This window comes from Anabrus simplex, chromosome 3, assembly GCF_040414725.1.
Source record: "Anabrus simplex isolate iqAnaSimp1 chromosome 3, ASM4041472v1, whole genome shotgun sequence".
Lineage (NCBI taxonomy): Eukaryota > Metazoa > Arthropoda > Insecta > Orthoptera > Tettigoniidae > Anabrus > Anabrus simplex.
In genome coordinates, this window is record NC_090267.1 from 220,116,764 (window position 1) to 220,188,852 (window position 72,089).

A 72,089-nucleotide genomic window follows, 5' to 3' on the forward strand; every position below is an offset into this window, starting at 1 on the left:
GTCTGAAGACGATATTAAGGGCACACCGCAGTACCACCACATTTGTCACCTTTGTGGACTTCAAGAAGGCGTATGACTGTATCGACAGACAAACTGTTGTGGACATTCTAGGAGAGCTCATTGTGGACAAGAATACCAGATAATTAATCCGCCAGTCTCTCACAGACACAACATCTCAAGTGAAGTTTCTAGGTGAACTATCAGAGCCTTTTGAAGTCATCATGGAATGGGGAAAAGGAATCGAAGGTATAAACATTGGTACTCGGGGACAAAGAATTAACGTGAAGTGCCTAGCTTTCGCTATAAAGTAAAGAAACCAGGTATGTCATAGAGAAGTTACATGAGATAAAGTCCAAGGCACGCCTCCAAATATCGTATGAGAAGACTCATATCATGGCTAATAGACACCAGAATATCTGAAGATCCCCACTACAGACAAATTATGGAATAACCACACAGGTCCCTTCCTTCAAATATCTAGGAGAAATCATTGTACCATCCGGATTGGACAGGATATCTAATTTAGAAAGAGCCACCAAACTCCTGAAAGCATACAGAATAACATGGAACCACTACAATAAAAGAGAGATGTCACGAAAGGCAAAACTTCGGCATTACAAGACTGTTGTTCTTACGGAAGCCTTGTATGCCTCAGAAACAAAATCCCTAGGAGGCCACTCAAAAATTGATGAAACTGAAAAACAAGAACGAAAAATTCTTAGAAAAATATATGGCCCCGTTCATGTAAATGGCATATGGATCAAAAGAAAAACTGTAAATTTGTACAAAGCAATCGACAAGTTCACCGATACCGTACGCAGGAGACGATTGAAATTCCAGGGCCACATCTGTAGAATGGACGACACTAGATATGCAATAAACTGCTTGGTATAATTAAATCAAAGAAGGTCAAAATAAGCTGGTTAGAGGAAATAAAGCGGGACTTAAAAGAAATGAATATCACAGAAGATATCATCAGGGATCGCAAGGCTTTTGGGAATCTGGTTGCAAAGCACACGTTCAAGAAAAAGGCTAAAAGAACCATAGGGAAGCAATTGACGAAACAACGCAAGAAACAGAATAGCGAGTTCATGAAGAGATTTTGGGAGAAGAAGAAAAAAGGAAAACCATAATCAAGCTAACAAGTTACAACGCGCTCTGTAAATGGGCATAACGAATAAATAGTAATAATAATAATAATAATAATAATAATAATAATAATAATAATAATAATAATAATGATTTTGGATGTCACTAAGTAATTTTACGGCTTTTCGGAGGGGCCGACGTGCTGAAATTTTTTCCCACACGAGTCCTTCTAACAAGGGACACCTTTGACCTCGAACGCTCGGAACCGCACGAAACCATGCTTGAATAACAGGCAATCATAAACAAAGCAGTGGTGTGCTTCATTTCCACGCAAAACTCCGCACTTGTCTGATAGCGCCACTAGACGGTGGCATTGTGTAGCTGCACTAACCAGTGCTCCAGTTGCGTGAGTGGTATAGCTGCAGTACGTATTTGTCTCTTGGAGTGTTCACAAGCGAATTACTGTGTAAACTGTGTACAGTGCAGTGATATGAAGAGAATTAATCCTACGCATCTGGTCCAAATATTAGGGAATGACATCGGGGCCGTGGATATGGAGTTCGTGGATATAACATAATAATTCAGAAATATAATGGTGATGATACAGAAATACACGACGTTACGCTGGATAGATATACGGATTTTGGAGGACAGGAGTAACCTGAACCTGAAGGTGGCTCTTCAAGCAGTACACGACATTCATCTTCAGAGCAACAGGAACAGTCAATTCAAAGTGAGTACGAACTCTCTCCACCCAAAAAGACGAAGTTCAGTGTATTAAAAGATATTGATGACAGCATACTAGAGAACATTTATGAGGACTATTACAATCGTGGCTTCACTTCCTATAGCAAACTAATACAGCGCTATAAGTGCATCAACAGTAAATCAAATTGCACATTCATTCTAAATTATGTGTCTAGAAAACGGGAAGCAGGTGCTCGTTTCAAAGGCAACAGACGTTCGCAATTACAAACTATAAACGAGTATGTAATATTGCAATTTGATGGTGCAGGGAGGTATGGATCTACAGTTTACTACTGGCATCTTGATATCTTGATATTGATATCTTGTTACTTTGTTTCTCTCTATTAAAATGTTACTTGAGGTAGAATGTAGCGTATTGCAAGGAAATGACGCACACCACTGTTTTGTTTATGATTGCTTGCTATTCTAAGCATGGTTTCGTGCGGTTACGAGCGTTCGTGGTAAAAGGTGTCCCCTGAAAGTGCCAGTAAATTTACTGACATGGGCTTGACGTATTTGAGCCATCTTCAAATACCACCGGATTGAGACAGAATCGAACTTGCCAAGATGGACTCAGAATGCCAATAATAATAATAATAATAATAATAATAATAATAATAATAATAATAATAATAATAATAATAATAATAATAATAATAATAATATTTCATCTCTGATATTATTATTATTATTATTATTATTATTATTATTATTATTATTTATATACTATTATTAATTATTACTATTATTGTAACATTTATTATTATTGTTCAATTCACTTATACAATGATGATCATTTGTGTAATTGTAGTTGAATGTATGTATGTATGTATATATATATGTGTGTGCGTGTGTAGATTAACACTAAAAAATGTACAGTAAGATTTCTTGTATATCAGATGTGGATGTAGTGTGTGCAATAACTTGTGACATTGTAACATTGCGACATACTGCTGGAGTAACTGCCGAGTCATCGCTCTGTCATCGTGCGTATTTAGCGGTGAGCTCACTTTGTTTGAGAAATCCAGGGTGCCGCAGGCTATTTCACCATTGTATGTAACGTTTGGAGCCAGGTGGGAGTATATCATAGTTATTTCTGGAGATTGCGTAGGTGTGTCAACCAATGGTTATAAACAATAGGACCAGCGTCTTATAGGTTCAGTCAACGAGATGGAGAGGCCTCAGTTGATCATGAGTCATTAGTCAAGTGGATGGTGAACAGTGATGGAGTCAAGTAGAAGGTGAGACCTCAGTCGGTCAGTTCAGTTAGAGGGATAGACTTGCCATGAAGTCTTATAGGACAGACTTACCAAGAAGTTACCTGGATGGAGAAGAAACAGTCACATGGATACTTAGTCGTCAGTGAAACAAGCCAAATTAGGCTTGAAACACCTACAGCAAAACACCAACTCAAAGGAATACGTCGTAATTACACTCAAAGTGTTGAAGGTACAGTCAAGTGAACCAGTGAGGGATAAATTTCATGTATAATTGTTAAATGTCCAGTCAAGAAGAATTCAAATTCATGCCTAGTTTCTCTCAGTTGCAACGCCATAATTTAATATTCTCATCTGTTTTGTTGCAGCAAGACTTACTACTTTTTCTATACAATTTAAAGAATATATTTTATTCTATCAAATTAGAATTTCATAACCTCAAATTTAATGGGGAAACATAACAACAATCTCCCTTTCCCAGAACTTATATGGTATGTTGTCGAAAGTAAGCTTATTAACCCACACCCTTTTAGTATTAAACATTCTCGAAGGATATCTTCCTATAGCAGCTCTTTCAAGTGCCGACGACTCTACCGACACAAAGCAGGCTGATTTTTCTCTTGGATTTGTTTCATTTTGCTAGTTTTACAAGTTGTTTTTACGTCGTACCAACACAGATAGGTCTAATGGCGACGAAGGGATAGGAATGGGCTAGGAATTGGGAGGAAGCAGCCGTGGTCTTAATTAAGCCACAGTCCCAGCATTTGCCTGGTATGAAATTGTGAAACCACGGAAAACCATCTACAGGGCTGCGGCAGTGGGGTTCGAACCCACTATCTCCGGAATATTATGAAGTTTGGAACTTTAATAGTGGAAACTATTTATTATAACAGATACAAAAGAGTTACATGTTAGCAATCTGTACTGTCCTTTAATGTAGTTACCAGCGTTGTGTATAACCCGTTGCAAGCGATGTGGAAGTCGTAGTATACCTTTAGCAGAGCCTGTTCTGTTGATGGTGCGAATGGAGCCTGTCAAATCTCTGCAACGGTTCTGAAGCGAATGCTCACGAATCGTCTGGTTTCGATCACTGTCCAGTAACGCGGCAAGAGCTTCTTCACTCGTAGGACGACCCGCCTGATGAATGTCCACCACAGTTTGCCGACCATTGTTGAAGGCTTTTACTCAACGTGCCACCGTTCTGTAAGGCAATGCAGATTCCCCGCAAGCCTCTTGAAGACCTTGATGACACTGTCGTGCTGCACGACCTCAGGCACATTCAATCTTGATCTGACTCCGTTGTTCCTGTTTGGAAAACATAGTGACAACGTTACGTTGGACCGCTAGCTCACAAGTGACTGTATTTCTCTCGCTTGTGCGCACGCAGGTGATGTGGGAAGGGCGAGTTCATTTGCTCTGAGGTAAGGTAAGTAGGTAACCAGCGTGTGCTATCAGCGACAATAATAGATTCCGTTGCATAGCGTCTCTACAGCAGTGTTGCCACTATTTAAGTTCTAACCCTCGTAGATACTGGCCACACTTAAGTGACTGCAGACATCGAGCTCGTTTCTTTTTGACAGTTGTTTGACGTCGCACTAACACATCGAAAGGGTGGTCTGTGGCTGACGTATTTCAACAACCTCAAATACCCCTGTACTGAGTTGGGTTCGAATCCATTAACATGGGTTCAAAAATCCAGTATTCAATCGTAGAAGCCGCACAGTCTACCCACGTAGAACCGCAAGCTATCTTTTCTCCGATAACAAAGATCTTAATCGACTTGAAATTTGCTAAGTTGAATGAAGGCCACGATTAGAATAACGTAAAATTTTCAAATGTGACAGCATTTATTTCAAGTACTTGCAATGAAAATAGTTTTTCCCAGTGCGATTCTGCACTATTGCGATGGGATGACCCAGTTTTATCTAGACTTCTCCCCAATTCATACGAATTATGTCATTCAGATTTGGCTTGCTCAACTGGTGCACCTTGATTGCTCTGCTTCAATTATGAATCCTAATTAAAATGTCTGAAGCGAGGTAAAGCGTGACATAGGGTCATATTATCTGCAGTCGGCTCCAGGAATACAGGATTATTATCTGTGTTCTCATATCTGATGCGTTGGATCATGTGTTGGACGGTGTGGAATTAGTTTCTTGCCAAAGGGCCTCCAACCATCGATGTTGAAGGAAGTATAGCCAAATATTGTATCAATACAACAGTGATTTTCGGCACTACCAATAAACTAAACATAAAGTGTAGTTCTCAGAACTGATGAAGATCATTGATAGATAATATAACTTACAATTAAAAATACTCCAGGATGAGAATAACCTAGAAGAGGAGGAGATCATGCACAATCACTACGCTATTCTGGACGAGCTAGTTGCTGCTGAAGTACGATTCTCCAATGACCATTGGTTTCGTTTGGTCGTTCATATGCGCTTTTCCAGTTTCGGAAATTTTGAGGAACGAATCTTCTGGAAATTTAGTAATTATTAACAATCATTAAAGTATGAAATGTTTGATAATGATGTTTAAAATATACATCACTGCGCCGGGATTTTCTTCCAATAAGCTACGTACGACCTGTGTGCATTTTTGGACGTTGATGAACTTCTCTACATTGCTGCAGTTTTTGGCAAGCACATAACAAATGTCTTTATGAATATATACCTAATCATCTTCATTTTAAGTTATGTACAGGTCCCTTGATGGTAACCGCTGCAGAAGATACAGTGGGACTGAAACTTTAGCTCCTTCCTGGGTTCCTGTGCCTTCGGTGAAACTCTTTGAAACACCAGACATCACATCAGATCGTCCACAGCACAGGCGCTCCGTGAGAAAGGATTCCAAGTGCATGAAGAAGTCCGTGGCCTCGGAGTAAATGGCAGAACGCGAGGGATAGGGCTGATTGCAATTAAAGGGAATTATATTAGACCCTACAGTAAGATTTGAAACGCGCTCCAACCAACCAGACGAAGTAGATAGAGAAATGAAGTCTATCTACCTGCCTACAGTGCCGTATTATATGAATTAATACGGGTCGGACGAAGTAGAAGTGAGGGTTATCATGATCGGTGGGAAAGGGTCACTTCCTAAGAAGACGATAGAGCTGATGAAGACCTTCAACATCGGTTCCAAGGAGTTCATCGACTGAGGACTAAAAGCGCTCGGGGTTATATTTAGATATTCAAACACCACTTGTATTGGCCTGACTGAGACTTATAATTTACTTTTAATTTTTTAATGAAATGTTTTTATTCTTTGTGATACGCAGTCTCAAATTGGAGGAGGATTTTGAAAATAAGAAAAAATATTACTTTACACACTAATAAAAGGCATGCAATATAAACACCAAATATACAGTTTAAGAACAACTGTTGCTTGTATTTGCTTGTTGATACGTATTATGTTGAATTTGTACGCAGGTCAAACCACAAAACGGAATGTGTTCTTGGGCAAATGTACAAATTCACTTGGAACTTAAGTTTGTTCAAATGCCCATCCTGCGTGGTTCGAAGTTCATAACTCGTAAATCACGGGCCAGTATTTGGTCGTCTTTTTGTCATTTAATTCTTAAAAGGCATCCATTTCTTGATATATGTGGATTATTCGTGAGCATGTCTTGAACTAAAGTGAATCACTGAAATCATTAGTTAACCGAGTCATTCATTACCAAGCAATTGCTGATTAATTTCTTCTTGCTATCCTTTCACATTACCATACATTCCCATTTAATGTTAAGAATTAAAAAAAAATAACTCTGAAATTTTGGATACCAGGAAATTAATGCAATACAGACACTATAAGAAGCATCGTGATAGATAGAGAAAGAGAGAGAAGAAATGTTGAAGAAATGATACTTTGGTCATATAAAATATAATCCTGTGATACATCCAACTGCCAGTTCTTTCTTTAGCTATTTATTTTACTCACAACGACTCAGAAAGTTCTTACGGTGACGACGGGATAAGATAGGGGTAGGACTGGGAAGACAGTGACTGTGGCCTTAATTAAGAAATAGAGTGCAGATAACTCCGAGTTATTTCGGCCAATGAAGAGGAGAATATGCACAAAAAATCTAAAAATACGGAATATTTAATTCATTGAATATTCGTGGAATAACTTGACTTCCTCTGCAAAAATTTTACTTGTGGTCAATAACTCTTCCGCCCATTTTCCTTCCCTTTCGTTGGACCACAGTCAAATTCAAAATTCAAAATCACTTTATTTGCAAATGAGGTGTTTACCTCGGTGTCAAATATCACATAAAAACATAATTAGCAATCACTAAATTGTAAGTTAACAAGAGAAGAAGATATTTTCGTAAAATACAGTGTTATACAATTTACACTAACGTTTTTTTCTATTAAACACACAGCTAATCGTTAATAAATTTATATTACTGTATATTATTTACAAAATTCTACTCATAAGATATTCTGTATTTACAAACATAATCTACTCGTATACAGTATGTGAAATTGCTTCAAATAATACTATACAACTGCTATCAAATTAAAATTGCATTGCATTTTTACTTTTTTATTTTCACACATTTTGGAACCTGACAAGCATAACTACCTGCTGCGTTTTAACCAGAGCCCCTTTTTCCACCGCTTTTCAGAGTTCCTGAAGAGCCTTCACAGCTACCGTAGTGGTCCCAGGTCCCTCGAAGTTCCCACTGTACTTCGCTCCTACAGGCATCCCCTACTTCGGCTGTCCAACCTCCATAGACCAGGGGGATGGAATTTATTTATTCACAAAAATTCTTTATTTACAATAGCCTGCCAGGTCCAATGCCCTCTAACATTTATTTTGGCTGTTGCTGTTTATTCTTTCCTTGAATAGCTGTACAGATTTTGGAAAAGGATCAAACACTACTCCTGGTAAACTGTTCCACTCCTTCACGCCCTTCCAAATGAGTTAAAATTTACCCCAATCGCTTCTGCTAAAATCCCTTCTAAATTTATACTTGTGGTCAGCCTTGCCGATGTAATTATTTTCCAACTGAAGCCTCTCACGGATTCCTCCCCATGTTTCCTCTCTTATATAGGCTCTATATAATCCTATTTCTAGTTTTCTCCCTTCTCTTACTTCAAGTTTCCCACCCAAGTTTCTCTAACGTTTTTGATACACCACTTTTTCTTCTGATATCCCCTGTTACAAATCTTTCTGCTTTCCTCTGCACGCCATCTATTTCTTTTATTAGGTATTCCTGGTTAGGATCCCAAACACTGTGTGCATATTCCAATAATGGACGAACTATACTCAAGTAACTCTTCTCTCTTATTTCTTTGTTGCATCCTTTAAGTAGTCTCATTATGAAATGTAACGATCTGAATGCATTCCCAACAATGTTATCAACATGACCCTTCCAGTGCAAATTACTTTCAAATCTCGCACCTAAGTATCTGCACTTGCCATCTTTTGGGACGATTACCTCATCCGAAGTATACTTAAAATTCAGTTTTAAGTTCCTGTTTGTAAATGTTGTAACAGTTGATTTGCCCCCATTAACCTTCATATAATTCTCTTCAACCCATTGTTGTATACTGTCAAGGTCCCTTTGTAATTCTGCACAATCCTCAATGTTATTTATTTCCCTATAAACAATTATGTCATCTGCATACAATCTTATTTTTGATCTTATATTGTTTCCAAAATCTTTTGCATATATTAAGAAAAATAATGGACTGATTTTACTACCCTGTGCAATTACTTTTCAAACTTTCTCTTCCTGTGATACATGATACTTTGATTTTCTGAACTTACAAATGATCTTATCCAACGTATAACCTTTATGTCCAATACTATTCCCCCCAATTTCTTTAATAATATTCCATGTTCCACTATGTCAATTGCTTTGGAAAGGTCCATGGCTATGCAATCCAACTGGCCTCCTGAAGTCAACTGATCTGATAAGTCCTGCTGAAATCCCACTAGTTGTGCCTCACAAGAAAATTTATTTCTAAATCCATACTGGCTCCTCATGAACCAATTTTTATCTTCACATATTCCTCTGATGTACTTTGCTATTAAACTCTCCAGTATTTTACAAACTACACTGGTCAGGCTGATTGGTCTGTAGTTCTCTGGTTTCCTTTTATCACCCTTTCCTTTATAAATTGGTATTATTTTAGATACCTTCCATTCCATTGGTATTACACTATTATTTATGACATTGTCAAAGATAAAATTTAAATAAGGCACTATGTACCACCCCATTGTCTTTAATAGCCCTCCAGTAATCTGATTACTCCCGGTTGCTTTTCCTTGCTGAAGCAGTTGGATGTCTCTGAAAATATCCTCATTTGTGAATGAGAAGCATCTTGCTTCCTTATGTATCTCTCCCTCTCTATCTTCTGTTTCAGTTTCCAACTCAGGACAATGTTCTACTGAATCTCTGAATTCCTTATTAAATAGATTTGCTTTCACATACCTGTTAAAAAGTGTTCACCCACTTTTCTCATCATTGTGGGAATTTGGATTCCTTTTCGATTTTGATTCCTAATATATGAACACAGATTTTTTCATTTCCCTTTGTGGTCATTACCCTCTTGAAGTAAGCCATTCATAAAATTCTCTTTTGCTTCCGTTTTCACTTCATTAAGTAACCTCATTAACTGTTTTCTAGTTTCTCTACTCTTCCTGTCCTCTTTGATTTTCCTGTTTACTATTCTACACTTTCTTTTTTAATTTTCTTATTTCTTTTGTATAATATAACAGGGTCTGATGTCATTTTACCCTTCTTAACAGGTACAAATCTCTTCTCTCCTTTCCAAATAATTCCTTTAAAGTCTGCCCAAAGTATTTCCACATTACTCCCTTGACTTATCCAACAACTGAATTGTGATTTAAGGTAAGTCCCAAATTCATCAATTTTTAGTTTTTCTGTACAATTTATTGTCAGTCGCAGAAGTGCCTCATCTGATTCTTCACATGTAGGTCTTTTAAAAATTTTACGTTTTGAATGTCCACCACTACCACTGTTCCGCACAATATATTTAAGCTTTTCTTAAAATTGCAGGTGTCTTGGACAGTACTCCTATTCCATAATCCGCCACCAACTTAGCAGTCGTCTTTCCCTTCTCGAATTTTTCTTGTTTGTTTTACAACAATGTATACTTTATTGTTAAAGCAGTACCAAATGTTCATTATTTATGGCAAGACAAAACTGAAGACCATACAGATTGATAAACGATAGGAAGTTTCACAGAGTCGTTAGGCCAGAGATGCTCACGCTAAGCATTTCGTACCGCGGTTGCCCGCACTGTAAGCGGGCGGGCAGGCAGGCGATGAGCGTATTGTATTTGTGGTTAAGTCACAAACTGGCTGTATAAATCAAGCCTGAATATCTTGAAAAGGTCGGTTTTCTTGCGATTATACATGTTTACAAAAAATACTGATCTCCACTCAGCATTTCACTGAGTAGTGGAGGAGAGCTTCGTAATGATAATCGAATGTCACTGTTCCCATCCCTGCAAAGTGTGTTCGCTCTCTCGCTTCACTGTGACGTATGTTTACTAGAAAGCTGCCCGCACCTACGTCACTTCAGCCCGGCCGCACTGGGCTAGCCACAACGGGCGCCCAGCTGAGCACCTCTGCGCTAGGCCGATAACAACTCTATTGTCACCTGACGCGGAAATGATTGCTATTACAGAATCTACATTTCCCTACAATTCAACTTAGAGAAAGCCTAGTTCAACAATAGAATATATGTTCACTGCTGTTTATTTTATTTTTATGTCTTTTTAATATTTTGAATAATAAGTTATTTCAGGATGCACGAATAATCCGCAAAACCACATACCCCACTCACGAATAATCGGGAGTTTTCTGTAAATGTCTGGTGTGAAAATGGTAAACTACAGAAAATCTTCAGGGCTGTCTGCAGTGGGGTTCGAACCTATCATCTCCGGAATTCAAGCTTACGGCTATGTGACCCGAACCACGCAGCCAGCTCAATCTGTCCCAAAACGAGCACGACTGCTATTTTACGTGATACCCAGTAGAGACTGGAGTGTCACATTGTACCCCTTGTGGGTGGAGGCTGTAGAATAACACCCACTGTATCTCCAGCTTGTCGTAAGAAGCGAATAAATCGGCCCAGGGTCTCTTAACTTGGGAGCGTGGGTTAGCGACGACGGGGCTCATAGCTGAGCTACAGCTGAGTCCTGGCATTGCTTTCACTTACTTGTGCCAGCGTCTTCACTTTCATCCATCCTAGCCGACCTCCGTTGGTCAATTCTTGTTCTTATCCAACCCCGACGCCATTATGTTCCGATGGCTAGGAAGTATTTCATTTTCTCGCTTTGTTGCCCTTGGCCGATACCTTTATTTTTCAGTGTCGGGTCCCTTCCAATCTTTCTATCTCATTAGTGTTATATAGCGAATAGTTGCCTAGTGTCACTTTCTCTTAAAAAAATAATCACCACTACCTGTCATAGTGTCAGGGTAATGACTTTGTTTTGGTATCTGGACAGGGTTCGCTGTCCCTCATATCTAACAGCTCTTCAGTGTTCTCACGAGGCTGAATGAACTTTGTTCTATCCCTCAGACCAGGATGTAAGTTATTTCAGGAGCCAAGAAGCGAGTCCATACCTCCACGTCAGGCTGACACGCAATTGCTTTACCGCGAGATAGGATTTTAACAAGAACGTGACAGCGATTATGCACGGGAAGAATCTGCTCTCGAAGGAGGTAAGGAGGGCTAAATAGTTAATACTTTTAGGTTCAGTCATGAAACCTCGTGCGTCTGTTATACCACGGACAGTTAAGTATCGTTCTTTCGCTGAATGGTCGGCGTCGCGACCTTCGGTTCACAGAGTCTCAGACTCGATTTCCAGCCGGGTCGAGGATTTTAGGTGGTTCTGATTATTTCATTTGTCTAGGTACTGAATGTTTGTGTTTGTCACAGTACTCACTTCTTCACTGACACACAACACACCACAATACCAACTATCACAGAAAACAGCCCCCCAAACAGGGTTAAAGTCAGGAAAAGCGTCCGGCCATATAACACGCCTAAGTCCAGATGTGCGGCTTAGTTTGCACCCGGCCGGGCTGAGTGGCTCAGACGGTTGAGGCGCTGGCCTTCTGACCCCAACTTGACAGGTTCGATCCTGGCTCAGCACGGTGGTATTTGAAGGTGCTCAAATACGTCAGCCTCGTGTCGGTAAATTTACTGGCACGTAACATAACTCCTGTAGAACTAAATTCCGGCACTTCGGCGTTTCCGAAAAGCGTAAAAAGTAGTTAGTGGGACGTAAAGCAAATATCATTAATAGTATTATTAGTTTGCTACGGCGACCCCATCAGGGTGTGCGATAAGTATTGGAAGGAGAAGACAAGGGAAATTAAACGTCGCCTAGGAGTGAACTGCTAGACTTTATAATGCCGCACTGCATGGTGAATTAGCGTATTTTAAGTTATATATTATATTATATTATATTATATTATATTATATTATATTATATTATATTATATTATATTATATTATATTACAGTAGACTCCGTCTAGTTCGGCTTCGGCTATTTCGGCCGCCGGAAAGTCAGGCCGGCACTTGTCCTTGAAGGAAGAGGGGAAAATGAGTCACACTGAGGGAAGTGCAGCTTTAGCACCGACTCCTGCTTACTGTATATCGAGCAGCAGACAGAAGCAACAGCAGTTGGTGTCATGCTTATAAAGAAGTGGCGTGATTCTGCTCCTAAGAAAGCGATTGACGAAAATATATATATATAGATAACCGATTTCTTTCAATTTTTGAATTCTGCACAGTTTATGAAATATGGCGTATGGCTGTTAGTGCCAGGAGTGTCCAAAGGCAATTTCGGCTCGCCAGATGCAGGTCTTTCAATTTGACACCCGTAGATGACCTGCGCGTCGTGATAAGGATGAAATGGTGATGAAGGCGACACATACACCCAGTACCCGTGCCAGCGGATTTAACGAATTATGGTTAAGATTGGCGACTGTGCCGGAAATCTAACCCGGGACGCCTATGACCTAAGGCCAGCACGCTAACCGTTCAAGCCATGGAGCCGGATTGCACAGTTCATGACACAGTAATATACTGTAATGTGAGTTCGTTTTGTTTACGACAGTCTGTGATGTGTGTACGAAGTGTTAGTGTTTTTTTAATGTTTTCTGCTTATAATTTTCCACCATGAGCGTTCATCTCTCATCGGGAGTGAAACTTCCTTAGTGTGCGGAGACATCATAAAGACAACATCAACTCATTTCGAGTGAGTACACTTGGTAAAGGCACATTAATACCAGTTGCCTTATAATTGGTTCTATATTTCTGTATTTCACTTAAGCTAAATATTGGTATTTATAACATATCGTCGGTTAGTCCGGCCTAGGGTCCGGTCCCGAGGTGGCCGAACTAGAGGGACTCTACTATATATTATATTATATTATATTATATTATATTATATTATATTATATTATATTATATTATATTATATTATATTATATTATATTATATTATATTATATTATAGTAAGCGAGATTGAATCAAGGTGTAGTAAAGGTAATGCAGTGAGCTCGCAGTTGCGATCAGCAATATTCTGTAAGAAGGAAGTCAGCTCCCAGACGAAACTATCTTTACATCGGTCTGTTTTCAGACTAACTTTGCTTTACGGGAGCGAAAGCTGGGTGGACTAAGGATATCTTATTCATAAGTTAGAAGTAACAGACATGAATGTAGCAAGAATGATTGCTGGTACAAACAGGTGGGAACAATGGCAGGAGGGCACTCGGAATGAGGAGATAAAGGCTAATTTAGGAATGAACTCGATGGATGAAGCTGTACGCATAAACCGGCTTCGGTGGTGGGGTCATGTGAGGCGAATGGAGGAGGATAGGTTACCTAGGAGAATAATGGACTCTGTTATGGAGGGTAAGAGAAGTAGAGGGAGACCAAGACGACGATGGTTAGACTCGGTTTCCAACGATTTAAAGATAAGAGGTATAGAACTAAATGAGGCCACAACACTAGTTGCAAATCGAGGATTGTGGCGACGTTTAGTAAATTCTCAGAGGCTTGCAGACTGAACGCTGAAAGGCATAACAGTCTATAATGATAATGTATGTATATTATATTATATTATATTATATTATATTATATTATATTATATTATATTATATTATATTATATTATATTATATTATATTATATTATATTATTGCCGTGTAACACTTTAACCATCATCAAACACTGGTACCTCGAATGCAGCAGTGATGGACAGACTCCTATAACCGTACGAACTGTGCTGAAGACTAATGTAGTAAAATAAATATCTCTTGGCCAACACTTACCTTATTAAATCGTCCATATTTCGATTTAAGAAATATCTTCATGAACAATGTCAACGATGGAACTCTCCAGACACATTCCGGTAGAGGTATATGACACACGCAGTAACAACACCTGCACACGTTATAAGAAAGCACAAGACAACACACCACATTACCAACTATCAGAGAAACACGCATTAATGAGCACATCCCTTGAATAATGCTTGAATAAGAGGTGAGTTATACAAAATTAAAGTATTCAACTTGTAAATCGAGTTTGGCTTATGATGAATGACGCAGGCGACGCAAGGAAACAACGATGACAGTATTCATTAATGCACAACACACGATCAACTACGCGCTGAGAAACTTTACCGACTAACTTCTGTACAGCACACTCAACTCTAATGCGAGTTTGTTACAGAGAGACGACCGGAAACTTAACAGTGGTCGTGGTTGTGGTTGCCCTTAGTGGTCCATAGCGCCCGCACAAAGTGTGGCCGAGAAAGCGGCCCGCTCACTTGTCCAACGCTCATGCGCACTTGGCTAAGTGCATGCACGTGGCTATGAATGAAGTTCAACATGATGTTGACACGGTCATCACGGACTCTTCACTGGACTACGAACCTCCATCTTCCTTCTACGCACTTCCACACACACACACACACACATATACATACACATCAGACTTTCAAAACATCCCATTGCTAAGCTGTGAGTCAGGCAAACAACACGGTCTTTGAGCTCTCCAGTATCGGCAGATAACATCACACGCACAAATTGCAATGACTCAACCACTCCAGCTACTTAACATATAGCGATCGTCGGTGATTTAATATTTACAGCCACTTGCACATGTCTCCAGATTAACACGGTTTACTTATAAACCATATTTGTCAGTGTTATCCAGCTATAGTTAAAATATAATAAATAATTTTCTCTCAGTCCCTCGGCTGAATGGCCAGCGTTCTGGTTTTCGGTTCACAGAGACTTTAGTTCGATTCTTGGCCTGGGTGAGGATTTTAACAGTGCATGTTTAATTCCTATGGCTCGGGGACTGGATACTCTTGTTTGTCTTAATGCGCATCTCCTCATCTTCATACGAAATAGGAAGGGCATACGGCCGTAAAACTGGGTCAGATCCGCATAGAGTGCCGTCTCCAATAAATTGAGAAAAAGGCTAAGAAGAAGGGAGTCGGTCAATGTGAAATAAAATCCAAGATTAATCTGAACGCGTTATGATATTAAACAACGTAAAATTACTCGGCTGAAAGAAAACAAAATTATTTAAAGTTGGTTTGCTCAAAAACTAAGACAAAAAAGAGAGGGAGAGAGAGAGAGACAGAGAGAGCGTGAGTGAGTGGGAGGGAGACAGAGAGATCGACTAAATAACATCAAAAAATAGCGTAATCACCTGCGAGAAGAAATCGAATAAGAAGAAATATACATGCAGTGGAACTTCAACATCTCGAATCACCTCGGGAGCTACATTTTAACTCGAGTTATCAAAATTTCGAAATACAGAGAATATCGTTTTTTGAGCATGTAAAACACATAATTGAATCATATACATCTACGGGTTTATACTGAATAAATTACTTTTAACAGCACTTAAAAATATAGAAACTCTCTTTTACGGTATCACTTTAATTATAATACTTTTTTTTTTGCTAGGGGCCTTACGTCGCACCGACACAGATAGGTCTTATGGCGACGATGGGATAGGAAAGGCCTAGGAGTTGGAAGGAAGCGGCCGTGGCCTTAATTAAGGTACAGCCCCAGCATTTGCCTGGTGTGAAAATGGGAAACCACGGAGAACCATCTTCAGGGCTGCCGATAGTGGGATTCGAACCTACTATCTCCCGGATGCAAGCTCACAGCCACGCGCCTCTACGCGCACGGCCAACTCGCCCGGTAATTATAACACTTAATAGGTCTATAGTAAGTCTTCGGAAATAGGATACAGTACGTACAGTAGTGAAACAAGAAACATACCTCGGTTAACACATTTCGAAAAAATCCGTTAGTCTTTTCTGTTTGTTACAGTTAACCTTTCCTCCCTTCAAGTTGAAACTTCTCGTCAATACCACGCAGCCGAGATTCGTAAATGGTGCTTCTCATCCGCGACTTCGGGGGTTGCTTTCGTAGGTGACCGGTAATTAATTCACACCCGAGAAACAGCAAGGCTTCGCCAATTTTCCTATCACTAGAAGTTTTAGTTTTTCGGTTCCCGCCATATTAGCTCCCAGCACCACCGTAAACCTTTCTTTACTTTTTAACTGTTCTTCACAAGCCACATATGCCGTATTGCACAGTATTCACAAAATTCGAGGTACAGGGTATTTTTTGCTTCAAGGGAAGAAATGTTTGTTTCGAGTAATCGATATATTCGTGTAACCGAATTTCGAGTAATGGGAAAATAAATCCACGTGAAGAATAGGTCAAACGGCCGGGAAATTTAAGTTACTTCGTCATAATGGAAATTTTAGCAATGGAGGTTCGAGATATAGAAGTTCAACTGTACGTACTAAAACTGTTACACGAGGGTAGGTTTACGTTTTTAGATTGTCAACCATCTTCACAGCCAAGGATACGAAATAACTTCTAAAACTAGTCATACCACTAGATGGATTTGCGAAAGGAGAGAATCACGTATACCGTTCAGAGATTGAAAGAATACTGGACCCGAAGAAAAACCTACGAATGTTCAAATCCCGTTGCCAATAGGTAGCCTAGACGATGAAATAAATAAATAAATAAATAAATAAATAAATAAATAAATAAATAAATAAATAAATAAATAAATAAATAAATAAATAAATAAATAAATAAATAAATAAATAAAGAAATACATAAATAAATAAACAAATAAATAAATAAATGAATAAATAAATAAATAAATCCAGTTATAATTTCTGTCTTGCTGTATCCTACTGGTACATTTCACTTGAATCTTAAGCTGTTTCTCATTTTTCTTACGTATTACCAAATAACTCTTGGAATTTAAAACATAAACCACTGTTTCATTTACTGTTGTACTGAAACTATCTACTTCTTTATGCGACAACTTCCTGAACAGGTTCTTTTTTGTTGATAATGATAACACCTATTACGAAAGCATTTCCTGTGGATTTGTATTTATATAAGATTTGCCTACCGGAAGCGGTAGAGTCGTGCTCGGTTCATCCGGGAGGATGTGGGTTTGATTGCCTGTTAGGATATCGAAAAATTTAGAAACGAAATTGTCACGTCAGGAGCGGCGCATGGCCCTAGAGCTCACTCAGCCTTCACTAAAAATGGGCACGAGGTGCAATAATGATAGCCGGACACAGGGCTAACCACTCTATACCACTCAGTGAATTGAATTAAATTCGTTGCCCATAATCTTACGGACTTACCTCCTTATAGATAAGATTACTTTAAAAATACACACAAACCACCCCTATAAAAAAGAAATCTGCTTACTCTAATCTTGTTTTACTGTGCTTACGATTGCCTAGGTGTCACCTCCTTCTTCCCCTCCCTCCGCGACTCTCCAGAGACTAGGAGGCTGTCCCACTTAGTGAGGAGGTTACCAATAAAGGCTGCCTTAATTTTCCACTCCTCCAACGGACTTCATGGTCTGCACAAAAATGACGTTCGACTCGGAGGCTGACGGTTCAGCACACTGCTTTTTGGACCCATGTTCGATTCTTGGGTGGGTCATGGGATTTTAATTGCCAGCTGAAAATTCCGCTTAATCGGGTAATGGTTTATTGTGCTGTCCCCAATATTCCTGCGACCCACACACCACACACAAAAGCACTTCTCTTTCAATAACAGGCAGTTTCATTTTCACCGATAAATGCAATAAAAGGATTATACGATTCCTTTGAATGTTTCCTACTCTGATGCAGTACGATGAAGATGGTAACACAGTGGTTCAAAACACCCATAGTGAACTAACAGAACTAGATTTCTAGTTTATCAGTTGATACTGTGATCATACAGACCTATTGTTTTTAGATGGAATATGAGTCTTAGGAATGTAATTTACTCTTTCACAAACCCCACACTGATTGGCTGGGATTTAAACCAGGCTACCTTGGCAAGAAGTTAGTGATGGTGAGAATTATATTAAGAGAGATACGCCAGATTCCCACTGTTAGCAATTCTTGAACTTATTTTCCTTGGTGACGTTTATAGGGATACTGACTAATAAGGTTCGGATGTTAAGAGGAAAAGTCATATTTCTTTCCTGAGCTCATTTTGCCCGAAAACTAAAAAAAAAAAAAAAAACTAAAAAAAAACTAAAAAATAAATAAAATAAATGTGAGTGATGGCTCTCTGACCCCGTTTAATGCAATTTTATGTTGCATATAAATGCATATTTCGGCCATTTTTATCTTTTGATCGTATTTTGATCATTTGAGTGATATAAGGCCATATTTAGTTATACACAGTTCAAAAACATTAGGGGAGCATGTTTTGTAACATCTGATATGTGAACGTCAATTTGGTAGATGGGGTTCCAATAGCCATACCTTGAGACTTTAACTACTCAGGGTATGTCAAGTCAAAGTTATACTCCATCTGTAGGCGTAGCCATGCATTAAACTGTCAGGTGACCCCACAAAACAAAGTGAATAGCGGTGCGTCCGTGTGTTTTTGTGAGGTACACAAACTACTGTGGCCATTTGAGCACGTTGTATGTCAACCAACACATCCCATGAGACTTCTTAACGACGTTCAAGTCGCAAGGGCCGTCACTTTGATCCAGGAAGGATGGACGTTTCGTCGTGTTGTTGTGGATCTCAATGTCTCTCCGCCAGTTATTCACCGCTTGTGGAATCGCTACAGTGAGACAGGCCAGTTCACAAGGTTCGTTGGACAAGGTCGTAGACACATGACAACTCCACAGGGTGACCGATATCTGACCATATGTGCGTTGCGGTGTCGTTCAGCAACTGCCAGAGAATCACAACAAGACTTCAGGAGGGTCACTAGAGTCACGGTGTCTGACCAGAGAGTAAGGAACAGGTTAGGAGAAGTGTCCTTACGACCCAGACGTCGTGTTCGAGTGCCCCGTTTAACGCAGCAACATCGTGCGGCTCACCTTGTGTTTGCCCGTACCCACGTCAACTGGCAACTTCGAATGGAGATCTGTGTTGTTCACAGACGAGGCCACATTTCCCCCGACACAGCGTGATGGACGTCAACGTGCATGGAGACGCCGTGCAGTACATGCCAAATATTGTCGAGGAAGGCTACCGATTCGGACAAGGTTCTGTGATGGTGTGGGGAGGCAACAGTGTTGATGATCGTGCGGATCTTGTCGTCGTGCATGGTAATCCTACCGCTGCGGGGTACATCGAGCAGATACTCCTAAAGCATGTGTTGGCTGCTGCATACGGTGTTGGCCCTGAATTCGTACTCATGCATGACAATGCCAGGACTCATAAAGCGCGCATCACCAGAGCTGTTTTGCGAGAACTGGACATTCAAGAGATGGAATGGCCAGCAGTGAGTCCCGACCTTAATCCCATCGGGCATGTGTGGGATAGGCTTGACAGAAGTGTTCGTGGGTGTCCTGTTCCACCACGGACTCTCGAAGACCTCGAACAGGCTCTCATTGAAGAATGGGACCTGATACCACAACGTAACCTCCGTCGACTTATATGGAGCATGCCACATAGGTGCCAAGCTGTGATACATTCTCACAGAGGACATACACCACACTGAAGCTCTCTAACTGTGAAAAAAATCCACCCTGGAAGACTGTTACACTTTGTTTTCTCCCCTATGTGGACATTTCCGTTTGTCTTCTGAAAACGAACGCGAATCCATCGATGTTCTTTTGTGTACTTCAACGATAAATAATAAAGGTTTAGTTGGTAATATACCTGGGTGTGAGGTATTTTTTGTGGAGCATGGCGTACGCTAAAAAACATGTACCCCTAATTTTTTTGAACTGTGTATTTTGAGCATTTTTATTTAAATTGAGGCATCATTTTCAATAATGCACATGTTATGTGCGTTGAATTTCAAAATACTGGAAGATGTATTTTTTTTTCGTATCAGAATAGGTAGCATGTTTAGAAGACATGACTCCGAGAAAGAGATGCTGTACGGACGTACAGTACACCGACAGATACCATAAAGCATACTACATTTTTTGGTCGTGCTTTAAAGGAACAGAGTGAGAACTACGTCTCAGGGCTATGATACAGAATGAATGTATAAAGTGTTAACGTACCTACAGTAGCTATGTCAGTTTACATTATTAAATGTGTCCCCTGTGCTATCGCTAATAACTTCTGGCACGTTCAATGTTAGTAATATACTACTTGCTGCTATCCCTAAAATGCTTAAGTCATATTTTACATATTTTAGCTAGTTTTTAGGGCTGATTTACTTGCATAATTTGTACTTCTTCAGGCCATAAACTTCTGAACCATACTGATTAATATAGTTCTTAAGGCTACGGTAACTCAGAATTAAAATCCACAGCCTGTTTCCAGTCATTCGATCGGGTCAGGAATGGAAGGAGCGTAGCGCCCATCTAGCGGCGAGAATAGGAATTGTGCCGGCTGCCGAAGACTGTTGCACTCCTCTGGGGGAATGATTAATGAATGATAGATGAAATTAATGGAGAGTGTTCCTGGATGAAATATGGCAGGGAAAACCGGGGTACACGGAGAAAAACCTGTCCTGCCTCCGCTTTGTCCGGCACAAATCTCACATGGAGTGACCGGGATTTGAACCACGGAACCCAGCGGTGAGAGACCGGCGCCCTACCTCCTGAGCCATGGAGATTCTTCTACGGTAACTAGTCTAGTATGAATTGGATTAGATATCACTGCAAAGCATGCCAAATTGACTGCATTGCGATTGACCTATCTAAGGCATTTGATAGGTTAGATCATGGAAGACTACTGGCAAAAATGAGTGCTATTGGACTAGAAAAAATAGTGACTGAATGGGTGGCTATATTTTTAGGAAATAGAACTCAGAGAATTAGAGTAGGCGAAGCTTTATCTGAGCTTGTAATAATTAAGAAGGGAATTCCTCAAGGCAGTATTATTGGACCTTTATGTTTTCTTATATATATATCAATGATATTTGTAAAGAAGTGGAATTAGAGATAAGGCTGTTTGCAGATGATGTTATTCTGTTCAGAGTAATAAATAAGTTACAAGATTGTGGGCGACTGCAGGGTGACCTCGATAGTGTTGTGAGATGGACGGTGGGCAATGGTATGATGATAAACAGGGTTAAAAGTCAGATTGTGAGTTTCACAAATAGGAAAAGTCCTCTCAGTTTTAATTACTGCGTTGATGGGGTGAAAGTTCCTTTTTGGAGATCATTGTAAATACCTAGGTGTTAATATAAGAAACTACCTTCATTGGGGTAATCACATAAATATGATTGTTAATAAAGGGTACAGATCTCTGCACATGGTTATGAGGGTATTTAGGGGTTGCAGTATGGATATAAAGGATTACTTGATTCAGAAACTGGAAAAAATCCAAAGAAAAGCAGCTCGATTTGTTCTGGGTGATTCCCGACAAAAGAGTAGCGTTACAAAAATGTTGCAAAGTTTGGGCTGGGAAGACTTGGGAGAAAGGAGACGAGCTGCTCGATTAAGTGGTATGTTCCGAGCTGTCAGTGGAGAGATGGAGTGGGAGGACATCAGCAGAAGAATAAGTTTGAGTGGTTTTTCAAAAGTAGGAAAGATCACAATATGAAGATAAGCTTGGAATTCAAGGGGACAAATTGGGGCAAATATTCATTTATAGGAAATGGAGTTAGGGATTGGAATAACTTACAAAGGGTGATGTTCAATTATTTTCCAATTTCTTTGCGATCATTTCAGAAAAGGCTAGGAAAACAACAGATAGGGAATCTGCCACCTGGGCGACTGCCCTAAATGCAGATCAGTAGTAATTGATTGAGTGATTAAGACTGCCAAGTGGGCCTTCACGGGGCAAATGATCCCGTCGTCCGCACTACATCTACAATGTACGAAACAAAATCATAATGAACTCTTTCTAGTTCAATTCAATACTTGCAACACAAGCTTCCATTCCGTTTCAAGCTATCATTGGTCTATTGAAGTGTTACTCCGATGGTTTAAGCTATATGACGCGAGCCCTATGTGGTGGGATCGATCCCGGTTAATTCAAGTGGTAAAGGTGCCGAAGTACGTCAGCCTCACATCGGTATATCTATCGAAACGTTAAATATTCCTACGAGATAACATTTACGGGATGTTGGCGTCTCCCAAAATCGTAAAACGTTGTAAGTGGGACCTAAAACTAACAGCAGTATTATAATCATAAATTCACCTTCATCAAACGCTATTTCCTCACGCGGCTCCTGAACTAGAAGACATTTGTAGTGTTTTCATTCCTATTCTTCTACTGAAAAATGAAATGTCATATGGCTTTTAGTGCCGGGATATCCCAGAACAGGTTCGGCTCGCCAGGTGCCGGTCTTTCTATTTGACTCCCGTAGGCGACCTGAGCGTCATTGGAATTAACTAATTAAGGTTAAAATCCCCGACCCGGCCGGGAATCGAACCCGGGACCGTCTGAACCGAAGGCCAGTACGCTGACCGTCCAGCCAACGAGTCGGACATTTTTCTACTGAACTTCCCTCAGTATAGCAATCTACTTCTTCTCCCTCGCATCGTTCCCATCAAGTTGCGAGGTCTGTCTTCTGCATCTCGCTCTCCACTTTTTGCCATCTGCAGGATCAGTGCAGCAGACGCCGACAGCTCCCATGACTTTTCGCAAGCAGTAATCCTTTGTTTTTTCGGCAAACCTGGGGCTCTTTATCCAACTGGACTGATTGTGTTTGCCCATTTTGCAATGCTTCCAGCGTACGCTTTGACCACGTGGTTGTACTAGCGCAACTTTGCTTCCCTCACCTTAGCCTGCTCTTCTGAAGGTTAAAGTAAGCCTGTGTCCTCGTCCTGAGGTGGTGCAGCACTTTTCAGACTCATCGCAGCATGTGCCATTTATAACACATAGCATCCCTTCTGCCATTCATAAATCACTGGCAGTTCCAGGAATCGAACCCGGGCCCCCAAGGACGGGACCTAATAACACTAATTGTTACGCTATGGAGGTGCACTTCCTGAAGGTGTTTCGTACGATTACTTTGTGATACGGTCAAGTTGTGTTATTACCAGGGACGATCTCATCATACACATCTCCATGTCATGAAGCATATTTCCATGTCTCCTCGTTGGCCAGCATTATGACTTATAGAGCGCCACTGGACAAATTATTGCGCGGTCCATTTTCACTTGATGCACAGGGGAGTGGGGGGTGGGGGAATTTTCAAGTTGCAGAGGTGCCACTTCATCCAACCAGCAGTGACACGACGTCCCCCTGTGGGTGGGGGCGGTAGAATAACACCCACGGTATCCCCTGCCTGTCGTAAGAGGCGACTAAAAGGGGCCCCAGGGGCTCTGAACCTTATAGCGTGGGTTGGCGACCACGGGGCCCTTAGCTGGGTCCTGGCATTGCTTCCACTTACTTGTGCCAGGCTCCTGACATTCATCTATCCTATCCGACCTCTCTTGGTCAACTCTTGTTCTTTTCCGACCCCGACGCTATTAGGTTTGCGAGGGCTAGGGAGTCTTTCATTTTCACGCCATTCGTGGCCCTTGTCTTCCTTTGACCGATATCATCATTTTTCCAAGTATCGGATCCCTTCCATTTTTTGCCTCTGATTAGTGTTACATAGAGGATGGTTGCCTAGTTGTACTTCCTCTTAAAACAATAATCACCACCACCACCACCACCAGTGACACGACGCCGAGTATCCAGGAGAGTGGAAGTCGAGGTCGTGATGAACGGGCTACCATCAGCTAAAGGTTTTCCGCGATGCAAGGATGGGAAAGGGCTAGGACACAGAAGAAAAGTTAATTAAGATACAGCCTCGGCATTTGCCTGATATGAAAGTGGAAAACAGCGAACAACAATCTTCAGAGCTAGCGACGGTGGGGTCCGAATCCTCTATCTCCCTATGCAAGTTCGGAGCTACATGATTCAACCCGCGTAGCCAACTAACTCGGTACCATACTATACTTATTTATAATAATTATTGAGGCGCAGAAATTAATTTGAATACTAGAAAGTTACAAAGAGATTGAAATAATATTAATTACATCCACTGTAGTTGTAAGTTACAATGAAAGAAAGAGTTGAAATATTCAGGCCCCCTTGCGTAAGTCACTAGATTTACTGTACTACTATAATACACAATCTTTATAATACAATTCTTTATTTATCACGTAAACTGGACTCCCAACAAGTTTCAGCTTCCCATTTTTTTGTAATATTCAGAAAAGCAAAAATATTGGCAGAAAATCTTGCGTTTGATGCTACAGGTTAAACCTCTCCGTTCTGTTATATTTCAAAACTAAGTTCGTTATACCTGAGTCCAATGTACCTTACATTACGTTTACGTATCATTAATGGAAACCTGTGCGGAACGGAAAGGAATGTGGTACAGTACGATTCCTTTGTGTGCAGGCTGGTCGGATTTCGGCCGAGGTAATCGATTTTTGAATGGTGGTCAAAAATCTTGATATACCATGTAATTGTTATTGGCATGTCAAAGATCCCTGTTGGCGCACGTAATGTCACCAGACTATACTTATTTATAATATTTTCCATTCACAGGAGTTAACTCAGCCCGTCCAGAATAACTCCATTTTCGCTGATACACAGCAGAAAATTCGGAAAGTCGAAGTAGGCAGGCAGGACGCCTAAATGCCTCCATTTCAGAAAGTCTGAAAATCGGTAGCTGAAGCCATATTATTATTATTATTATTATTATTATTATTATTATTATTATTATTATTATTATTATTATTATTATTGTCAAACTAACAATAAGTTTACGCCTCCCCGTGATTACCTTAATGATACACTCATGTTCATGAAAAACAGAACACCTTGAAAGCCTACAAGGAAGTGTTCATTAGAATGTTCTGCAGAAACGATTAGCATTTCAGTCACCTAGGTTCAGCATGTGTCATCTTGCCTAGTAGCTACTGCGTCCTCCAAGGTCACTGATAACTTGTTCCATGCGTGATGGCATCGATGCGTATAAGGTGCGAATGGCGTCGTGGGGTATAGTCATCCATGCTGCATTCACCTGGTTCCACAGTTCGCCTTAGTGGTTGGGATTGGATCACAGCGCCCCACCCGTCGTTTCATCACATCCCACACATTTTCGATTGGCGACAAGTCCGGTGATCGGATGGGCCAGGGCAACAGTCTGATATCTTGTGACAACAAGAAGGCAGCAACATGTGGTCACGCATTGTCCTGCTGAAATACAGCGTCTGGGGTGTCGTGCAGAAAGTGTTTGGCTGCGGGCCGCAGGATGCCATTCACGTAGGTCAAACTGATCACAGTGCCCTGGACACGCAACAACTGTGATTTGTGGTTGCACCTAATAGTACTCCACACCGTAAGGCCTTCAGTTGGCGCTGTATGTCTTGTGCGAATGCAGTCAATATGATGCCTCTCATCCTGTCTGCGGCGAACCAAAGTGCGGCCATTATTTTTAAACAAGCGGAAACCGGATTCGTCCGAAAACACTATCTGCTGTCATTCCTGTGTCCAGCGATGTCATTCCAGATACCATTGCAGTCTAGCATGTTTATGCACATTACAGTAGTCAAAGTAGGCTGAGAAGTGGACGACGCGCTGGTAACCCAGACCGTAATAAACGGCGACGGACTGTCACTCCTGATAGTGTACGACGTGTTCCACTGTTGCGCCAGAGCCGAGGAGGACGCAGGTCTGTCCTGCAATGCTATTTGGATGAGGTGTCGACCTTCTCGGGGGTGGGGGTGAGGTTGTATGGGTGGTACGACCAGACCCATCTCGTCGTGTTCTACGGAATTCTGTGAACTATTGTCTGAACACACCGTCACATTGCCGACACACTTCGTCCCACAGGAGCAGCAATTTTCCGGATGGATACAATATGCTCTCGCATGCCAATAATGCGCCCTCTTTCATATTCAATCATTTGACGGTACGTTTCTCGTATACGTCTGGGAGTCATCCTGCACGTCTGCTCAAGTCACACATCAAAAAAACTTACATTTCTATAAGGCAACCATAACTAATATATTTATTTTATAAGAACATATTGCACCTGTCCTGGGCTTCAGTACATAATAATAATAATAATAATAATAATAATAATAATAATAATAATAATAATAATAATAATAATAATAATAATAATAATAATAACACGTAAGTGCATTAGCTGAATGGAATGTGCATTATGAGATCTTCGAAGAACAACCCTAGAGTCGAAGTCCCATCACTCCTACTTGATGGTAACCGCGACTAGACTTTAGAGCAAACGGGCCGTTGGAAGTCTTTATCAATGGGGATTATATGAAACATGTACAAGTAGGGGGTTCTAAATATAAGAGGAACACAACGTTACTACTAACTTAGAAGAATAGTATCCTAAGTTAAAAAAAACAAAGTCACCTCCGTACAGGCCATGAAGGCCCTTGGAGGAGTGAACGGTAAAGGCTTCTACCATTGTTAACCTTGGCACGTGATAGGGTAGAGTGGTTAGCTCTACGCCCGGCCGCCTTTGCCCCCAGGAATTAACCTGGTACTCATTTTTGGTGTAGGCTGAGTGAACCTCAGGGCTATATGCACCTCTGGAAGTGAAAATCATGTTTCTTAAATTTTACGACTTCCTGACGGGGATTCGAGCCCACGTCCTTCCGGGCGAACCGAGCACGCCTTTACCGCCTCGGCCAGGCAGCCCCTATCCTAACAATAAATTTTATTGAACTGAGAAAAAGAGCACACATAAAATACTAATTTAGACTGTGCCATGAGATTTAACATTAAACCAATATAAATTATGGTTTTAAATTAATGGTATTAATGTTCATCTGTCCTTTCAGAATCTGCATTCTGCACCAAATAATCCCATAATACTTGAGAGGCGTTCCCTTCATTATCATTTCAACTGTTAACACACATTTTAAAAGCACTCATTCATTAATTGATTAATTAATTATACACAGTAAATGGCACATATGTAATTACTCGTTGTGTAATTATCAAGACTTCGTATTCATAATTCAAAGTTAATTTTTTCATGATCTTCTGTGATCATGTAATTACATGATCACGTGATTGAGGCAATGATTTAATTATGATAAGCACATCCCATAATATTTGAAAGTCATATTATAATTCCTACTAACTAACCTTATTTGAATACTATTTTATAATGATGTAAATAATAATCAAAATGACGGATGGGGTGGAACCCGTAGTCTTCTTACGATTGGGTGCATGCTTAAATCCCTAAAATAAATTAAATAAATAAAGTTGGGAGGAATTCTTCTATTTCCTAATATTGACTCTATTACAACGGTGATAATTTATTATTTTGTGCGTGAGTGTTATATCGTATTCTGCCAGAAATACACAGTAAGCCAATGTCCCAAGAATTGTGAAGCCTTGCGGTGCGATCGTTCCCCTCAGACAAACGACCGTAAATGTTCGAGGCATATTCAGCTGGCACTTTCACTAAACATAATGGTAATCCATACTGACCCTTCCAACTCTCTTAAGGAAGGATATCTCTCTTCCCTCAGCAGCCTCGATATTAAATTCAGCTTAATGCAGCCTCTTATAGTACAACTATATACTTCATTTCCATATGCTTTTATTCAAACTCATATCATTATCTTTAGTGTGGCATAATCCCATTCACTTTACATAAATAGTCTCTGAACATTCACATTTTCATTTCGCTTCAAACTATCAAATGGTGACGTGTTATCTGTCCATCGTTCTCACTTCGACATTCCAAACATACACACATTTGTAGAAGAATCTATTCTTCGGGACATTTAAAAATTTTACATATTATATTATATATTTGCACCCGTTGTTGTGTCTTTAACTTCTAAAATATCCCGTCTTACGTGTGATGTACAAAGTAGTCTAAGAACCTTCTGATGATACATAGCAACTCATAACATGATAATAATTGAGGTTATTTAAATGAACACTACTCCCATTCATTATAATACTTCACATAAAAAAATCAATAATAAGATCTTATAATTACCATGCATTAGTCTTTCCCAGGGGGTTAATAAAATGCTGGTTTCCATACCAGTAAAGAAATCCCTACAATATTAAACTAAGAAACTATGATCTCTTTGAAAGAGCTTACGATAATCATTTACATTTTACCTAATTATCACGCAAAATTTACTTATTTACAGGTGCGAAATAACGACTTTCAAACATAAGAAATTTTGCAATGTACGTACTTATCGATTGCGATCATTCTTCCTCGGGATAGGTACATCCATATGAACTTAAACTGCCATCACGACGTCTTCGATGACGTGGAGTCTTGGGTTCGTCTTTATGATGAAGACCTCCATGTTGTAGGTCTTGGCCAGGGGTTGGATGGCCTGTAAATCACCTGATGCACTAGGACGAAGGACAGGCAGACAGCTTATATACTCTTCCTCCAGGATCGACGATCAGCCGTTCACATATGCAATGAGGAAACAATTTGATTATAGCTACGTTAATTTTGTGATACGTACTACAATCGGATGCGGTTAGAATTACTCGTGAACTTGAGTATACAACCCGGTAACGATAATGTTCTGCAGCTTCGTTACCCTGATCCTCTCATTTGCATATACAGTTATTAACACTCTAAATCTTACTGAAGTATCGCGGACAAACTAGCACTGTAATTTGGTGTTAATGATTTGAATTTTGCCTAGTTTACAACACCTCTACATGTAAGGCAAATTAATCACTGCGTTTATATACTCGGCAGACGTTGCCTGTTTATTATTATTATTATTATTATTATTATTATTATTATTATTATTATTATTATTATGATAGGTAACCACTATTTTTCTTATTAAATTCTCCTTTCGACTCTATAGTCGTAATGCTGACTGCGTTTTAACGGCACTTCACTTTGTTTGATCAATTGTACTTTAATTGCGTCATGTACACATTTATTTACACATACATAAATGTTGCCGAGATGCCACACGGCCCACTGTAGGCAGATTATTCATGCTCCACTGACTTCGGTGATTATAACACAATACCGAATATCACAGTAGATAAACTATTTATAATTCATGGCGTATGAGTGATTGATATACTCAAGCCAACAATTTACTCTGTATTTCACCACTCATATGGTACAAGCGTTGCACTGCACCATGTAGTCAATATGTTGCACAACCGCACTGACTACGAATAACTGCACGTCTGAATGGTCCGAGAATACTGTAGATAATGGATGGATAGTCCTCAGTTCAATCTCTTTTATGACCGGGTGAGTTGGCCGTGCGCGTAGAGGCGCGCGGCTGTGAGATTGCATCCGGGAGATAGTAGGTTCGAATCCCACTATGGCAGCCCTGAAGGTGGTTTTCCGTGGTTTCCCATTTTCACACCAGGCAAATGCTGGGGATGTACCCTAATTAAGGCCACGGCCGCTTCCTTCCAACTCCTAGGCCTTTCCAATCCCATCGTCGCCGTAAGACCTATCTGTGTCGGTGCGATGTAAAGCCCCTAGCAAAAAAAAAATCTCTTTTATGCTGAAGAGTGTTAGAATCGAGGGTGGGGATAAACACGCCTACTTCTCAAACATCGTTCCGCTAATAACCATTTCTCGAAATTGATTAACGTATCAAAATACAGCTCTGACTTTCTATATCCCACTGATCAAATCTCATCCTTGTCGGATCATAGGTTTAATCATCATCTTCAAAGCGTCACCTAGTATTTTTCTGGTAGTTGACAATACGCCTTGGAAAAGTCCAGCCTAGGCTCGCATGGCCAGACTCATGACGTCTTTTCGTAATTCGCCGCACCCATATACATCTTCTTACTCACTCCCACAAGAGAGGGAAAGTTTCTAATTGCTGGCTAGCGCATGACTTGCTTTGGTCATTACGCGCAATGAGGCTCTCGTCCCTTGAAACAGCGGCGAGTCGTTCGTGCCCCGTATAGTGCTAGAATATGCTAGTTATGGGACTAATCATCATAGAATGACGCGGAAAACAGCATATTACTTTCACAGGGTATCGCGACGTGCTATCTACAGTATCGTGAATGGTCACAATATAATACTATAGACGTCTGACGAGAAATCCCAAGGATATGCGGGGTAAGAGGTACGAGGCTGATGTGCATGCGCTTATCTCAAATTTCAAGGCCTGACAATCACCATACGTTCAGTCCGCGACGCCTCTTGCGAACTGAGACGCTGTTGTGAAATTTCAAAATGATAGTAATTGTGATTTAGTTAAACATTTACTATAAATACTGCATAATGAACAGTTTAATATGTGCATGCATCTGTTTCAGAGAGTTCTCACAGTCTTTACGAATAATGTTCGTAGGTTAGAGTGTAGTACTGTACCTGCACCGAGCTCGATAGCTGCAGTCGCTTAAGTGCGGCCAGTATCCAGTATTCGGGAGATAGTGGGGTCAAACCCCACTGTCGGCAGCCCTGAAGATGGTTTTCCGTGGTTTTGCATTTTCACACCAGGCAAATTCTGGGGCTGTACCTTAATTAAGGCCACGGCCGCTTCCTTCCCAGTCCTAGCCCATTCCTGTCCCATAGTCGCCAGAAGACATATCTGTGTCGGTGCGACGTAAAGCCAATAGCAAAAAAAACTATACCTACAAGCTACCGCAACTTCTCGTCACATTCAGATAGGAGGCCTATATTTTGATATAAATTAACAACGTGAAATGTAATTCGTACCGACAAATAATTCTACCACTTTTACACTGAAGAAAATGGAAATTGCAGCACCCAGAAGGAGTGGCGCTACATTGCTGCAAATGAACATGCAGGATGAGTGTTCGGTTGTGCTTCGATGATTACACCTTCAGGTCCCTCTGACCGCAAGTTTGGACAACAATAAATACAGGATGTGCCCACCACGAGCTGCAATACATTGATGAATTCGTTGAGGCATCGAGTCAATAAGGCCCTGGATCGCTTTCTGAGAAATTGTGGCCCATGCTAGTTGCACTGCACGGGTCAGTTGTTCCAGAGTTGTGGGTGGCTGAGGACGGTTGGCCAGTTGTCTACCCATCATGTCCCACACATGCTCAATAGACTGAGGTCCGGGGATCTGGCGGGCCATTCTAAGGTTGTGATGTCTTGGAGAACTTCTCTGGAGATGCGTGCGGTGTGAACCCGTGCATTGTCCTGCAGAAACATCCCATTAGCAATGTTAGTCATCATAGGGACAACCACTGGATTGAGTACCCTATCAACGTACTGTCGAGCAGTCATAGTGCCCTCAACAAGCACTAATTGTGATTACACATTAAAGCCAATAGCTCCGCAGACCATAATGCTTGTTGTTGGCCCTGTGTGCCTCTCGACAATAAGATCTGGGCGGACCCTCTCCCCGGTACGTCGGCGTACACGATTCCGGCGATCACTGCGGGCAAGACAGAAGCGCGATTCATCACTAAAGACGACCCTATGCCATTCGTCGACCCACGTCGATCTTTCTCATCACCAGGCCAGCCTTACACGTCGCTGTTGTGGGGTCAATGGAACACCTTCTGCAGGGAAACGGGCTCGTAAACCAGTTGCACGCAGTCTATTACCAACTGTTTGTTGTGTAACGTGGGGTGCCACAGCTGCTCGAATTTATGCTGCTGTTGCATGGGGTTCCAACCGGGGCATCCCAATGATGCGGTGATCCCCTCTCACAGTTGTCTGTCCCGCTGGGCCTGTGCCAGGTCTACGAGTGTGAGTCTCTTCATTTGACCACTGCTGCCATACACGTTGTACCGTAGACGCCTGTCAGCCAACACGTGCAGCGACAGACCTTAGGGATAATCCAGTCTCACACAGCCCAATTATCCGGGACCTCTCAAACGGCGACAGTTGTTGATAGCGTGCTCTTCTCTGTCGTCGAGGCATTTTTGACGGGGAACACTTCACAGCACAGACTGCAAGTCAACTACGCTACACCAGAGTCCGTATACTGGAGTTGATTCCTCCACGACCAATCACGTGGGGAGACCTGTAGCAACAATCCAGTGGATCTGAAACTTTGATCGTTTACATACCTACATGGCATCGTTCCATATCTTGAAAATCAACACAAACGATCAATGCCTTCATGGTGTTACAATTTCCATTGTATTAAGTGTATATCTCGTTATACTGTAAATAATTTTGTAATTATAAGTAGGTCACCATTCTCTCATAATGTAATACCTACCATTAGTTTGTAACAAATCTCAGTACGTATCATAACTTATGTGCAGCAACTATTTTTGAAAAAGTAATTAATTTCCTGCTTATGAAAATGTGTAACAAACGACATAATACCGTTTAATTCCGACGAATTCAATTATACTGTACGATAACGGATGTATTTAATCTGGAACAACTTTATTATGACTTAATTGAAAACAAATATGATGTTCTATGTGATAACAAGGGTCACTGATAGAGACGATAATAGCGTTGATGTTCACCACTTTATTCTTCCTCCGATTCACACCGGGCAGCTGTGTTGATGGTTCGTTTACTGAGTATAACTTACTTAGCAGTGCTGTCATACATGCACCGACAGCGTTCAAGTAAAATGCAAATTGCTTTCAAAGTTTATTTATTTACCACGCTGTTAAACTTCAGCTTTATTAATAATTCCATTATACATGAATGAACTTGAGACCGGTACCTATTGTAGTTATGAAGCAGGTAGTTAATGGGCGGAGAGAGCCCACGTAAATTACTTAGTAGTTGTTAGCACATGTATCGTCACTAACGACATGTTTGTAGGAGATAAAATATCTAATATTGTTATCAGCGAATTTACAAAGGCCGTTCAGACTTCCAACACTTACAACTCAGCTTCATTAGATAATGTGCCGGTATGATTCCATGATCATTTACTTGAGCATTTTATTAGCTGTATTATTAGGAAAGTTTGTTTTCTGGATATCTAGCGAGTTAAAGGAGATTGTTCTCATATTTATTTCGTTAGGGGATCAATATGATACAATATCAGAGAAATCGAAATCATGGAAATATAATATAGTAGCTAATTAATAATAATGTTATTAGTTTAATGTCCCACTAACTACTTTTACGGTTTTCAAAGACACCAAAGTACCGTAATTTTTGTCCTCAGAAGTTCTTACAAGATGCCATTAATTCAGAAATCTGTGCTTGAATATCAAGCAGAGAGGCTGCTAGAAATAACATTTGTAATGGTTATAGTGTCCGCCATGCCAACTTGCTACGGGCAGCACTTTAGTGCTAGACCAGCTACTCTCGCCTCCGCCCGCGGTCCCGTAGCAGAGGACTACGGAAACGACTGGAAGATTAATCTGGAGTCTTCTATTTCGCGAGGTTCCTGGATCCGCCGAACATCCGGACTATTCCATAAGGGCTGGCGCAGGTATATAAGAGCAGTTACTTGCCTGCGGTCAGTCAGTGAGAGACGGAGTTAGTGAGTAAGAGTGAGTAAGAGCGAGATTGAGTTCGCTGGAGCGCAGTCAGTGATGGCCTGGGAGAGTGTAGCCTGATGGAGCATCTGCCTGTTGCAGCCGAGGGCTCGTTCCTATTTCCCTGATGTCGTGTGTGTGTGTCCCTTGAGGCTGGCTGCTGGAGGAGAACCTGGAGTGTTCTGGAGCAGCGCGAAGGGAACACTGGGTGCCGACGTGTGCGGACTGCCCACGGGGTTCGACGGATTGAGTGAACAGCGGATACTATCCCGACCTGCGAGACTGATGTGTAGGCTGTGGACCGTGACAGCGCTAGCGAGTGTGACTGAGTGGCTGAATGAGTGTAGTGTACATAATGGATGGCTCTGTGTGTGTGTCATTGTAGATGGAACATGAGAAACTAAGAGAGGGAGCGCGAACCGTGCGAGTGCACTTGCGTAAGTTGTAATCTCGGCTATCATCAGTGTGTGTCTGTAAATCTGTAATTGTAGTACTAAGGTAATAAATCTTAGAAATAGGTCGCTACCAGGACCATGTACGCATTTATTCATTTAACTACCCCGCCAACACCTTACACATTGTTCGAAAGTAGTTTCGAACAACTTGTGGTGCACATCCAGATGCAATGACGATATGTGCCTTCGCGCTGTGCTCCACTGTCTTGCAGCTGGTATAACACCTCCCAATATCCATCGAAAAATACCTGCCAGCGAAGGTAACAAACCAATGGCATCCCAGGTCCATCCTTAGTTCGAACATCGACCAACTTGCCAACGTATTAGGTCAACATGAGCTTCGCAAGAAGTACTGAGGCAAGCAAGGATACAAGAGTGGCGGCCAATAAGTCAGTCCCTCTTGGTCACATGGCAATTGGGTGACTTGGGGGTCACTAGTAGACTCCTTTCAGGAGCCAGGAGATGTAAGAGAAACTTGCAGAAGTGGGGTTTCAGTGTGGTTTCCACTTTGCGTGAATGTGGAGTATAGTGGACTACAGCACACTTATTGCCATGTTGTACATGCCCAGCCAGTTTTACAGTGGATGACCTGCTCAAGACAACAGGAAATTGACTTCAAGTCGTCAACTTTTGATCCACGAAAGTGTAAGCCTGCGACCACATGTTACAATATAGACTATAAATAATATTATTCCAAAAGGGTGAATTAGTAGTTATGGAGGAAGGTCTAAAAAATGTTCAAATCGCCGTTATTACTGCTCGTATCGGCTACGTAACAAATGATGTAGGAAATACAAATATTCGATGTTATGCGCAGTACGAAATTGATTTTAAGATAAAAAATCACAGAAATATTTATATTTTAGGTTTTTATTTATTTACCGCGTTCTACTGTTGTTGATGCCAATCCTCACTGAAGAATCCTAGGGCCCATTTTGTATTCTTGTCTGCATATCTTTCATGTTACATTTTGACTATATACACAAGAAGAGAGAATGCATTACCGAGAGAGCTCGCCACGCGGTTTTCTTCAAGTAGCTGTGAACTTGTATTCGGAGGATAGGGAGTTCGAACCTCATCGTATGTAGGGAGTTTACCGGTCCCGATACATTGACTTATTATCGTTCCTAGGTCGGGATGTCAGCGCATGTCTGCATGATCAGCGATATAAGGGAGTTGAGCAGCCTACCTGAATATTGGAAGGGACGAGCAGAGAAGTTAGGTATATTTTACAGTATATTGCCATTCTCTTTCCATGTAACATATTCTCACAATTACTGGTACTTGATACAATGGCACACAGTAGTCTTCGACTATTAGGTTAAACATTCATGAAGATTCTAACTTGATGGAAACGCCTGTGTGTTTATTTCAAGAGACACCTGAATAGCTCAGGTTACGAGGGAATGCAATTTCGTTGCCTGGGATAAGGGCATCGTGGTTAACAAAAGCGCTAGATGCACTAGATCAGACGCTGAAGGACGAAACGAATACGGATTTGTTTATGGGGACGTAACGATTATATTCACGAGATATTTCCGTCAGACACTGCTAGTTGTAGCAGATGGTATGAAAACGGACGAAGTGTAAGCTCACAGAAGAAATCCTACTTACGGCCGCCGATTGAGAGGCTTCTTCTCACAGCCAACAAGCGAGTGATTTTCTCTATTTACCTGAACCACTTACACGGGTGACATGTAGAAGACAGGTGCTTTCTACACAAATCTCACACGGGATTGAGAGGCCCAGACAGTAAAGCACTGGCCATCTGAGCCGAAGATGGCGGGTTCGATCCCAGCTCAGTCTGGAGAGACGCCAACCTCGTGTATCGGTGGGGTTAATAGCACGTAAATAAAAGCTCTTGGTGACAAAATCTCGGCACCTTCGTATCTGAGAAAGGCATAACATTACCTAGGAAGACGTGAAATCAATAGCATTATGATTATGTCTCAAACGACCAGCTGCGTAGCAAAGGTGGTTACGCCGAAGGCAGCGAAATCTAATCCCTGACAGTCGGTTGGCCTTTAGGGGTAATCTCAATGCGAGAAAATCGTGTAAAGTTACTACTGGCTCGTTAAACAGTCAATTGTGAGGGCAAAATACAGTCATCTCGACGTCTCCTAACAATCTATGGTAATATAATTGACGGTAACCACAGTCGACTGGGATGTTTAGGAAAAGTCATATTTTATCTTTCTCTCTCTTTTTTGGCCTGATTGGATTTTGGTGCAAATCAGGTGGTTATTCTCACAGTTAAGTGATTTTTGTTTGTAATATAAATGCATATTTCCACTAGTTTCTGACATAAGGTCATATTTTGAGTTATTTTCGTAGAAACGTCTTATTTCGGTCATATTTCGGGGGTATGACGATAGGTGAAGCTGGTCAAAATCATCTTCAACTTACCAAATGCGAGCGAGTATTCACAAAACTGCTTCTCGGTATCACATCTAGAGTTAATACAAGTGGAATCCTCTTCTATCAAGACTGCGTAGGAATTGTTTCCCAAGAGTTTGTCAGAAAGTCTGGCGTATATTAAGTCGAACTTTGGAATTATATCGAGTTCAATTACTCTTTTAGAAGCTGCTAGCTTAGAAATTCCTGCAAGTATTGAAATTGTGAGAAGTGTTGACATTTGAGTACAAAAATCACATGGAATAGTTGGCGACAGTGTAAAACGGAAACTTCAAAACGTGCTTAATAGAGAAAACGGTTTTCTCTGTGTGGGCAAGATCAATAATGTTTTCAGAGGGGAAGGTACCAGTACATTTCAAGATGAGTTCATACTCGACAGCAGTGATTTAACATTTTTAAAATATGCACCAATAATGTCTTGTGACGTAGAAAGGAGCTTCTCTTCTTAATAATAATGCTCTTTGCTTTACGTCCCACTAACTACTTTTACGGTTTTCGGAGACGCCGAGGTGCCGAAATGTTGTCCCGCAGGAGTTCTTTTACGTACCAGTAAATCTACCGACATGAGGCTGACGTATTTGAGCCCCTTCAAATACCATCGGACTGAGCCAGGATCGAACCTGCCAAGTTGGGGCCAGAAGGCCAGCGCCTCAACCGTCTGATCCACTCAGCCCGGCGCTTCTTCTCTTCTTACAAGAATGTCTTAAATGATAATCGGAGGACTTTCATGCCTGATGATATGAAGATGAATCTTATCATACACTTCAATTCCACCCGCGGAGAAGTATGAAGAAGGTGTGTGAATTTGCACTATTTGCCACCCCACTATAACGTATTAAAATACATCTACTTAATTCGTTTCGTGGTGCTCAATTTAAACTTTAACGCATTTCAGTAATATTAATCAAATCTAGGCTTAAAAGTACCAAAATATTTTTTTTTAAATAGACTGATTTATACTTTTCTCATATTCCAAACCACCAATGCGGGGTGCAAACTTTTAAAATGTTGTGTGGTGTGATAATCCTAGCGAACTTACTACTTTATAGCTAAGTTTTATGTATTCATAAGGGTTTGAGAAGTGGGTCAGGGACAATAGACTGTGAACAACTACTGAGGATGTATATTCAGAATATTAATTTGGAAGTAAGAATAAATAATTTAGTTGACAAATATGTATCAGAAGAATTGCCGTTTCGATTTATAACTTATTTTAAAATTGCCATATTTAGATTAATCATTTTCGGGTCAAATTTTGTAATTTTGACGTTATAATCCGTCACTTTTGAGGTCATATTTGCTTGTTTATTTTGAACTATGTTTAGATCTTAAACATCTGATCCCTAGTAATAATAATAATAATAATAATAATAATAATAATAATAATAATAATAATAATAATAATAATAATAATAACCGAAGACTAAGGAAAGAACTTGTAGTTAATTGGCAATGTATACACACTTAGCGGTGTGTACACCTATATTTTACATATTTCACCAAAACAGTTTTGTCCAGTCCGTCCGTCCGTTCTACTGGACTGAATTGCTTCATTTTTATTTTATTCTCTCTAGAATTACCTGCCAGTTAATCATAAGGAATCGCTAGGTCTCTAAGTTCAGTCAAATTTGTGTAATCCCAAAATCATATCACTAAATGACCACTCAAATAAAAGCAGGCGAAGGCTTACCACAGCCCGCAATACAATCTGTACTTAACGGGTTGCATACACTAGACATCGGCGAAGCTGAGCGATTAAAATGACAGGTAACTAGGCTAGGTAAATCTGCAGTTTCAGACAAAATTGGTACACAGATGACTTACTTGACATAGCTTTCTCGAGAGAAATACTGTGGGAGTAAGACACGCCTATCACCCCTAGGGATAGAGTGCGGAGGGAATGCCATATAAAAATAATTGAAAATAACCTATATTAGTACTGAATCCATAGTTTTCGGGATCCCTGAGGTGATTATTGGCACACCGTATGGCATTTAAGTCCAGTTCAGCTACCGTCGGCATGGAGTGTGAGAAGAGGTAAAAAAAAAATCCAAAATGACCGAGATTATGTACAGTACGTGTGTTTATTCCAGCATAGCTCTCAAACAAACATGGTTCACATACGAAAAAATACTGTGAGGGCAAGACAATCCTAGCACCCATACGGTTGGGGGTTCGGAGGGAGTGACTTGAGAATATCATCGAAAACGACCAATACGAGGGTGAGACTATAAATAAGTCGCAAAACTGAATTGAGACAAAAATAATCACCCAAATTAATTTTAGGGATCGAAACAGATGAAAAACACTGAGGGCTAAGTCAGGACTGTACGGTGGATGATTTTCCTTCCATGGTTAAACTTCTGAATGCAATTGAACACAGATTTCCGTGAGAAACTGTTTTCACCATAAACCGCATGCATTTCGCGATGCACTTCTTCTGTGGACAGTCCTTTGGCACACAAAAAACGCACAACTGCACGCTGTTCTTCTCGTGTACAGTCATCGAACACAAGTACCATCGTGCACTAACAGCCTCTGACTGAGTGCCTGCGAGATGTCGTTAGGCAAGCATACATATGCTACCATCTGCTGGCAAAACTTGAGCGCGTAATTTCAAATGGTGTAAGGCACACACATGGTTGCGACTTGTTTATTGACTCACCCTCGTATTTATGTCGAATCCATAATATTCGGGGCTGTTGAAACTAATGTTGACACTCCGGATGGCGTTTAAGTCCAAGTTCAGCCTCTATCGGCATGGGGTTCAGAAGGGGTAAAAAAGAAAATGTCCAAATTATGAAGACAAGTTACCTCACCTATAAATAGCAAATACTGTGGAGCAGTGCGGGTCCTCTTGTTTTATATTATAAATAAAACATAAACTGTCCCGTCCTTTTTCAAAAATTCCTCTTTATCTATACCGCTGAGGAGTACCTCAGCAGGTCTGAAAGAAAAGTGAACCTGGTGAGTCGTGCGTACGGCGGTCCTGGACGGTTTGGATGTTGAATTTTGGAACATCCATTATGCATTCAATGATTATGTATGATGTTGATGTTCCACCTATAAGACATCCAGACCCACAGCTGAGTAGTCAGTGTCTTGAGCTTCAGTCCTCGGGGACCTGCGGTCCATTCCCGGCCAGGTAGAGGGAATTAAATCGTAAACCGTTAATTCCTTTGGCTCGAGGACTGGGTGTTTGTGCTGCCCCAAACATCCCTGCAAACACACAATATCCCCCAATATATTAACACATAGATTCCTATCCAAGGCATATGTTGCCCACCCACCCATGACGAGGGTCTGCATAAGGCTAGCTATAGCAACACGAAAGGAAATGCAACCTTTCAGCTACTGAGATATTCCTTTTCAATCAACATTTTTCATGTTGGTGAGTTCTCGTACATTGTATCAATTCATCACTTAATTCACACTGAAAATGTCACGAATTCTCTGTGATCTCTACTTTTATGGTTATATATTGAGGAGGAAAAGGACCTAACGAAGAAGGAGACTTCCAGGATAGCTCCACTTGGAACGCAGGGCTATCCATCTTATATAACATGACATACGTAACAAGCCACTAGAAGCATTCTCCTGCTCACAGAGATGCGAAAAAGCAGGAATAAAATTCGACTAAGTGAAAACTTTATCCAGTACTCAAGGTTTCAGAGTTCAGAATAAGTGATTACAAGTTTACGGAGAGAAACTGAAGATAATGAAAAAGACGTTCTGGAGAACTGGCATGAAAATTACGTAACATTATATGTATTGCAGTAGAAAACGTGTTTCCGCATTGGGCTCCTATGAATTGTCTTCCTTCTATCTACTGTAATTCATTCATTACATAGCCGTCCGGCTCCATGGCTAACTGGTTAGCGTGCTGGCCTTTGGTCACAGGGGTCCCAGGTTTGATTCCCGGCAGGGTCGGGAATTTTAACCATCATCGGTTAACTTCGCTGGCACACGGGCTGGGTGTATGTGTCGTCTTCATCATCATTTCATCCTCACCACGTCGCGCAGGTCGCCTAGGGGAGTCAAATCAAAAGACCTGCACCTGGCGAGCCGAACTCGTCCTCGGACACTCCCGGGGCTGAAAGCCATACGCCATTTCCATTTCATTACATAGCCTATTGAAGAAGAATGGATCGATGGAATCAGCCTAGTTCAAAGGCTGTATGTATGTATGTATGTATGTATGTATGTATGTATGTATGTATGTATGTATGTATGTATGTATGTATGTATGTATGATATAGATACGAAAGCTTTCACGCTGTGTTAAATAACCATTAAGTTCTTTATCTGGATTAGACCGTATGATTGCGCATTAAGCGGAAGTTGACATCACACGCCACATACAATACATTCAGTAATCACTAAAGTAGATACATCTCTGAATAATACAAAACTTCATGTATTAGCAAGCCATTAACACTGACAGCTTCCCAAATCGATGTTTTCGTTCAAGACGAGAATTTATTCAATCGAACTACGTGGGAGCATAGAGGAACTTGCTATGACTGATTATTTTAACAGGACCGTGCGGAAATATCTCTAGAAGGGGAAGTTGTTTTCAGGTTCTAAGAAACGTTATCTTCTCACCTCTATAATATTTCAAATTCACAACGAACGATAATGCTGTTGCAACCTGTAACATAATTTTGAACGGATTTTTCAGCTTATTCATTAGTAACTGCATGGGAATTTATCCGCGAGCTAGTCTGTATAAATTGCACTGGAACGTGAAATTATTAGACGGTAAATAAATTAGGTAGACAATGGAGGAAGATAATATGTATGGTAGTTGAATAACGAGGTATCAACGTTTCCGTTAGACATATTTATTTTCTAATTCATTCCCGGTTTCCGTCGAAACCAGAGCAGTTTCACTATCGCTATCCCCCCGGTCATTAGACTGCACCTCATACCACTCATACTGTCTCAACACTAGCCGCAGGACGGCGGGAAAAAGGATCAAGCACTGAAATGTGTTGTGCGATCCAATTTCTGCGGCTAAAGGACATCTTTTCACTATAGAGAGGACTTGTGAGGTAGTGTGAATAAGCACCATATCGCTGCACAGGAACGCCAGGCCGAACTGAATCAATTCCACATACAAGCTACTACTGCTCAGTGACTGGAAGGTAGTGAATTATTCTGTCCTCAAATAGCACCGACTGATATCTATTCGTACATTTCATGAAGCATTTAGTTTGGAAGGTAAGAAGAAGAAGAAAGTGTTCTTGGTTTCATGTCCCACTAACTACTCTTACTCCACAGTAGTTCATTTACATGTTGGTAAATTTTCCAACGCAACACCGGCGTAGCTGAGAAGTAAATCGCTTGGGTTGAATCAGAAAGATTTCAATAAAACTCGGACGAATGATCAACAAACTGTTACGAGCTCAACTTCGCCTACCTTATGGTTGCTTCTCCGTCTTGATTTAGTGCACACTATATTGCGCTGCTCTATGAACCTTCTGCTTGCTATCCTGTCTCACCACTGCTTCATCTGCTACACCGCCACGCGCAATCTCCGTGACGTCACCTGTTCTAGTGTGTTCTCGAGCTCGCTTCGCTCCGTGTATATATACTCGCCGCTTTCTCCTGTCCGGCGATCAGGTGTGACTTGGTGTTGTAATCGGCAGTGGGAGCTCAAGCCCTGCACCGGCTGGTCCGAGTGCATTTGGACTTTATCTGGTTCTCCGTTACGTGTTGGGTGAGCAGACTTTTACTGTAATTATTTACCATTCAATTTTATTTCGCCCTCTCATTCACCATATGGGCTTGAATAATGCTTCGATATTGAACTATCGTCCCTTCAGGACACAGCGAAGTTTCACGGTGCCAAATTATTGACTTTGACTTTATGATGGAAATATGAAGGAGGAAGCGTGCTGGGCTTCAAGTTTTGAACAGTTGTACTGGAACCTTTTCTATCGTTTGGAGCAGACATCGTACCCTGGTCAATCCCCTTTCCCTGCTTGAATCTCCTTCCCGATTTTTCCTTCTTTTCGTCTACCTTTCGTACCTCTAGAAACATATTAATAAATTTGTAGCTTGGTGCTCTGCTAAAAAATTTTTACACTTCATCTGGCGTGTGCCTTTCGATTACTCTGGTGTCTACTTGTTTTAAAAAGAAAAAAGGTGTGCCTTAGTTTAAGGGGGATAGCCTGTTCTTTTATCACGTGTCTTTGTGAACACTGGAAAAATTCCTTTTAACTAATATTAATTTTCTTGTTCCTGTTTCCATAATTCCTTGCTACTTTTGTGGCATTCGCGTGAAAATTGGTATAAAATTTTATTCTGGTTTATTCTGTTGATAATTTGTATAATTTCCCACTTTAATGGTGTATCAAATGGTCGAAGTTCTCATTCTTATAGTGTAAACAATTGTTATTTCTTGGAGTTGTTTTAATATATGTGTTCATTTTTTTGAAACCTGTGTTTGTGGGAGTTTTCTTGGGTGTTCTCCTTCCCCCCCCCCTTTTTCCACGTGTCCCTTCCGCGATAGTTCCTCTGGGGAAAGGCCCCATAATTGAAATCACCACTTGATTTGGGACGTGATCACTGCCATCTGGTTATTCTGGACACGACATTTAAATATTGGTGTTACCTCACTTTACGCCCTTCCCTGCGCATTGCTCTGCTGAGTCCGTTTCCCTCCGCACCGGCAAGTATTTCTTGAGTCCCTTTGCCTACTTTACGTTGAACTTGGTCAGTTTATGCTTAGTGATTGCTGCAAGCACTTGAAAGTACATATCTGTTCAAACGTGTCAACGCTCACCGTAACAAAATGGTAGCAGAGTACTTCCTATTTTGACTGCTTCATTCCTTTGTGTGCTTTCATTCATGGCTTGTTTTTCCGATAATTTCCCTTTAGGGGATGACTCTTCTGTACTTTCTTCTCCGCTAACACCTAATTTATCATTACCTAACCCTCCTGTACCGAATCTAATTTCTTTTTCGTCTACCCCATCTTCTCCTTCCCTATATCCGTCTTCCTCGACCCATACACCTCATTTGCAATCCGATGATACTAAACCTTCCGTTTTACTACATCACATGGCCCCGTCGCCCCCTCCTTATTCTCAACCCCCAGTACCTACTACCCCCTCTGTTGATAATGCACTTAATGTACAAATCATTACGCGATCGTTATTACAAGTTCCCCAATTATCCGCAACAGATCCCCCGAAATCTTACCATTTGGCAGTTTTCAGTTCGTAAGTTCTTAAATATAAAAGTTGCCTCCTTTCCCCAATTAATTGGTCTCTTATCCACCAAAACTACGGGTTTTTTCTCCACCTTTTGGTTGGATAATATGTCGAATTTTTCAAATTGGTATGAATTGAGACATGCGATACACAATTATTTCTTGCCCCTAGAAGTCCGTTACAAACTAAGTACAGAGTTCATCAGACGCCACCAGCTACCCAATGAACCTGCGCACGACTATTTGGACTCTATCATAACTTACAGTGACGTTTTGAATGTTTCATATAATACTTCCGAACTGATATCTATTATTCAGTTTTATGCCGCTCCATCATTCCGCATGCTTTTTAATGTTCTTACCCCCCCCCCCCCGTTTCCCTTTTTCAACTCTACAATCTTGCTCAACAACATATGATACATTCTCTAGGGGATCGTTCCTACTATGCTTCCGTCTCTCCCCCACCGATCCCTGCTCCTCCTTTACGTTCTGCTTTGTCTGCCGTACCTACCCTTAGTGTCCGTCCTCCTATAACCTGTTATCGTTGTAAATTACCGGGCCATATTGCCCGTCAATGTACTAATTTGCCTTCGGGAAACGCCTTCCACCCGCGCCCTTAGGCAGTAGGCGTTCACATAGGGAAAATCTGCCTCATTCCTCCCAGTTTACCTCCGTATCCCCATCTTCCCAATCCCTTCATAATTCTATTTCTCTCTCACCCCCGAGTTGTCATGTTATGCTTACAGTTAATAACCTTCCTTCTGTTGCGCTCCTTGATTCTGGGGCAACAGTGTCACTCATTACTTCCCGATTTTATAGCGATTTACTTCACAATAATCCTCATCTCCACTATCTTCCATCTCCCCTTCGATGTCTTTCAGTCTCTAATCAACCCTTAAATATTTTGGGTAGTATCTTGTTACATATTAAACTCCAGCACCTTTCTTGGCCTTTCACTTTTCAGATTGTAGAGGACTTGTCCTTCCCCGTTATCTTAGGTTATGATTTCTTTTCACATACTGGTCTTCTCCTTGACTCTGCCCAGTCCAAAGTTTCCTTTTCCTTTTCACACAAGTCTGTTCCGTTGATTAATATCTCTGATTTTCCCTCTCGTTCACATTCTCTACTTCCTGCTATTAACTCGATTCATTCTAACCAGGTTCAAGCTTTGCTCACTGAGTTCTCTGACGTTATTACCCCTAATTTGGGCACGGTTAAGAATTTTTTTGCACATATTGATCTAGTGGATTCTACCCCTGTCCGTTCTTCTCCCTATTTTCTTAGCCCTCCTCGGATGAACACTTTAAATCAATTGATTCAAACAATGCTTAAAGATAATACTATTATTCCATCATCTTCCGATTATGCTTCACCTGCCTTTGTGGTCGCCAAGCCTGATGGTTCTGCGAGATTTATTGTGGATTATAGGAAGCTTAATGAGAAAATCGTCTATGACGCCTATCCGATGCCTAAATTAAATTCGGCATTCCAACATTTTTCCGGTTCCAAATTTTTTTCAATTTTCGACCTCAATTCTGCTTACAATCAACTCCCCTTAGATGACCTCAGTTCTCGGTATACGGCATTCATTACTCCTACTGGGCTCTATCAATTTAAAAAAGTTCCCTTTGGCCTTAATCTTGGCTCCCAAATAATGCAGCGCTTTGTTGACTCCCTTTTTGCTGACATTAAGTATAAGTATCTTTTTCCTTTTGTTGATGATATCTTAGTTTTTCTCCGGATTTTGACTCACATTTGTCTCATATACGCGAAGTCCTTACTCGTCTTCGCAAGGTCGGCCTTACCGTTAATCCTTCTAAAGTTTTGATCGCCCAAACTTCGATTAAATTTCTTGGCCACATATTGAGTTCTGATGGCATTGCTGTTGATCCTGATCGTGTTTCTGCCATTAATAAGATACCCCCTCCTACGAACTTGAAACATTTACGTTCCTTTTTGGGAATGGTTGGCTTCTATGCCAAATACATCCCTAATTTTTCATCTATTGCTGATCCATTGAATAAACTCAAAAGAAAAGGGGTCAAATTTCACTGGTCCCCTCAGCAACAAATGGCCTTTGATCTTCTTAAATCGAAACTATCTCATGCTCCCCTCTTACAAATTCCTGATTTTAATTTTACCTTTGAATTATCTACCGATGCCTCAGACATTGCCATTGGTGCTGTCCTTCAACAAACTATTAATGACCGTACGCTCCCCGTGGCCTACTTTAGTCGCCTGTTATCCCCTGCTGAACAAAGGTATTCTACTTACGAAAAGGAAGCCCTGGCTCTTATTCTCTCAATAGAACACTTTTCTGAATATCTCGACCATCGCGAGTTTATTGTCAGCACTGATAACCAGGCCTTTCTTGGCTCTTACATAATGCCCCCAAAATTGGTCGTACTGGTCGTTGGTTACTCCGCCTGTCTCGTTTCAAGTTCTCTTTAAAATTCGTTTCCGGTTATAATAACTCTGTCGCCGATGCTCTTTCTCGTCTCTTTGATGACCACCAGCTTCAACCTTCCGAACTTGATTCCCTTCCTATTAACTCTGTTATTTCCGTCTCTTCCTTAACTAATTTTCCCCTCTCTTTTCAATCTTGCTTGCACCATCAACAGCATGACCCTTACTGTCAACAAATTTCCCAAGAAATTACTTCTCCTGATTATTCTGGCCCTTTTCGGGTCCACCACCAACTCCTTCTTTTTAAACCTACTCCTAAGGCTACTCCTCGTCTGGTTCTTCCTTCCACTCTCCGGTCTATGGTATTTCAATATTTTCATGATTCGCCTATCGGCGGCCACTTTGGGAGAGCTAAGACCTACGCTCGCCTTGCCTCCCAATTTTTTTGGCCGCAGATGCGTAAAGACATTTTTTCGTGGGTTCGATCTTGCCCTTCTTGTCAGAAACATAAACCGTTAAATCACCTTCCTTACGGCTCCTATGCCGCTTCTCCCGCCACTTACTCGTCTGAAAAGTATTATATTGATATTGTTGGGCCTATTGTTAAATCCTCTAAGTCCAATTCATACATCTTTACTCTGTTAGATGGGTTTTCAAAATTTCTTATTGTTCGTCCTTTGAGAAATATCTCGTCACAAATTGTTATTAATCTTTTGTTCAATTACATTTTTCCTATCACTGGCCTCCCTAAAGTTCTCATTTCTGATAATGCTTCGATTTTCACCTCTAGACAGTTCTATAATTTTTGTTTTTCTCTTGTACTTGTTTGTACTTCCCCCTATCATCCTCAGGCAAATACCGTCGAACGCTACCACCGTAACCTTAAAACATTTCTATCTATTTTTCACTCCCATAACCAGAAATCATGGGATACCGAACTCCCTTCTTTTGTGCTCGCCCTCAACTCCACCATCAATTCTTCTACTGGTTGTACACCGGCTAAACTCTTTCTTGGCCGTGAGTTGAATACCCCCCTTGCCCTTACGTGGGATCTCCCCTCGCTTTTGGATACACCCTCCGATCGTCTTAATCACTCCCAATTGTATTCTGCTTATCAAAAGCTCCTTCAGGCCAGTAAAGTTCATAAAAATCTGTGTAATTCTCGTGCCTTACCTTCTAAATTTAAATTGTTTGATTTAGTTCTTCTTAAAAATCATCCATTTAGCTCTGCACCTCAGCATATTTCGGCTAAACTCTCCCCTCGTTGGCTGGGTCCCTTTCGTATCCTTTATTTTCCCTCGCCCAATACTGTTCAGCTTCAGTCTGTGGAATCCCCTACTGATCTCCGAAAGGCTCATTTTTCTCAACTAAAGCCCTTCCATACCTAATCCCTACGTTCCTCTTTTTTTCTGTGGGGCGGGAGAGGGGTATTGATCGGTTCTTTTATTCCTTTTGTATTTTCTTGGTTTTACGATATTAATTTGCTGTCCATTACTCTCCTTCCTTCATATTTCTTGATAAAAATTTTTTTCCCCTTGTATCTGCTCACCCAGCTCTTCTCCCACTGCCGAAAATTTCATGCCTGATCCTCCCCCTCTTTTAACTAAGTTTTGTCTTGTTATCCCTTTGGGGTATATTATTGATAAATATTGGAAAAAGTTTTTTTTATTGTCATATTGTTAGGCAGAGCACTAGATAATTTGGTTTGATCATTTTAATCATCCTGTTTGTTTTCTTGCTCTCTCCTTTCCCCCCGTCCTTTTCCCCCTTATTCTCCTCGTATTTTCTTTGGTGACTTATTCTCTTTATTTCTTCTTTCCTATGATGCTGCGTCTTCCTGTCTGGCCCTGAGATCGCGCTTCCTTCAGACTTCGTGGGACCTGGTGCTTCTACTGTCTTCATGCTTTCGTCGGTTCTGCCTTTTTGCCTGTCATCGTTTTCGCCGCAGTTGGACCTCCGCCACTCTTCATCTTCGTCCGTATCGCTTTGGACCACCGGTACTGCTTTCACCATCTTCTGCTCTCATTTGCCGTCTCGTCAACTTTGGACACCAATCCTTCGGATTTCTCCTGGTGGTGGGAGTATGTTACGAGCTCAACTTCGCCTACCTTATGGTTGCTTCTCCGTCTTGATTTAGTGCACACTATATTGCGCTGCTCTATGAACCTTCTGCTTGCTATCCTGTCTCACCACTGCTTCATCTGCTACACCGCCACGCGCAATCTCCGTGACGTCACCTGTTCTAGTGTGTTCTCGAGCTCGCTACGCTCCGTGTATATATACTCGCCGCTTTCTCCTGTCCGGCGATCAGGTGTGACTTGGTGTTGTAATCGGCAGTGGGAGCTCAAGCCCTGCACCGGCTGGTCCGAGTGCATTTGGACTTTATCTGGTTCTCCGTTACGTGTTGGGTGAGCAGACTTTTACTGTAATTATTTACCATTCAATTTTATTTCGCCCTCTCATTCACCATATGGGCTTGAATAATGCTTCGATATTGAACTATCGTCCCTTCAGGACACAGCGAAGTTTCACGGTGCCAAATTATTGACTTTGACTTTATGATGGAAATATGAAGGAGGAAGCGTGCTGGGCTTCAAGTTTTGAACAGTTGTACTGGAACCTTTTCTATCGTTTGGAGCAGACATCGTACCCTGGTCAATCCCCTTTCCCTGCTTGAATCTCCTTCCCGATTTTTCCTTCTTTTCGTCTACCTTTCGTACCTCTAGAAACATATTAATAAATTTGTAGCTTGGTGCTCTGCTAAAAAATTTTTACACTTCATCTGGCGTGTGCCTTTCGATTACTCTGGTGTCTACTTGTTTTAAAAAGAAAAAAGGTGTGCCTTAGTTTAAGGGGGATAGCCTGTTCTTTTATCACGTGTCTTTGTGAGCACTGGAAAAATTCCTTTTAACTAATATTAATTTTCTTGTTCCTGTTTCCATAATTCCTTGCTACTTTTGTGGCATTCGCGTGAAAATTGGTATAAAATTTTATTCTGGTTTATTCTGTTGATAATTTGTATAATTTCCCACTTTAATGGTGTATCAAATGGTCGAAGTTCTCATTCTTATAGTGTAAACAATTGTTATTTCTTGGAGTTGTTTTAATATATGTGTTCATTTTTTTGAAACCTGTGTTTGTGGGAGTTTTCTTGGGTGTTCTCCTTCCCCCCCCCTTTTTCCACGTGTCCCTTCCGCGATAGTTCCTCTGGGGAAAGGCCCCATAATTGAAATCACCACTTGATTTGGGACGTGATCACTGCCATCTGGTTATTCTGGACACGACATTTAAATATTGGTGTTACCTCACTTTACGCCCTTCCCTGCGCATTGCTCTGCTGAGTCCTTTTCCCCCCCGCACCGGCAAGTATTTCTTGAGTCCCTTTGCCTACTTTACGTTGAACTTGGTCAGTTTATGCTTAGTGATTGCTGCAAGCACTTGAAAGTACATATCTGTTCAAACGTGTCAACGCTCACCGTAACAAAACTTATCCTAAATTTAATGGTAATCTTTTCTCCTTAAATTACGGCTCCTTAACTGAATGGTCAGGTTATTTACCTACGGTTCAAAGACCTCGGGGTTCGATTCCCGGCCGAGTCGGTGATTTTAACTGTATGGTTAATTCTTACAGCTTCGAGACTGGCTGTTTGTGTTTGTCCCAACACTCCACTCTTCAAATTCACGTAACACATCACATTATTACCCACCACAAACACACGCAATAGTGAAAACTTCCCTCAACGAAAGGTTGGCGTCAGGAAGGGCATTCGGCCGTGAAACCTGGCCAAACCCACTTGTGCGACACAGATCGCATCCGTGACCCTATCAATGTGTGAAGAGGGGCTAGGAGAGGAAGAAGTTTGTCGTAAAATCAACTGTAGTGTTACAGTTCATTCTTCAAGAATAGCAGGGTTGCTCGGAAATGTTAGCTGATGATGACGGTGAATGATCTTTGCGTATGCACTGTAGACATTTTTGATAGTTCCATCCTAAAGTTACATAAAACACTTTATACGGAAAGCAACATTTTGTTAATTCGAACAGAATTTTATATTCTTCAAACCGGTTTTTACTAACACGTATACCATATGAATACAGTGTTTTCCCAAACATGTGGTAACTGGAGGTGGATACTACTCCCCAAAATAACACAAGCGGTCCCTATCAACATCCGCCCTACGGTAGATCGTTTACGAACTGAGCCTGGTTTAGATATTGCCTAGAATGGGAAACGAGTTCGTATTCAGCATTAAGTAAGGAGTCAGGCATGCCGTTACGGACAATACAATGCTTCTCCAGCGTGTGGAACAAATTTACTATCCAATACATACAACGAATGTGTCCAACAATCAATGAGGTGGCGTGGTCAGTCGTGCATTCAGGCGCATATTCGATATTTTGAGCACTTCTTGTATTAGAATGTAGTATTCCTGATAGACACCAACGTGGCGACAGCTACTCGACGAGGAATGCGTCAGGTAAGGCTGTTACCAATACTTCCCGTGCAAAGCTGAACAGTACACAATTGACCGTAGAGCATATGTTCATAGACTCTATTATATTTTCTTACAATTTGCTTTACGTCGCACTGACAAAGATAGGTTATATAGCGACGATGTGATAGGAAAGGGGCTGCCTGGCCGAGGCGGTAAAGGCGTGCTCGGTTCGCCCGGAAGGACGTGGGTTCGAATCCCCGTCAGGAAGTCGTAAAATTTAAGGTGCATATGGCCCTGAAGTTCACTCAGCCTACACCAAAAATGAGTACCAGGTTAAATCCTGGGGGCAAAGGCGGCCGGGCGGAGGGCTAACCACTCTACTCCATCACGTGCCGAGGTTAACAATGGTGGAAGCCTTCACCTTCCACTCCTCCAAGGGCCTTCATGGCCTTACGGAGGTGACTTTGCTTTGCTTTTTGATGGGATAGGAAAGGGCATAGAGTGGGAAAGAAACGGCCGTGGCCTTAACTGAAGTACAGCCCCAGCATTTGCCTTGCGTGAAAATGGTAAACTAAGGGAAACCATCTTCAGGGCTGCTGACTGTGGGATTTGAACCCACTCTCTCCCGAATCGAAGCGCACAACTTCACGACCCTAACCGCATGACCAACTCACACGGTCATAGGGAATGTTATGCTATTTTCAGGTGTTCTATCTACCCCTCCTCCCGATTACTTCCAATATATTTGGGAACACTCTATATATCAGAGAATTAAAGTTTTAATACTTCCGTATCTTTCACAATGAAAGATAAAATATGCTCCATGCATGGGAAAAAGTTTGCTAATATTTAAAATAAATTATTTACTAGCACAAACGAACGAGCTGCCAGATTCCTGTTCACAGTACCTAATTTTTTGATGCTGTAGACAGCTTCTGTAACAATGCTGACGTGAAGATATTTTCTGATACCTTAATTCATTCTTCCAAATTTCACTGCGATTGATGCCTTTGATAGAGCACGATTTGGTTAATACAACGGTAATACTAATTTTCTTTTCCTTCTTTCGTAATCTGTTTACCTCCGGGGTTGGTTTATCCTTCGGACTCAGCGAGGGATCCCACCCCTATAACCTCAAGGGCAGTGTCCTGGAGCGTGAGACTTTGGGTCGGGAAATACAACCAGGGAGGAGGACCAGTACCTCGCCCAATCTGCCTGACCTGTTATGCTGAACAGGGACCCTGTGTTGGGGGGGGGAGAGATTGGAAGGAATAGACAATGAAGAGGGAAGGATGCGACCTTGGCCTTAAGTTAGGTACCATCCCGGCATTTGCCTGGAGGAGAAGTGGGAAACCACAAAAAGCCACTTCGAGGATGGCTGAGGTAGGAATCGAACTCCCCTCTACTCAGTTGACCTCCCGAGACTGAGTGGACCCCATTCCATCCCTCGTATCACTTTTCAAATTTCATGGCAGAGCCGGAAATTTGACCCGGGCCTCCAGAGGTGGCAGCTAATCACACAAACCACTACCCCACATAGACGGACAATACTGCTTTTAAGTAAGTAAATATGATTGTACGGCAGACTGACTATTACCATTAAGTTTTCGATAACCTAGTTAATCAATCTACCGAGTTTCATTGCAATACCACAGTTACCCAAGTAAAGTGGCACCATAACTGATATAATGAGCCGTTCGCGGTTTCGCCTTAATTTGTCTTGCTCTGAGGCATGCATGGCTTACTTAATCTTTGAGACATATATATGACTACTAGCAGGATTAACCAATTGGAGTGGTCAAACATAAACAGGTCCCTTCTGAGCGCATTCATACCACTGGGCTGTGATGAGATCGAACCCGCAAGCTTAGGTTCAGAAGACCAGTGCTGCTACCATCCAATCATATATCAACAATAGGCCGTGATACCTATTTTTTTCTCTAACAAGATATAGGCCTGGGATAAGACAAATGCCTAATAACGGTGGTTTTAATTGAAAGAGTACGAATTCCATATTATACGTCATGTATATATTATTTTTATCATCATCATCATCATCATTAGTCGTTTTGCTCATTACTGAGCGTCTAGATCTCATAACTAGAGTTTGTGGTTTCTAGCATTTTCATAAATGCGAAATATGTTGAAACTTTGTCATTTTACGTGCCTTCATCTTATATGACCCCTACGAGTGGCTTTTAGCGATTTCGAATTAGCGATAAAATGCGAAATTATACCATTTATGCGAAATAGATGCGAAATTTTTAATTTCATGAGAAATTAACATGTATAATTTTAAAAACGATGCATTTTCCTTAAAAATCAGATATAGGCCTATGTTGATATTTATTTCAGGGGAAAGGATTATCACGGTGCCTTAAATCTTTCAATGTGTGGAATATCTTACAACGACCAAAGAGCGGTGTAAAGAACAACCAACAAACAGCTTAATATACTTTCAAGCACATGCGTTCATTCACTTTGTGTTTACCCTTGACCATAGTCGGTTATTCTTGACATAGGTGTTGAATAGTAGCTCTGTTATAAAGTGCAGTAGCGATTTATTTCCTGATTGCCATGGGTAGAAGCGAAGTAACAATCAACTAGCGTGCCGAGAGTTACAAATCGGAACACTTTTATGTAAACGATGCAGATATATTGATGTGCCGACTTTGCAATCAAAGACTTGAATGGAAGAAGAAAGATGTTTCGGATAAACACTGCAAGAGCAGAAACCATGTGCTACTAACGGAGCAATATTTTTTTCTCCAACCAGCATGTGAACAGCGTGGCGTCAAGCGGCAAGCCACAAGAGCAGAAATGGATAGAAAGGCAAAAAGAGGAAAAATCGAGAAACAGACGCTCATTTAGGATACTGTGAATATGTGCATGCAGAGTAATATCCTCATTCACAAGCTGGACCATCCTACCTTCCGAGACTACCTTGAAAAGTAAGTGCTGATTTCAGAAATATTTTTGGGTGTTATTTATATTTGTGATTAAAATACATTTACACCATCTTGAGTGGAATATACTAACTTACTGTGAAATATTCATAAACTAGCCAATATCCCCCTCCCTCTCCCCCCCAAAAAAGGAACCGTGTGGATGGTTGTTTTGAAGTGTTAAGGCCTTGTTGAATTTTAGGTTAGGTCTCAAACTTTCGCTCAGAAACCACGTGGATGCATGTTTCCTAATATGACAACTTAAGTGGAATTTTAGGTTAGGTTATTCAAATTTTCGACCACAAAAACAACAACAAGAAACAAACAAACATGGATGGACGTTATTTTAAAATGTTACAATTTAATAGACCATATAGGATGTAAAATGAGCACTTGTTTTTATGTACATGAAAGCCAGTTTATAGGCAAAAGCTTCAAAACTCGTTCAGTGATTCGCTGCTCGTTTTGCCTTTATATCCATTTCTGCTACTGTGGCTTGCCGCTTGACGCTACGCTGTTCACATGCTGGTTGGAGAAAAAAATATCGCTCCGTTAGTAGCACATGGTTTCTGCTCTTGCCGTGTTTATCTGAACTCAATTATTATTATTATTATTATTATTATTATTATTATTATTATTAGCATATTTAACGAAATTATATTGGCCCCATAGGTACGTCCCAGGATCAGGAGATCTATCTCAAGGTAGTACCTTTAACAGAGAATTTGTTCCACATTGCGGTGATTCAGCAAGAGCAGAGGTGAATGCTGCATTGGATGGTAAGCCCATAGCAATAATCTCAGATGAGACTCGGACAACAAAGGCAGATGTGCTGTTCTATTAAGGACGATCGGCTCCATGGCTAAATGGTTAGCATGCTGGCCTTTGGTCACAGGCGTCCCGGGTTCGATTCCCGGCAGGGTCGGAATTTTAATCATAATTGGTTAATTTCGCTGCCACGGGGGGCTGGGTGTATGTGTCGTCTTCATCATTCTATCTTCATCACAACGCGCAGGTCGCCTGCGGGAGTCAAATTGAAAGACCTGCACCTGGCGAGCCGAACATGTCCTCGGACACTCCCGGCACTAAAAGCCATACGCCATTTCATTTCATTTCATTAAGGACGATCACGCCAACTGCAGAACAAGTTTATTTGGCAAGCTGTTCATTTTTGAATGCTGCCAACGGGACAACATGCAGCCGAGCCATCACTGATGCTCTCAAAGGCACGAAAACGTGATGGGTTTAGTGTTAGACTCTGCCAGGTACATGGGTACATGACTCCAGGTATTACAGAAGGAAATTGGAGACCATCTTTTTCACTTCCAATGCTTCGAACATAAGTTGCATCTTGCGGGGGAAGTTATTCTCAAGGAACTGTCACGATTGAACTATTTGGTTTCAAAACTTAAGATGGCTTTTTTTACACTGCAAGAAGTTGAAGAATTCCTATCTAAATGTTTTACAAGATAATTTCCCTGATCTGAATGCACTGTTGTTCCAGCTCCTGTCATCACCCGATAGAACTCTTAGTGTAGCTCAGTCCAGTATCTTGACAAGTACTTCACGTCCCTGGTAGAATTCTTTAGCTCTCTTGATGAAAATTCCCTAAACAGCAGTTGCCATTCAGTGTTGGGTATGTTTAGATATTAGGATACGCCTCCCTTGCTGAAAGTTCAGCTGAAGTTTGTTTCACAGATATCTGTGAAAATTTATGCAGCCCTCACAGTACTAGGGATCATCCTACCCGTATGCTTACAAGTTTTAGGAGGACGACCTTTCCATTATTTGTGGATAATTGAAGAGGTGTGCTGACGGATGTTTTCCATTAGAAGCAAGTGGCCTGCTGGAGAATTGCAGAAACAATACGAAGAAAGAGGACATTAAGGTGCAATTTAAGCAGTGTATGTTTAAACGCATAACTAACCTCTGGAAGCACATGAGTGTCAGTAATACTAACGTGTTGTTTAACGAAGTGTGCAATTTATTTAATTCTAAAATTTCAGGGCAAAACAATGCTCTGGAACCCAAATAACTTGTGTCCTTGAAGCACAAGTTGCCATCTTTAGAAGTGTCACTGTTGATCAGTTTGTCGAGGGCTGCGAGGCATATCACCAACAGATGCTGCACAATATTAAAATGGAAAAGAAAAAAGAAATACTGACACTCTTCAAATCTTGATGGAACTTAGGTTACAGTTTCCTTAATTTTCCTCAGCAGCACTGCAGTCCATTAGGGATCCTACGAACAGTGTCGATGTAGAGAGCTCTTTTAGCAAGTACAACATTATTGTAACTGATAGGTGGTATCGAATGAAGGAGGACACCATTCAAACAAGTGGCATGTTGTACTTCAAACATCATTGAAATTCCTCTTCCTTGTAGATATATTGTATTGTGATAAATGAATACGTTCAGAATAGTACTCTTCGCTTTGAATTTGTGTTTATAAAACTGTAAATATACTTGTTCGTGTGTGTGTTAATACTTCTTGCATGTTTATCTGATTTTCCATTGTTTATTCAAAACTACAATCTGTGATTAAACAGTAAGATTTTACTCCCAATTGTTGTGTGTGCAATTTCTCAAATCATACATACTTATAACCAATTTTCGACACAACGCTAAATTTGAAAGTATAGATACCATGAAACGCCAAATTCGATTTTTAAATGCCATAAATCACGAACTCTACTCATAACTCTTATCATTTCTGTGTTGTAACCTTGATGATATGCCTCCATCCAGATCGGTTTCCAGCTTTCCTTAACGTGACCTGAAGCGAATATATAAGTTGTGTAAATTTACCCCCTTGCGTGAATATTTAACTGGTTAGCTCTTGGCCTCGTATGGGCACCTGAACGTGAATAGAGTAGTGTCAAATGCAGAGTTTATTTACAATTTATTTAACTCCTTGGCTATTACATCTGTGTGTGTCCATCCCTTTTCCCGTTTCTCTACACGCTCGTGTATGAAGTCAGATCATCACAGAAAACATAAACTGTCTTCTTCTTCCTGGCATATTTCTCCAAGTACGTATGTTCGGCACTAATATCTGGATTAGATCCAGTTTCTTACCGGATGCCTTTCCTACCGCCAAACCTATGTGGAGGGAAGTATTTAGTATTGCGTGTTTCTATGCCGGTTTATAGTGTAATGTTGGATGAAAACGAAGAGGTATTGTAAGACGAACACAAACACCCAGCCCCTGAGCTAGAGGAATTAACCAAATGCGATTAAAATCCCCGAAAGCTCGTGCGTAAATTAGGTTGATCAAAGCCCCGACCGGGAGGTACCGGTGAGAACTGATGTTCCCACACAAGGAAGCAGGATTTTCCTTGTTACCCATTGAATCGCTTTTGTATACACTTATCATTTTGATGCATTTTATTACAGACAGGGATTTGATCAGTATTTCGATCCCTATATTATTTTGGATTGTAGATTGGGGGTCTAACAACCTGAGCGATATTTGTTGTTACAGGTACAGAGTTCACCCTCTGAGCTAATTTTACTGCCACATTTACTAAATTTAGTTCATTACATTCGAAATCATTTACACTACATTTATTCGGCACTTTCACATTTCACAAAAAATAGCTTCCGGTTGGCCCTGTTTAAAAGGGCCGAGATGCCCGGAAACATGTGGTTTAATTTAAACCTAAATGAGAAATAAATAAATGACAGAATGCTAATGAAAGGAATAAATAATGAATGCCAAAGAATAAAGGAATCGCATCTTTCTACAATTTATCAACGTCCATTGAAACAATGTAGCCGTTACAGCTTAAAAGGTCGAAACGGGGGAGCCTAATGTTTGCTACGTTCGGCTAATGTGGAGTAGATGAGAACCGATGTTGCCACGCAAGGAAGCAAGAAATTCTTTGTTATTTGCTGAACCAGCTCCTACATACTGACCTCAGTGGCATCTTATTACAAAACGAGGTACCGAGAAGTGTTATAACCTCCGTTCTTTTGGGAAGGAAAATATCAAAGAGTATAGTTCTCAAAATCTCTAATATTGACGTAATAAAGACGGAAAGAAATCATGTCCGTAGAAGGCTGTAAAATAAAGGAACTGTAGTCTTTGATCTTGAATTTCATCGTTATTTTTGGTATTAGGAGAAAAATAGAAAGACAGGCAAGGAAAAGACAGGTACGTCGTCCAATAAAGTGAAGAAGACAAATGCATTTTAATCTAGAAACATCATTGTAATTCGGAATTACGAACATTTTTATTTAGGGTGTTCTCAAAGTCTATTCTTATAACCTCCCTGATTTTCAACATTCTATAAACCCTGTTTTGCCTGTTCAGTGAGATGGATCTCGTACAGCTCTTGTGTGTAGAGTATGGGGATACTCAGTAACACACTAAGATAACTGTAAAGTGTATATAGATTTTTCTACAGCTTTTTAGGTTCTACAGTTAAGATAACTGACATTCGTAATCTGGATTACTTTAGGAATTAAATACAAACGGCTGATTTGTTTCTCTTTTGTTTCTGAATATGGTTATAATGTTGTCCATATAAGTGGATATATTAGGCCACCAATAGTTTAGACCTAAGGACCGCATACGGAAATAAATCATACCTGCGAATTCTGGAAGTGCAGAAACAAGTTACCTCGATAGGTGGTCCTAATAGCAGTATTGGAACTTCACAAAGTGTTGCCATTTAGCAATCCCCAAATGTCGCCGCGGGGTTTGATAGGATACATCTAGTAGGAATGGATTTTAAGATAATACTGTTGTGGAATGTCAGGTTCGTTAAAACAAATATTACTACAAAGAGACTTGGCGTACTTTACTATCCACTAAATTTGCTTACTGTTTACAGTTAGTTACAAGTTCACTTGCGTTTGAGTTTTCTAGACGACGACACAGATTTTAATCACGATCGTAAGACACACTAATACACATCCGATCACAACACCGCATAAGGCTAAACTAGCTTCTACTTTCACATCATTCTGGGTGCATGGTCCAATGTTTATCAACTTCCAGCTTCTTCTATCGCCAGTCTCAACTATTCACCGGCATAATTGTTTTGCTCGCTGCGGGCCCTGTACACATTTCGGCAGCTGCGCGGCAGTTATCGTCTCATGCAGAAATTATTACCGGTCGCCTTCCTTGTCACAATACACAGAAGTGAGCTCAGTGTACATCGCAACAGAAATTCAAAAAGGAATGTATAATACCTGCAGACATTTCATTAACAACTATTATTCTTTAATAATGGTGCACATTTTTTTTTTTTTTGCTAGTTGCTTTACGTCGCACCGACACAGATAGGTCTTATGGCGACGATACACATTTCTTAGATGATCCAGGTGCTTTAACCTCCGTCAGCCTCATGAGCTGGCTTTTGTGGATTTCCGCACCTGTTCATTAGCCTTTGTCCTTAACAACTTGACTTGACTGTTTTGGAGACTTCGATTTTTTTCTTTTTTACGTCGCACCGACACACGTAGGTCTTATGGCGACGATGCGATAGGAAAGGCCTAGGACTGGGAAAGAAGTGGTCATGGCCTTAATTAAGGTCAGCATTTGCCTGGTGTGAAAATGGGAAACCACAGAAAATCATCCTCAGGGCTGCCGACAGTGGGGTTTGAAACCACTATTTCCCGGATGCAACCTCACGGTTGCGCGCCTCTAGCCGCACGGCCAGCTCGCCCGGTGTTCTGAAGTTTATCGATTGTTATTTTCTTAATAGCCAGATCTTCACAACAACAACAACAACAACAACCTAGTCTCAAACTGATAAAATCTAGACACTATTTATTCGTATCAGAAGCAATATATCGGATATTAATTATTAGGTAAGAAGGAGAACAATGATTAGAAAACTGGTCAAAACACAATAGAGGTATATTCAAAGTAACAATTATGCCATATCATATCGGACCAGAATTTGGCGAAATCTTGACCCTTTGGTGTGGCCTTCACTAAATTTTGCATAGTGAAAATGAGAGGGCAGAAGTTGCAATGAAGGAGGTGCGCCATGGTTTGTTCTTCTACGCAGGCACAGGAGGTTGAATCATCAGATAGCACCCACTTCTTCATATTGATCTTAGATCGACCGACCCCAGACCGCATCTTGTTAAGACACTTCCATGTAGACCACGACTATTTATAACCGGCTGGAAGAGTTTAAAATGGATCCATCCATCTATTGATATGAAGGTTTCTGGATCTCCAGGAAGTTAGTCTTGATGACTGAAGTGAATCCGAAAGGCACTCAGCAGAAGATAGAAAACTTCTCCTGGATTTCAATCGTTGTTGAGCAAGTTGATAATTATGTAATGGATGTGTTTTGGAAACGTTTTATTTTTCATATTTGGCAGCTACTTCACGTCTAATATCTGGAGGAGCAATGCCAGCCTTATCACAAGCTGTAGATCATAGGCAACCAGTTATAAGCCGGCAAGTTTCATTTAATGCAATATCTACCTGCTGGCATGACATGATCTATACCAAACAGGGCATGCATATTCTGCTTCAGAGTATCTCAGTGCTAAAATAGTAGTTTTCATTGTTTGACCTTGCATTCCCCAGCTGGTACCGCATAACTTGCGAAGAATGGAATTTTGTGTAGATACTTTGTGTTAACACAATGTGGATCATACTTGAGTGCACAATCCAGACTTACCTCTAGATATTTAGGTTTTGAGCAATGATCCAAGAGAGCACCCTATCAGAAAATCTTCAGTTTTCTTCTTGCCTGCGTATTCCTTAAATGAAAAGCGCAATCTTGCGTCTTTTTGGTGTTAGGCTTTAGATGGTTTTCTCTGTAGTATGGACTCAGTTCATCTAAGGCTTCAATTAGTCTCCGTTACACTCTCTCAAACTGATCACCTGGGTGACAATAGCTCTGTCATCTGCATAAAGTCCGCCTCCGTAGCGTCACGGTTAGTGTAATTAGCTGCCTCCTCGGGGGCCCGGGTTCGATTCCCGGTACTGCCAGAAATTTAAGAATGGCAGGAGGGCTGGTATGTGGTTGAAATGGTACGTGCAGCTCACCTCCAATGGGGGTGTGCCTGAAAAGAGCTGCACTACCTCAGGATGAGGACACGAGTTTACTTTTTTATCTGCATAAATGAATCTTCTTGTTCCTTTTTGCAAGGGTTGATAATTCGTGTAAATGTTAAATAATATTGGAGACAAAACACTACCGTGGGGTAGGCCATTCCTGAGGTTATTCCAACGACTTTGTCGCTTTTGAAAATCTACAAAGAATCTTCGATTTTCAATAAGACATCGAAGAAATTCAGGCATCTTCTTGTCCTTTGCCATCTTATAAAGTTTACTGAACAGAATTTGGTGAATAACTGTGTCACAGGCCGCAGTTAGGTCGATGAAGACTGGCCCACTTATTTTCTGATTTTCAAACCCATCTTCAATGTATTGGGTCAAACTGAGGATTTGTGATGTACAGCTCTTCCCTCTTCTAAAACCAGCTTCTTCTGGAATCAAAAGTGGTTCAACTATTTTTGTAAGCCTTAGCAGAATCCTTCGTTCTAAGATCTTGAAGAAATTACAGAGCAAGGAAATTGGTCTGTAACGTTTAGGATCATGTCGATCTTTTCGTGGTTTGAGGAATGCTATAACTCTAGATTTCCTCCAGAGTTTAGGTATTGTGCATGTTCGAATGCAGCTGTTAAATAGATTTAGTACCCATTCTCTAGTAACAGGTCCAAAATTCTTGATTTGTTGAATACATATTTCTTTTACACCAGAGCCTTTCCATTTCTACTGATATTTATAACATGAGTCAGTTCTGCTATGGTAAAGGGATTAGAACACATACTGGTCTCTGGTATGAATTTTGTATTAGTATCCACTTTTGTTTCAGAACTAGAGTTTACAGACTTGCCATTTTGGACGAGTTGGTGGAAAATTTGGTTTGCAGATACGTCACGAAGGGATGATGCTTTATAATGATCATTACTGAGACACCTGAGTAGCCTCCAGGCCTTCTGGCTACTCCTATCCATGTTAACCTCTTTCATCAATTTTAACCACTGTTCTCATTTAGTCTCTGAAATACCAGAGATAAGTTGTCGTCCACTTACAATAGTTTCAGCACTAAAAGGATCCCGTTCGTACAAATTTCATACTAAGGAAGGGTAGGTAATTCCTTCTGCCATTATAAATGTAATATATGATTTAGACTATTTATTAAATATGACCTACCAGTGGTATGAAGTTTCTTGAATAATAATATATAGATTGTTTATTACGAATTCCAGATGATAATAATAAATATAACCCTCCACATGGAGTTGGCGTAAGGAAGGGCACCCGACCGTAAAACAAGGGCAGGTTCACTTGCGTTACACAGTTCGCACTCACGACTATACCAGAGTATGGAAAAGTAGGGTGGAATAATAAAAATAAGAAGAAGAATAATGATCGTATGTTTTCACCATACAGTTGAACATAAATTCGCTGAATCTGGTATCGCTAGAATCCGTTGATCCCAGATGGCAATTCGGCTCCTACTACTCGTAAATGTACACCTTTTACGCTGTCGTTTAATAGTTTTTACAGTCATATGAACTATACATATATCTTATATGTCCACTCCTCGGCCGGGCTGAGTGGCTCAGACCGTTGGGGCACTGCCCTTCTGACCCCAACTTAGCAGGTTCGATCCTGGCTCAGTCCGGTGGTATTTGAAGGTGCTCAAATACATCAACCTCGTGTCGGTAGATTTATTGGCGTTCAAAAGGACTCCTGCGGGACTAAATTCCGGCACCTCAGCGTCTCCACAAACCATAATAAAGTAGTTAGTGGGACGTAAAACAAATAACAGTATTATTTCCACTCCTCACAAGTTAGTTTATTACTATCTTAGGCAGCTACAACCGATTTATATACTTCTTTGTGACCGTACACAATTTGAAACAGTTTGATATACATTGGGTGTTAGAAAGTACCAGACTTCCATTATCATTATTATTATTATTATTATTATTATTATTATTATTATTATTATTATTATTATTATTATTACATCGCACGGACACAGACAGGTCCTAAGGTAAAGGTGGTATAGAACAGGGCTAGGAAAGCGTGTGAAAACGGGGAAACTATGGAACAACATCTTCAGGACTAGTGACAGCCCATCGTCTCCCGACTGCAAGCTCACAGCTATGAGAACCAAACCGCAAAGTCAAATCACTCGCCGGACTTCCAAATAAATCAGTAGTATACATATATTACCTACTCTTTTTTTACTGCTTTCAGAGTTGTCGAAGTGGAAGAATTTCGACCCACATAAATTCATTTACCGGCCGGTACAGCTCTTCAGATTAATATAATCACTCAATCAATCAATCAATCAATCAATCAATCAATCAATCAATCAATCAATCAATCAATCAATCAATCAATCAATCAATCAATCAATCAATCAATCAATCAATCAATCAATCAATCAATCAATCAATCAATCAATCAATCAATCAATCAATCAATCAATCAATCAATCAATCAATCAATCAATCAATCAATCAATCAATCAATCAATCAATCATTAATGATCTGCATTTGGCGCTGTCGTCCAGGTAGCATATTCCCTACAATTGTTGACGGAGCTTTTTTTAAAACATTTTCTCGTACGAGACGGAACGAATATAAAGAACGCTACTTGTACAACGCAATTAATGGAGTGGTCAACTTTTTTTTATTTTCAAGACATTCTGGGACCACATTTGAACAGGACAGTGCCAGACTATATCCAACAGCGGCGACGCAATCTCTCTATATAAAATAAGAGTTTTGTCTGTACATTGTTCAAAATTTGAAAAGAGTGCTATTTCTGTATCGGTCATGTCCATAGTAACAAGGAAATTCACTTTTCATTTTGCCGTAATTTCTGTCTGTCTGTCTGTCTGTCTGTCTGTCTGTCTGTCTGTCTGTCTGTCTGTCTATCTGTCTATATGTACACGCATCATGAGAAAACGGCTGAAGAGAATTTAATGAAAAATGAAATGTCGTATGGCTTTTAGTGCCGGGATATCCTAGGACGGGTTCGGCTCGCCAGGTGCAGGTCTTTCTATTTGACACCCGTAGGTGACCTGCGCGTCGTGATGAGGATGAAATGATGAAGGAGACAACACACAAACCCAGCCCTGTGCCATTGGAATTAACCAATTAAGGTTAAAATCCCCGACCCGGCCGGGAATCGAACCCGGGACCCGCGGAACCCAAGGCCAGTACGCTGACTGTTCAGCCAACGAATCGGACAAGAGAATTTAATGATAATCGGTATGTGAAGTCGGCGGATGAGCCACAACAATCTAGGATATAAATCATTTTACTCACGCTGAGTGAAATGGTAGTTTAGGGGAAGGCCTTAATTTGAATTGTCAAATATTTATATTATTAGTGGTCCTATCGATAAATACTACACCGAGCTCGATAGCTGCAGTCACTTAAGTGCGGCCAGTATCCAGTATTCGGGAGATAGTAGGTTCGAACCCCACTGTCGGCAGCCCTGAAAATGGTTTTCCGTGGTTTCCCATTTTCACACCAGGCAAATTCTGGGGCTGTACCTTAATTAAGGCCACGGCGGTTCCTTCCCACTCCTAGCCCTTTCCTGTCCCATCGTCGCCATAAGATCTATCTGTGTCGGTGCGACGTAAAACAACTAGCAAAAAAAAAAGATAATACTACATAATTAAAGTTATTTAGAATTACATTTCTGATTATTTATGCCATACATTGTAACCGTACCGGCCTTGATAACACAGATATTCATGAATTTGTATTTTGTTGCCAAGCCCATATCAACGCCGAGCCACGAGAAAATGGGATAACAGAATTTAATGAAAGTCGGTATATACAGACGGCGAATAAGAAATTACAGTCTAAGTTATAAACAATTTTATTCACCCTGGGTGGAATTGTGGTTTAGGGGAAGGCACCTAAAATTTAATTTTTAAATACGTGTCTTTTTGGTTCTGTCGAAAAGTACTACATAAGTTATAGAGAATACAGTTTCCGACCATTTATGTTTTATTCAGTTTTACCGTACCGACTATTATAAAGTGGTCTATCAGAGTCGGAAGGAAACTAAATATGAGAGCCTACAATATTGAAAGCGCATAACATTGATCAAAAATAACATTACATTGACCATTGTTTGTTGTGATATTCTTTGTCTCTTATGCTGCCGCACAACTCCAAGTGCTATGCTATTTAATACATTCTTGGTCACAACGTGTACACAACCTAACCTAGAATTCTGTACGCAATGTAGAATTCCGTAGCGAAGCACGGGTACATCAGCTGACTCGCTAGATTTGTTACCTATTGAATGTGTCTCCGGAAAATTGTTTCATACATCCAGAGTGTCATGACGCAAATGAACTGCAGCTTCTATGAGGAAGCTAAGATACCGGCAATGTATAGAGAAAGTTGATTTCGTTTAGATGATGATGATAACTACCTTTACGGTTTTTCGGATTACAATGATCCTCTCTGTAATTTTGTTGAAAATTTAAAATTTCCATGTGAAAAATTATTGACAAATTTTGGATCATACTTCAGTTCTTATGAAGGTCAGTCACGCTGAAGGTGGTCATAAACTGAAACAACTAAAGCATTTTATGATATCGGAGTATTCTACGATACCAAAAATAACACATCTACACACCTATAATTATTTAGATTAGGACTAAAATAGTTATCTCGAGAAATTTAAATGAAAGATTGCTTGAGCATGTACCTGGATTGAGCAGGGTACATCCCGGAAAAATGTATCCAGATGTGATAGAGTTTTCATACGTAAATAGAAAAGAACAATAAACCTAAGTATCCTATTAATCCCTTTTCTCGTCATGCATTCCTTGGTGTACACTGCTGTAGAGACAGATTGTACTAGTACTGGCAGCAAGCAATTTAAAAAATGTTCGATATACATTAAGTAGCGAGAAGGGAGTTGACGGTTAATCTTCGCAGGCGAACTTTTCAGTTCCGCAATATTCTGTGGGTGGTATGAGTGGCGCCGTGACGGTGCATGTTTCTGTAGTTGTGCTGTTCAATTTTTCTTAGCCTGCCTTATTTCTGGTCTCGCTGTTGTCTTGTAGCTACTGCTGTTGATATAACTTTTCTAACTGAAAAACTCTTAACCAACTTTCTTACAAGCTTCGTAATTAATTCTATGCTTCTCGTTACTGTCCTCTTATTTATCCCTTGGGTTATTTTATTCTCTTTTCAACTTCAAACTTGCAGAGTTAACGGTCTACAGCAGCTTAGTAAAATCTATTACGGGCTGCGGCCTTAACGGACAGCTCACCTCCCCGAGTATAAATCGAAAGGAAAGAGCATAAAATTTTCTAGTGATGTCAGTACAGACAGTTGTCATCCTAAAGAGAAATTTTGCGTTGTTGATGCTTGTTGTTTTAAGGGGCCTAACATCGAAGGTCATCGGCCCAAAGAGAAATTTTACCATTCGTACTCTTCCAGATACATTTCAGGGAAGGGCTGGAATAGTATGTTTGTTCAAAACCCTTTGAATTTTCTGCTTCTATAGGAAACAAAATGTAACTAAAACGAATAAGCCTCACACACGCAAAGACATCCTCGGGCGTGATTAACACGTGGTTGATAATAAATGTAAACAAATACCATAACAACAATAAACAATACTTTAGTTACAGTTTATATTTATCTGTAATTGATTCTGTTGTCCACATTGACTCTTCCTTTCTTTACTATAAAAGGAACTTAATGCATATTTTGTTAATTTTATGTACATAAAGTTTGTCGTTGTCATTCTATGAAGGGAAATTAGGAAAGTATTCACACCATTTTCACACCAGCCAAATACTGGGGCTGTACCTTAATTAAGGCCATGGCCGCTTCCTTCCCACTCCTAGCTCGTTCCTGTCCCATCCTCGCTATAAGACCTATCTGTGTCGGTGCGACGCAAAACAATTTGTCTTCTTTGAAAAAGGTGCAGACTTTATACTAAATATATAGTTGATTTTCGGTAAGACAAAAACAAGGGATTATCAAATAATCCCCCCAGTAGATCGAGCTGTAATATAAATTATGTCTGACTGTGTGTATATTTACTTATAACAATACTTCAAACCTACAGGGTCAAATCTCGATTCAGTCGCTAGCATATGCGAGTGATTAATAGAGAGATATCTGTGGTAGTAGATTTGCCTTCTCAGGCCAAATTCTGACACATTAACATCTTCTAAAATATATAGTAATCACAGGACTTTGGCCATTTGGTGTCATTGTTATTCACTCCTAGGGTGCACTCTCATATTAGCTGAGCGTAACTTCTAATAGGGTTAGGTTCTTTTTGGATGTTTGTTCCGTTTTTCAATATTTTGTTGCACTGATGTCTATAAAAATCAAGACATCGCTTTTTATTCATGGATACAGTATGTTTTCATTTGTCTTTTGGCATAGACCAGAGCAAAATGTAGCTTCCACCGGTTCCACTGAAGTATTAATCCCATTTATGGCTGTGGCAGTACGGAGGCTGCTGAAATATGGGTGGCGCTGATCAATGGTTTCTGAAAAAGACTACTGCGTGTGGATGTTATGAAAATCATGCATAAGTCTTTTGCGGTTTCACTAAGAGATGCTGCCAGTGAACAGTACGCAGCGTATGAATTTGACACATACGTCAGTTTGTTCGTCTGACATTAACCTACCAACGCACACAAGTTGAGTCCGCCGAACACTAGCGTCTGTGTTGTATTGTTCACTGATCATGTCGACATTTGTGCCCGAAAAAGAATATTTGCGGCACGCATTGCTTTTCTTATTTAATCAAAAGGGAAAGGCTGTGGAAAGTCGTCGTTTGCTGGTAGAAACATATAATGAACACGCTCAATCTATTGGAACATGTGAGACATGGTTTCGACAATTTAAAAATTGTGATTTCAATGTGAAAGACAGTCCGCGCTCTGGTAGACCACAAAAGTACAAATACGAGCAATTACAGGCGTTACTGGATGATGACCCAACTCAAACCCAATGCTATCGCCAATCAATTAATCAATTAATTTAAACCGCACATTGATCGAAAGGCGACCGGAATGGGCCAGAAGATATGGCAAAGTGATTCTGTTACACGACAATGCGCCGCCTCACACAGCAAAACTATTGAAAGACACCTTGACATCGCTTGGATGGTACATCTTTCCGCACCCGCCGTACTCCTCCGACCTAGCGCCATCTATCACCTCTTCGCATCAATGGGGCACGCGCTCGCAGAGCAGCACTTCACCAATTTTGAGGAAGTTGGAAAAGGGCTCAACGAATGGTTTGCCGCATGGTATTCATAACTTACCTGAATGATGGACGAAGTGTGATGAAGCCGATGACCAATATTTTCAATAAACAAAAATGAAATTGCCTCGAAAATTACGTGTTTTCTTTACCACAAAACCCGATATAAACGTATGCATACACCTAGTATGAACTTTGAGTATATTAATATTAGACTTTACGTACCCTTGAAGGAACATATGTAATCATGTCCTAAAACTGTCATACCCTCTACAAGATAAAATAACGCAGGTGAACAATTTAAACAGTTGATGTATTTTATAATCAAATTAATTCCAAAGAGTTTCAATCAGAAGTCAGACAGTTTCTGGTTCATTTCAACATTTCAATCACCTATGGCCGCTATACTTATTTATTAAATGTTATTTTGGTACGTAGACATACACCGAAAATTGAACACACATTAATGGGGAAATCCAGCAAGTTATACAGGAAGTTGTACAGGATATATCAGAAAGAATTTAAAAGTGACGTTATGTCATGATGTGCTAAGCTCTCACCACCAGCTGTGTTCTAGCTGATCATCAGCATTGTGGTCTACCACGCTACAACGTTTTATCCACTGTAGTACAGTAAACTGTGTTGGAGAACTGGCATGAGAATCCGACCCTCACAGCAGGCTTTCGAAAGACCAGAAAATGTGTGTGTGGACGGCAAAGCTTCAGACCTCATTCCAAGAGTTCAATACTAAGGCCAGGTATCGGGGCTTTTCACCAGAATGTCCTGAAATTGCATAATATCCCTGTTTCTTGCTCCATGATAAAAACGGAGGGATGTTCTGGCGGTTTACATTATACACCTCATTCATATTAATACTATTCTGACAAGTGCCCTTTTCGTACAAACGAAAGGTGTCTATAAGGTAGATCAGAGTCAAAATGGATGCTTGAAAATAGACAGTATTGACCTTTATGTTTTTTCCATCGTACATGATATCGGTATATTTTCCACATTAAACAATATAAAAATTCATTGAGCACATATTTCTTTGCTCTCAGTAAGTTGTTTTAAGGTTTGAATAGAAACTATGATCTTTCTAATTCCGATACATTAGCATATCTTGCAGATCTTTCCTTTTTCTCTTTCGTAAACGGCATATCATCTGGTTACACAGGAACTGAGCCAAAAAAAGAAAATTATTGAGCCGTTATCGCATTTCTTGGTGATACAATTGAATGATAGTGAAATGGAATGTGTATACTGTGGGATTTCCTCACGTATACACCACTTACGTGGTCTTTCTTCTATCTGTGAACATCACTTGGGGACAACTTCGCACAACGATCCCCATTCTGACCTGAGTGCATGCACATTATTTTAATGAGAAATCTGATATTCTATACACATGGGCACATGTCTATGAAGACCACAGTAAAGTAGTGGAAAACCACAATTTCTGCCATCATAGTCTGGACAAATACTTATTCTAGTTGGACAGAACTTATCATGTGCAATGAATGAATACTGTTTTTAGCTTATACGTTCCTGGTTATAACTCATGGTTAATTATTTATGACGGGTTTTTCCTTGTAATGTTTTTAAGGCTGCAAATTCACTCCAAGCTGTCGGAAGGGTACACTCGTAAACTACTCATGTGATATGAATGATATTTTTACAGGTACTACCCATAACACATAGGTACGAAGAACACTATAACCATAATATTTGGTAAACGAGTTTTTATGAAAATTTCAAATGTTGATACGAAATGTTGTCGAACATGTTATGGCCTATTTTTTTTATAAATAAAGAGCAACCAACATTCATGATTGTAGTTCACAATTGCATACTAAAGCAATGCGCCAAATTACATGGTTCATCATTAAGAAATACTGTACTGAGATACTGGACTTATATTTTTTTACTTTGTATTGCTCTCCTGTGAAAGTGTATTTTTATAGAATATTAATTTTAGTATCTCTGTAACCATTAATCACAGACAAATGAAATGTTTTAGTGAGCAATTTTCTTAAAAATGTGCTACAATCACGAATGTAGCTTTGTATTTATGAAAGTAAGGTCGGTACATATTTTCACAATATATATGAACATTTTTAGTAATATTTGAGCTTTTCTTATCGAAAACCCATTTTACCAAATATCATGATTGTAGTCTACTTTGAACCTACATGCCGTAGGCAGTATTTGTAAGAATATCATTCATATCACATGAGTAGTTTCTGAGTTTACCCTTCCGACAGCTTGAAGTGAATTTGTAACCTTAAAAAACAAGGAATAGACTGTCATAAAAATTAACCATGAGGTGTAACCAGTAATAAGCTAATAACAAGTTACAATGTTCATTCATCGGACATGTTTGTCCACCAGAAATAAATATTTCCGTCCAAATTATCACGGCAGAGATAGTGATTTCTACTACTACTTTACTGTGACCTCCACATACATGTGGCCTTAAATAATTCACAGATTGAAACATCAGAATAGTCTCCCGACTAGATTAATCATGAATAGTTGTTTTCAACTTGAAACATAGATCTTTTGTAAGATTTTTAAATCACGTGGTTCGGACGCTACGTAAAGTTGCGGAATGTTTTGGCTTACGAAAACAATTCAAATATGGAACGGCCACTCTTTGCAGAGCTGTAACTCCATGTACAGAAGCAGGCACACATTTTACTCTCACACACGCTCTCTGTCCCTTTATCTCAAGAGACCAATAACGACCACAGGTATCCCAGTGGGTCACTGGGAAGAGAAATCAGATTAATTTTCTCCATATCCCTGTTGTCAGAGTGGAAATATCCGAGGGAAAAGGTAATTAAATTATCTCCTGCACGTTGCCCTTATCTGGATTTGAATCGCTAAACGTGTATTCCTCAGTGTAACGGATACAGTACACGAATGTTGGTTCATATCACTGAGTAGTGAAGTATACAGAGTCCCTCGCAAGTTAATACCAGTTATGTAATGAACAGACAGTCCGACAGTAAATATTGACAAATGGCAATGTCAAACCACAAGGTCTGAGGAACAGATAAGCCTAGTTCCATTCTACTAGAAAACATTTATTTACTATTGGGATTATATATATACATATTGAGAAGAATCAACGAACAACGTGACCGATACGACCGTCTGGCTGTCACCACTGCAATGAGCAGTATTGATGCAACAATCGGAGGAGAGTCTTTATCATAAAGCGATCCTTCCATGTGATTGTTAGGACAGGCAGTTTCCTTCTAAATAATAATAATAATAATAATAATAATAATAATAATAATAATAATAATAATAATAATAATAATAAATTTTGCAATCTGTTTTACGTCGCACCGACACAGCCAAAAAAAAGCACTTAGTTCAAAATATTTGACGATGGTGTTACCTGACACTTTAGTTCATTGATAAATTTGATGCATTTCTCCAGGTTAGTCATTCTCCTATATATTTGTATCGAGGTATAACTCTTCCACAAGATCAATTTGCTATCGATCACCAAGAACAAACTAGTAGCGAATGGCATGGTGGCCTGAAGATGGTTGGCAACGCAGCAGCGGTACGATTTATTATATGCAGGACCATTTATAGTAACATTGACGATATTGTCGCTACGAGGTAAAAATCGTTCCTCGCACCCAAAATAAAAATCTAATTAATGCTATACACCAGAGCATTTGTTCCACCTTGGCAAAGAGCCCGAAAGATTCGAGGCACAGTTGTCCATGAGGAAGTTCACGGATCTCCACTACTAGCAACACTCGTCGTATAGACATCACTGCCTTCGACAAAAGTACCAAAAAACAGGGTTGTAATTGATCCAACCGTGAGTTTCAAGACTGATGCAACACAGCCGGTAGAAGTCGAGTAAGAGAAGAATAGATATCATCCATAATATCCGGCAGTATCTTAATTAATATCATCCCAATAATCTGATAGTTGTGAGATTTACGGTCAGAGCCATAGATAGAATCAACGATGATGTCATCTTCGCCTTTGCCCTCAGAATACTGAAGGGATAAATCACGG